Source organism: Equus quagga, chromosome 13 (genome assembly GCF_021613505.1).
Source record: "Equus quagga isolate Etosha38 chromosome 13, UCLA_HA_Equagga_1.0, whole genome shotgun sequence".
NCBI lineage: Eukaryota > Metazoa > Chordata > Mammalia > Perissodactyla > Equidae > Equus > Equus quagga.
In genome coordinates this window covers 31,262,816-31,316,002 of record NC_060279.1, presented here as the reverse complement: position 1 = coordinate 31,316,002, position 53,187 = coordinate 31,262,816, and the positions used below count along the sequence as shown (strand labels likewise).

At 43.3% G+C, this 53,187-nt stretch overlaps 1 protein-coding gene, 1 long non-coding RNA gene and 1 pseudogene across 3 annotated transcripts; 2 read left to right on the top strand and 1 right to left on the bottom strand.

The window, feature by feature from the left end:
- Window positions 1-4,066: 4,066 nt before the first annotated feature.
- MGST3 (microsomal glutathione S-transferase 3) lies at window positions 4,067-24,509 on the bottom strand. Of its 2 annotated transcripts, none has more exons than XM_046683075.1 (6): window positions 24,364-24,509; window positions 9,326-9,449; window positions 8,010-8,083; window positions 7,369-7,426; window positions 5,033-5,105; window positions 4,067-4,318 (listed from the first exon to the last, which is right to left on the bottom strand). In XM_046683075.1, the coding sequence occupies exons 2-6, from the start codon at window positions 9,440-9,442 to the stop codon at window positions 4,173-4,175; spliced, it is 468 nt and encodes a 155-aa protein (XP_046539031.1). In that variant the 5' UTR covers window positions 9,443-9,449; window positions 24,364-24,509; the 3' UTR covers window positions 4,067-4,172. The 2 variants fall into 2 exon arrangements, with proteins under 2 accessions (XP_046539031.1, XP_046539032.1); XM_046683076.1 differs by lacking the exon at window positions 24,364-24,509 and adding an exon at window positions 23,598-23,768.
- Window positions 24,510-28,659: 4,150 nt separating this feature from the next.
- On the top strand, window positions 28,660-29,652 carry LOC124249749 (uncharacterized). The gene is made up of 3 exons (XR_006891461.1): window positions 28,660-28,734; window positions 28,980-29,110; window positions 29,483-29,652. It is a non-coding gene; the product is annotated as an uncharacterized LOC124249749 (long non-coding RNA).
- A 10,525-nt stretch (window positions 29,653-40,177) lies between these two features.
- On the top strand, window positions 40,178-40,964 carry LOC124249378 (E3 ubiquitin-protein ligase RNF13-like; annotated as a pseudogene).
- Window positions 40,965-53,187: the final 12,223 nt, after the last annotated feature.

Sequence of the window (53,187 nt, the reverse complement as noted above, 5' to 3'; positions counted from 1 at the left end):
CGAAGTCTCATGTTGGCTCATTCCCTCGTGATAGCCCAGAATCCTGATCTCTGACTTGGTTTTTCAGTGACCCCGTCAAAGCAGTCTCTCACTTGGGCAGGGCTTTTACTTAGAAAAGGCAGCCACTGGGCTCCTTCTTTCCTCCCCCTGCCCTTTATTTCTTGATTGATAGATCATAGATCCTATTGCTGCCTAGGGTCTTGCCGAATGAAAGTTGGTTAAAGTTTGCTGACATGCTCCATCGAAGGTATCCAATAGGAACTTCCAGAAAAGTGGGAGCGTCCCTGAGTCTTTGGCTGCCTTTCACCAGGGCAGACTCTCCACCCCAGCTTCTCTGAAATGCCTCCTTCTGAGTTTGAGCTTCCTCTGAATAAAAATGATTCCTTGGTTTTTCTTGTACCTAAAGACCTTTTTCTTTTTGGGGTCTGAGGGGGGACGTCAGCAAAGGGAATAAAGGAGACCAAGCCTTAGCAGTTAAAGGATGTGAAAAACTATCAAAAATGAGATCAGCAGTGAGTGATCTTTGCAGAGTACATCAGAATTCATCACACTCCTGCTGCAGCCCCTGCTGTGGCTTTTAATTGCAGGTAGAATAAAAACTCGTCCTGTGACCGTCGGTGTTCTCTGATTTCATCCTCCATCACCCTCCCTGTTCACCCGTTCCTTACTCTGCCAGGCTTGCTCTTGCCTCACGAACCTCACCCTGCTGTTCTCTCTTCCTCTGGGACCATGTTTTTCCTACATCTTCACCGTGTGGGCTTCTTAAAGCCAAAAGCTAAACGTTTACCTCCTGAAAGCTAGAGTGGCCACACACGCCCCTTATCCCACTGCTCTGTTTTGTTTATTTCAAAGCATTAATCACTATTTGAAATCGTTTACATGCTTATTAAATCTTCTCCAACTAGAACGTAAACTCTAAAGGCCAGAACTGTCGTGCCGCGGGGCTCAAGGGTGAGGACCCCGTGTGTGTGGAAGGGAAGGGATTGGAGGGCGGGGTGAGAGCCCTGCTTCCCGGTGTGGCCTGGGACCGGCCACATGTGCTTGTCAGCCGGGCAGAATCTCGGCTCCCGCCTCAGACCTGGGAATCAGAATCTGCATTTGAACAAGATCCCCAGGTGATTCTTATGCAAAATTGTTCGCCAAACTGCTTTCAGAGCCATGGTTCTCTCCTTTGGCCGCTCGTTAGAATTCCCCAGAGAGAGCTTAAAAAATACTGAGATTCTAATTAAGGTGATGCGGGGTGTGGCCTGGCCATCTGGATTCCTGAAAGGTCCCGCCTGGGTGAACTTAACAGGTGGCCGAGGTTGAGAGGCACCGCTTTGGAGTTGTGCCCTCCAAGTACGGTAGCCGCTAGCCACAGGTAGCCACTTAAATTAATTAAAATTAAGGTTTAGCTCGTTAGTTGCTCTAGCCACTTCAATTACTCAATGCCACACATGGGTAGGGGTTACTATATTGGACAATACAGATGTAGAATATTTCCATCATGTCAGAAAGTTCTACTGGACAGTGCTGCTTAGGAGGGAAGGAACTGAGAGACTGTGTAGCTTTGTTTTTTGGGGTTTTTTTTTTTTTTTTTTTTTTTGGTGAGGAAGATTGGCCCTGAGCTAACATCCATGACGACCTTCCTCTATTTTGTCTGTGGGATGCTGCCATAGTGTGGCTTGACTGATGAATGGTGTGTAGATCTGCACCTGGGATCTGAACCTGCAAACCCTGGACCCCTGGAGCGGAGTGCACGGACTTAACCACTACACCACCAGGCAGGCCCCTGAGGCTGCACAGTTTCTATTGAGTTAGAGCATCTTTGGAGGCAAGTGCTATAAAGGATGAACAGGGATGCAGGGCACATGCAGGGGCTCCTCAGAACATGAGGATAACCTGGTTGCTGACCTGTGATGAGTTTCACCAGCAGGCGGCTCCCACGCTTCCTGTCACCCTGTGTGCTGGAACCTGAGCTCCCTTTGGCCCTGGAAGCACGGTGCCAGGCACGGGCCTGCGCTGCCGTTTGATCCAAGAACTTTGTACAGTTAAATATTATCACTATCTCCAACTTAGAGCCGGGCAAGCTGAGGCTTAGGGAGGCTCGTAAAGTTGCCCAAGGGCACACAATGACCTGCAGGCAGGGATCCTTGAGGTACAGTGTGGAGCAATTGTAGACTGGCATGATGCTCTCATTTCCATCTATAGCAAAATGCAGGATGTGTCTGTCTTGAGAAATAAACTGACTCTTTGGCATGTACACTGTGTCAGCAGTGAGTGGTAGAGGTACTTATGCCAACTTTTTTCTCCATAAGACAAGGGAATTTAACAGGACCTAGCTTGCCAGACAGGCCTATCCTCTACAGCAGAGGACCCACACGGGATCCCGCTGAGCCCTCGGTGCCCGGCAGTGCTGTTAGTGGGGAGCTGGGGAAGTGCAAAGGCAGAGCTCTGGGTTCCCCACTTCCGGGACAGCCACAGCACCCTTTTATGTGTTGGGGTTCCTTATGAAGCTTCATTTGAGCCCATTCTAATAGCAAAATGACGACGACGGGTCACGGGACTTTGAAAAGCACGCCCCGTTAAGACTTCAAACAAAGGTGAAAACACCGCTTTGTCTCCAGGTCTCCCTGCCTTGCTTCACTGAGTCCTGCGCTCTGCCATGAGAAAGGGGACCCCCCTGAGGGCTCCAGCTGCCCAAGGTGCATTTCTCACCAAACAGAAAACTCCCCCCAAACCACGAACCAACTTATCACAAATTCTTAATTATGTTATTTTTTCAAGTCAGGACCAAAAAACCCCTCACATTCATCATCACCATCATTTCATAAGGGGACATTTTAATATAAAAAAGAATAGAAGCTAAAGCTTTATGAAAAGAGTCCTTATGTTCCTCTACACTCGTGAAAATGTCTCACAAACACACACTGGAGTGTTTACCGGTCTAGTCCAACCTCATCAAATGGCCCGAGGGTTCCAGGTGGTCATCTGGCCAAGGCTGGCCATCTTCAGTGGCCATCCAGAGCATTCTATCCCTAAATGATACATCTCCTCTGAGTGGCACAGGGATACAATGGAAAAATCGTGGATTTGAGAGTCAGGCCTAAATCCTGGGTTCAGATCCCCTCCCTCATCCTCATAGGCTACTGAGCTCTTGAAATGCGGCCAGAGCAACTACAGCACTGATTTTTTTGTTGTTTTATTTAAATTTTATTAATTTAAATAATAATAGCCACCTGTGGCTACAGGCTCCTGTACTGGACAGCACAGGTCCTGACATATTTCTGTTCATGTAGTTTATGCCACATTCACTTTTGGAGCAGCCATCTCATTCTACCATTCGCCTTGTTCTCCAAGTCAATTAAAACCTCGTCAGGCTGCCAGTTTGTGGCTAAGGTGTCCTTCCCCATTTGTACCTATGCAATCAGATTTTGTATCCAAATGTGGGAAGTTACATTCATCTCTATTAAGTTTGGTTTTTTTTTGGGTTTTTTTTTTTTTTGAGGAAGATTAGCCCTGAGCTAACTGCTGCCAATCCTCCTCTTTTTGCTGAAGAAGACTGACCCTGAGCTAACATCCGTGCCCATCTTCCTCTACTTTTTTTTATATGTGGGACACCTACCACAGCATGGCGTACCAAGCGGTGTCATGTCCGCACCTGGGATCTGAAGCCGCGAACCCCGGGCCGCCAAAGCGCTTAACCACTGTGCCACTGGGCCGACCCCTATTAAGTTTCATAATCTTAAATTGAGTCTATAATTTCAGTCTGTAAGCGATAAAAGCAATCTTTAAGAGATTTTTAAAAATCCTTACTGTCATCATATGTATTAGGAGCAAGTGATAAGATAATCTTATATCCTAACCAGAGCTAAAAGGCTTTCCTTCGAGTCCCAACTTTTCACCGCTGTGGCATGACTATGAACACAGTACCACAGTTAGACGTTTTCCCAGCTTCACGTCCTTGGTAAGCATCTGCTGGCAGGGAGAGGAGGGGCGCCCACTACCTGTGGCCCCTCTCTTATTTGTAGGAACAGGCTACTTATTTTAGATAAAGACTCAAAAAGAAATAGTGATAGAGTCAGGGTTAGGTATGAGGCTGATGCCAGATAAGTTTTTATTATATTTAGAAAAAAAAATATAACTGGAAATTAAAGTAAGTCACTCAAAATGAATGAGAGTTTTTAAACATCCTATAATTCTTTATGGCAGCATTTGGACCCTCTGCCCAAGCCAGGTTTAACCCAACCAAGATGCTGGAAGGCAGAGCACACGGTGGTGCCCATCAGGCCAATGAGGGCGATGGAGCCCAGGGCTCCCCGATTCCGCTTGCTGGGTTCTGAAAAAGAAGAGAGAGCGGAAGTTAGCTGGGATGCTCCAGGATGACAGTGCTTTCAACATCCGCAAGCATTCTATCAAGGCATGTGGGGTTAGACATTAGACCTTCTGGTCTTAAGAGGTCAACCGACTCTTTAGCCTAAAGCTGTCAGTATGTCAGATGCTGCATGCAAAGTAGTGTGTCATAGCATTGCTTGGACCTTAAAAACATTATGGGATAATAATTAAAGCAGTTTTGCTCCAGGGCCTTTGGGAGTGTTTCCTTCTCTTCAAAGAAGAAAGCACAGCCAGAAATGTCTTTTTTCCCCCTTCTCTCTTGGGCACACTATTTATAGTAGCATTAGGAGCAGGGGCTCCTGACTCAGGCTGCCCAGGTTTGAATCACAGCTTGTAGTTTACACTTAGTAGCTCTGTGACCTGGAGCCCTAATTTTTCTAAGCCTGTTTCCTCATCTATCAAACAGGGTAATATTACCTATATCATAGAATTGTGGTAGGTTAAAGAGCATATGCAAAGTTCTTAGAACAGTAAGTGACACACAGAAAATGCTCAATAAAAATGTTTTGTTACTATTCAAAGGTTAATAAAAAGAAGATAACAGACTTTTCCTAAATATCACATTACTTCCCCTTTTCTTAAAGCCCTGCTAAGAAGAAAAATGTAGTCGTATAAGATTTTAAATTTATTTCTTTGGCAGATGTCCACATGCACTTACCTCCTGTGTAATAGCCATAAGCATAAAGAACTCGTCCAACAATCCAGGCCCAGCCCAAGCCAGAAGCTATACGCTAAAATAAAAGGGCTACGTTAGTATGTGCATTCAAGAAACAGGCAAATCTTTATTAACATCTAGGGTTGATTACACAACATTTTAACAAAAAGTTAATTATTTCATGGATATGGTAAAATGCTCCCCATCAGTGTGAGGGTAGAATTAAGTTATTTGTTTCAGTCAGGAAAATCAAAGATCTGTGAGTCTTCTAACAGCTCCTGGACTTGGGAGGTGAGTGCTGGCTTTCTCCCAGGTGGGATGGAAGGAACCTCCCAGCTTGCCCCGGGAAACTCAACATGCTAGAACACAGGAGAAGGAGAGGCAGGCCTGGGGGTCAAAGGGTAAGCCAGGAGAGGAAACCAATGGAAAGTCAAGACTAGAGCAGAAGCCCTGTTGTCTCAAATGGGCCTGTGAACAGGAAGCGGACTGCAAACCCCTGCTGTGTGTGCTGCTTCGTCTCAGTGAGGTCCCCGCTGGAGGGGGCTCTGTGCAGCCTGCGCTGTGGCCCGCACACAGCTGTGGGCTCCACTAGAAAAAGCGGCGAGAGTGTGTCATGTTGTGAACCCCAGAATACGCGGTCTTGGAGGGGAAGTGTCCCCGTGCCCAACACCCTTGGGAAGAGAGAGTAAAATCTTATGCAAGATGAAAAATCCTTCTGTTTGGGCACCATCCCGGGGTGACCCATTTGGTCAAAAGGAGTCAGAAGAGAAGAAAAAAAGAAAGAGGGTGTGTGAGAACATGAAACATGGTGTGTCACTGTCCGCAAGTGCCTTTCCAACTTAGTGGAATCAGTGGGGGTAAGTTTACTGCTTTAGGATATTTGTTTGTTTGTTTAGTTGATTTTGGATACAGTTAAATATCTGTAGGTGCCTGAAACAACTGAAAAACCCCAGGCCCATAAGTCACTCTCTGCAAGTTCTGTAGTCTCTGCCAGGCTATTCTTGACTGTAATGCTGCATGATAACTATCAACCTAGGAACAGTAGGTGCTTGTCCTCAGAGTATTTTTAGGAATTAAGCATAAGGAATGGGATCTAGGGAAGTGGGACAGGGAAGGGGATGGGGGTGGAGAGCAGGTGAAGCCTAATCTAGAGACACCGGCTAGTCTATTTAGACCAGCTAGTCTGGTCACTTGCTAGGATTAGGGCTCTTTAGAGGCACACGAAAGAAATACCTTCTCTGTGAGATGAGCAGCTGTTTCTTTGAAAAGATACAAGACTTCAAGGTCATGAACTATAGACGTGCCATTCTGGCAGCTGATAACAAAAGCACAGGCCATTCAGGTACAGACCAGAGGCTTAGGAAAGGCCTAGAACCAGAAATGTGAAGCGCCAGCACTGTGGTCAGAACTCAATTAGGGGAAAGTCTGGCCCCTGAAAGGGAAATACTTTCTGTTCAAGGCAAGACCCAATGGTAACTACTCAGACTTAGATACACTTGCTTTATTTAGATAAGGCATAGTGTAGACCGAATCTAGGCCTACAAGGGCCATAATGGCCTACCAGGCCCCGTGGTCTGGTCCCTCCCCGCTCTGCCCTCACCTGCTGCTCCCACGGACGCCGACCTGCCCTTCTCACTGTTCACCAAACAGAGCAGGCAGCTCCTGCCTCAGGGCCTCACCCTCGCTCTCCTTCTGCCCAGAAGATGTCTGCAGACTTCTGCTCCCTCAGCTTCTAACCTTTGTTTAACCGTCAGCTTTTCAGCAAGGCCCTCCTCCCTGACCACCTGACTCACAGCCATGTCCCTGCCCCCACACTCCCTCCCCCGTCCCCTGCCTTGTTCCCCTTGGTGGTGCACGTCACCTGTGAACATACCTCCCCAGTGCACTCAGTTTGCTTTTGTCTGTGACCCTAATTAAAAGTCAGCTGTGTGAAACCAGGCGTCTTTGCCTGTTTCACTCACTCCTGTAACCTCAGGAGACCACTGAATGTTTTTTGCGTGAATGAGTGAATACGGCAAAGGAAAACTCTTATGGACACGAACCTTCTAGAATCAGACAGCCCTGGGTTCAAATTCTGATTCTTCTACTCTGTAGCTATTTGACCTTGTGAAACTTACATGGTATCCAAGAGGTTTCCTTCTATCTGTAAGAAAGGAGGAAAATCTACCTACTTTAAAGAACTCTGTAAGATGTAATTGAATGAAGTTATTTTAAACACATGGTAGGAGACACTGAAGATGTTATTAAATGTTCATTTCCTTCTTCCCTCTCCGATAGCTCAGTGAACTAAAGCCAAATTGATGAACCGCCCCCCACCCCCTGCCCCGGGAAAGACTTACCGGGTGGTAAACACCTCCAACCGCTAGAAAAAATAAGAAGGGAGGATACACTTCCAGCCTGGAATAGACAGACAGAAACTTTTTATAAAAAAGCGCCCCCTGTAAGTATGTTTACGTAAAACGAAGAAGGCTTTACATTCTTACACACCAAGTTAGAAACTTGAGAGTAAAAGTAAACATTGACTGGAGGGGGAGACCCGGCCACTAGGATCCAACCTCTCTTGCTCTGCTTGGGATTAGAGGTAACTCAGAACACAATGAGGAAGAGACCTCAACCCTAAGCAACCGAGGGGGAAGGTCTCGGCGAATTAGAGTAAATTCCTTACAGAGCTCAAAGCCTCTCCATTCTAGGGCGGGGAGACTCAGTATCGGTTTCGACGGACATGCTGCACATACTGTGGATGGGTCATGCAACAAAAAAGACATCTGTGAAAAGATTATTCAGAATCCCACCACTCTATCAACTCCTAATTTTGCTTCATATCCAATCTTTTCACATCCATATTTTTTAATGATGCTTTTAACATACCCATGATTGTCATCATCACTATTACTCGCAAACAGAGTACCGAAGGTTAGAGACGTTGGACAGAAACCGCCCCCTGCTGATGCCCCTGGGGCCCAGCAGGGCCGACACTCACGTGTTCTGGTGGGCTCGCTGAATGCAGTTGAAGAGATGCCCATTTTCAGGGTCCGTGCTGTACATGGTAGGATACTGTTAAAACCAAACGCACACTGATCAAATGCTGAAGAGTAGCACTCACTGTTGAGAGTTAGTCACCCTTAAAGGTAATCTATCTCAAAGCCTCTTCTGTTGTACCCTTCAGAGATGATCAATTTCTGCTTAAATATTTGCAGTGACAAGGGTCTCAATCCTCAGAGGCAGATTCAATCTATTTCTGTCAACATTCAGCAATAAGAATGAAAGTCTGAGCTGTAGCTGCACAAGGAATAGAGGTGGCTTGTGCCAAACTCAGGGCTTTTCACTGACATAAAGCCGTCACTGGTGGCTTTCCGATGCATTACAAAGATATAGGGAAAGAGCTCCTTCTCAAGAGTCATCAAATGCCACATCCTTTTAAGATTTCCCTTAATGGGGGAACAGAAATTGAGTGTATGAGAATTTTACTGGGTGTGTTCATTAAAAAAACAGAAATTAGGGGCCAGCCCTGGGGGCCTACTGCTTAAGTTCAGTGGGCTTCGCTTTGGTGGCCTGGGTTTGGTTCCCAGGTGCAGACCAATACCACTCATTGGTGGCCATGCTGTGGCAGCAACCCACATACAAAATAGAGGAAGACTGGCAACAGATGTTAGCTCAGGGCCAATCTGCCTCAGCAAAACAAAGAAACGAAACAAAACAAACAAAACAAAAAACAGAAACTAGGTATGAAAACTTTAAAAGAAGCCCTAGTTAGGGAGCCTAATTATAAGTTCCTAAACAGAAACAGACATTTAAAATTGCTCACCAGGCACGACTTCAGTAATTATCCCTTCTAGATCAGCTAGAACTAAAGGAAGCATTAAGAGACCTCCCGCCTACGTGTCATGTCTAAGCCCAGGCTAACCTCAGCACCACGCATTTCTCCTCTACTCGGGAAACAGGAAAATTACTGTAAGACATCATTTTCAAAGTGGCACACCAGGAAACATGGTTGCCATTTAACCCTCTTTAGAAAATAACACTCTTCCTAGCCAAGAGCTCCAGCCAAAAACATACTGTTCGAAGGCCAGCACCCCTGGTCTTTCCACCAAAGAGACAAAAACAAGATGGAAACTGCTCCCCAGCAGGACCCCACTCTCTTGCCTTCTTCCTGCCAGCAAGGGGCAGAATTCCTCATAGGTGCAGTTCTGAAACTGTCATCTCTGACCACTAGCTTCTCACCTCTCCTTGCACGACTGAAAACAAGTTCTTGCCACTGCACAAGCCTACGAAAGCACTAGCTATGTTCCCACTCACCTCCACTTTGTACTTCTTACGGGCCTTGGCCACGTTGACAGCTAGATGAGCTACCATGATGAAGCTGGCAGCACCAGTCAGAATCACAAAACCATACTCCTTGGAGAGGACAGCCATCTTGGCTCTGTGGAAGAGAGGACACATGAGGATGGTGCCCAGCACTGGGGCCACCGCACTGCAGGAGGCCTGAAGGAGCGCGCTGCTTTGTTACCAGCAAAGCTCTCCCTGCAGATGATAAAGAGGTGTGAGTAAATCTGATGTTTCCAAGAGGTAGTTAGAGATGTTACTGTGTATCACAGAACGGAATTTGAAAATTATTCAAGTATGAGATATACATGCAAAAAAGTACACGATCATACCGTATGTTCTCTCTTGTGCCTGGGTTCTTTGGATCAACATTAACTTTACGAGATTTATCTATCCCACTGCCTTAGTCCTTGCTATAGAATGACAGACTGCTAAAAACCACATTTTTGAAAAGACATTTGACATGGAAAAATGCTAAAGGACATATTAAATTACAAAAAAAGAGAACAGGATATAAAATAGTAAGTACAGAATGATTCTAAGTTTTTTGTCTGCATGTCTGTTGCCATGGGGGACACTGAGGGCAGGAACCTTGGGGCCTTCCTTGGACCCTGGGCTTGTGCTGGGACAGCAGCAGAATACCAGCTGGGGAAAGGCCCAGTTCCAGTGCTCTGAAAGCAGAGCATGGCACTTGAGCCTGTCACTCTGCCAAGACAGACAGTTTGGGGCAGCTCCTGGGGCCCCAGGTTGCTCATCAACTCACCTCTTCAAAACGAGCCCTTTGTCCTGTTCTAATGTCTGCAACTTATTTTGAAATGTATCAAAAAATGATATGAACCAATATAGCAAATAATTATAGAATCTAGGCAGTAGCTCTACGGATGGTCAATGTACAGTTCTTTCAACTTTTCCATATGTCTGAAAATTTTTATAATAAAATGTTTGGAGAAAAAGCTAATCTCAGCATTTTTCAGTGTTCAACAATTTCTGCGATTTTGGTTCTTGTCCTGCCCCAGAAGGAAATAAGGAGAGAAGGAAAGAGACTGGGCATCAAGGAGAAGAAAACTTGGCAGGTGGGAGGAAGCCCTAATAACTTCAAGGTATATTAGAGCTGCCCCTCCAACCTCTCTGAGCCTTGAGCACCAGACAGAAGGAGGGTAAGAGGATGGCAGGCAATGCTTCGAGAGCCCAAGCCACCGGCCCGTTGTGTGCAAGGCTGCCACAGGCCAGCAGCTCCTGTGTATGTTCTGCATTCAGTTTCAAATTTCTATCCCTGATAACTCTCTGGCTGCAGCCTCTCCTGTAAGCATGGGAGGGCTACCCTGCTCCGAAATGTTTCTACTCATCCTCAGAAACAACCCAACAAGATGGTCATACCCCTACTTTCCAGAGACTGCCTAGAGATTAAGTAACGTTCCCAAGGTCTAAAATAGAAAGTATCAGAGCTAGGATTCAAATTTAGATTCCAACTTGGTTCCCATATCCCCTTTCAATCCTACTTGAAAATTGAAAGCAGAACTGACACTGGGATCACAGGATCTTTCTCAGTGTGGAATTTGTGGTGGGCAAGCAGCTCAGTTCTTTAAAAGGTTTTCCTTAGGTCTGAAAAATAACATTTGGGGCCAAAATCCTAAAAATCTGTCCCCTCCCCCACAGTGGTTCACAACGATGTTCATCAGTCTTGTACAGTCTTCACCCTGAGCTGCTCGCCCACCCGCCCCTCCTCCGGGATGGGGGACACAGACGGCAAAAGGCCGTCTCCGTGACTCAGCACAGGAACTGCCTCCTGTCAGCACCTCCCGGGCCACCTTGTGAGGCAGCAAGAGAGCAAGGCGTCTTTGGCTGCCCTCCAACCTTCCCCGTCCTCATTCTCTTCTAAAATTAGTCATTTCCCAAGTCCAGAGAATCAGCTCGGGGAGGAAGCTTCAGTAGTAATTATTAAAACAAAAATAATGAGTGAATTCTGCACACCTCTTTGAAAATAAATGACTAAGCTTTCCAACCTACCTGATATCCTTGCAATTTAACATATTTGGGCCAAACAGGCCATTTAAAATGAAGCTGTCTCTACCTTTGTCAGCCCTGCCTGCCTAAGGACAATAGAATTAAGCATGTTTGGTTTAGGTCTGCTTCCAGACCCTCACCTGTGGACGCGGTGCTGGCTCCCTGGCAGCGTGGGGCCCCCTTGTGTTTGCGCAGCACTATTAGCACACTTCTAATCTTCACAAAATCCCATTAGCTCCATTTTATAGCTAAAGAAATGAAAGCTCAGCTAGATGAGGGCAGAGCTAAGACCAGAGCAGGTTTTAGAATTCTTCCCCAAACACTCCAACCAGCCCAGGTAAGACATTAGAATTTGGTGACATAGTCACTGACCTCTGTTTTTCTGATTTGGAAGGTCTTGGGGTAGGAGAAGCTAGGTGGCAAGACAGAGAAATGCCTCTTAAGCAGATGTTTCTGTTGCAGGCAATCAACACTCAAAAGCAACTGCTCAAAAATCCATAGTTAGAAATGAATATTTACTGCCTCTTCCAAAGAATAAATGCAATCTGGGAGGTTAAACCCATTAGGCATTCACACCTAGTGAAAGTTACTCTCCACACACTGCGATAAGATGATAGGTACTGAGGGGAAAGGAATGGGGGAGGGGGGAGCAAGCAGAGCCAGAACAATAAGTACCTTTGAAGGGCAGAGAAGTTACAAAGAAGGGGGCCCCAGAGGCTGATGGTAGAGTGGGTGGTTTGCAAAGGACTGCATAATCAACAAGAGTTCTCCAGGGCGGAGTGGGGGAGCGTGCCTGGCCTCCCCGAGGCTCTCCCTGCAGAAGCCATGGACACATCTGCATGGGTGCAGGAACACAGCCTGGACAGCCCTCCCTGACACCTCCTTGCACCCCCACCAAGTGAGGAGTCCTTCTTCACCGGCCGCTGTAGCCAGCACTTCCTAGCTATAACCAGGGCTAAAACAGAGAGCAGCTGATTACATCTGCCGCTAAGCTCCCATGAGGGAGGGACTGTGTTTGTCTGGCATCCTCCCTGTCAAGCACGGAGCATGTGCTTATGGCTCCTTGTGGAATAAATGAAGCAAGCTGCAACTCCAGGTGGTTTTCAAGAATGTCCCCTCCAACTGAGATAATGTTCCTCACCTGGAACAGTACTTGGCATAAAGTATGCACCTAAGCAATTTAAGTTTTCCTTTTTTTCCTTCAAAAGTATCTATTATAACAACAGAAGCAAATGGGTATATGGATGACTTGAGAAAGAGATCAGACCACAGAGAAAAGCTCTCTGTCACCATGGCTGCTGAAAACATAAATCCAGTAGGGACTGAAAATGGTTAAGGCTCATCCTTTAAGGAAAGAATCAGCTTGATTCATTCATGGTTTGAAAAAAAAAAAAACCACTATCATTTGCTGAATCCTTATTTACTGAGGAATCCTGGGCAAAGAGATGGATGCTCCCACCCCTTAGAGACTGGCCTTTGTGGGTTCGGGTGCAGGTGTGTGCACTGGGAAAGGGGAGGCAGGTCACTTGCCACACCCCAGGCAGCTACAGCCAAAGCAGAGGCTATGCCAGCCCTGGAGCTGGTAGATAGCATCCAGGGCACTGGATGGAGAAGCTGATTACTGGCACATAACCTCTCTTGGGCGTGACCACTCATTCAGGTTGCACACCACATTTTGTTTATTACATACCTATTCTGTGTCACCAGCAACCCTTTTACTGACCCGACAAGATAAGGTTCTTGTGAGTGGGAGCTCTGCCCTAGGTTTTGTCTTCCACATGGTACTAGACACAATACACACTCCAACCGTCCTTTCGGAGCTAAACTTTCAATACAGGTGTAGATTACTTTGCAATTCACTGGGTTGTATAATACATTTGTTAATCATTATGCAGTTTTCAAGGTTAGTCATATACCAGCTATTTACATTAAAATTTATGATTTGTATAAAGAAAAATTTACTTAGGTACATATTTAAAAGTACCTAGTTGGCACTATTATGCACTGCTGGGAGAAGCGTAAAACAGAATCATCTGGAGAACAGCCTGGCAACAGGTAATATTCTTTACATTGTTCCTACCTTCTGGCTTATTAATTCTACTAGGAGTCTATCCTGAGGTAATAATCAGAAATGCAAACAGATTTGGTTCAAAGACATTCACTTCAGCACTATTTATAATAGCAACACCAGAAATGGTACACATGTCCAAGCAAAGAGGACTAATTACATAAATAATACACCCATAAAATAGAATATTATACAACCATCAAAAATGGTGTGTACAAAAATTGAAGATGTTCAAACAGGCTTAACATATATAGCATGTTAGGTGAAGAAAAAAGAAAACAAAGTGTATATGCAGGTCTCATCTTAGTTAATAAGAGAAAAAAATTAAAGAAGAAAATATGAAAATCATAAGCATAGTTATTCCTAGATGGCTGAATCACAGATTTTCCTTTGTACTTTTCTCTAATTTCCAAAATGAGCAAATGTATATCAAAAAAAGTTACGTAAAAAGTGGCCTGACAATAATGAGCAATTGAGAAGATAGGAACAGGCCGTATGTAATGATGGGACCAAAGGCTCGCCTGACCACTAGCGTGAAGGCTGACATTTACCCGCCACGTGCAGTACAGACAGCTCTGCAGTGAAGAGTCCAGTTTGGAATCAAACTGTGTGAGCTCAGAACCTGGTTCTCACACTTCCTAGCTGAGCGTCCTTGGGAAAATTACTCACTGTCTTTCAGCTGCCTCAGTTTCCTTGTTTGTTAAATGGAAATAAAAGTGGTACCTACCCCACCCCGATGGTGCTTGTGAGGATTAAACAGAAGCATCGTCTATTAACACCCATCATGACGCCTGACACACAGTAAGTATCTGACAACGATATATATCAAGCGATACTATGTATGTTAATGTTCTGTTAACTGTCTTTGCCCTATCCAATCATAAAAGGGGATGTTTGAATAAATGGTAATGAAATACATTTAAGAATTTATAATTTAGAATTACCATTTGAAAATGGCAAAGAAAGCTTTGAACTACGTATATTCCCCTCCTTTTCTGAACTCTTCATAACCAGCCATGTTAAAATATATTAGCTGCAAAGCAGGACTACTGAGGAGGAAGTGGGTTTCTAGCACTGACTGTGGAAATCAGCAACCTGCTGTCATTCAAACCCTCATGCAGCCGGGGATGAAGAGGCGAACAGGCCAGAATTGGGCCCTTCCCTCACGAAGCTCATGTTCTAGTGGCATTGCAGGCAAACAAGTAAACAAATATCCAATTCCAGATGTTTCCCTTCATGGCAATGGTCAGAAACTGGGTGTAAAAAAAATCCCACAAAAATGAAACTAAATGGGTTAAGGAAAGGCAGAAACAGGACACAAGTGTTTCTGTTCGCTACTTATTAGGAATTGCACAGGTGTATGCTTCTACTTCACTGTTTCCTGGCAGTCTTGAGTCAAAGTAGTTCAGTTGAGAGAACATTAAATTGAAGGGTCAAAACGTTCTGATTTTCCTTTTAATTAGAAAATTCTGTCACGTAGTTAAGAGTAGAGATCCTTTTGGAAATCTTTTCACTCCTAGCAGAACTGAAGAGTGTTTTATGGTTCCTCTTTTCCTATGGGAAAATCCATGGGAGCACAGACAGCGGGAATCCTAGAGTCAGACCTGTGCTCACACGCTGCCTCTGCGAGCCCAGGAATGTTGTGCAATGTCTCCATGAAATGGGGAAAATCCGAACTGCTCACTTCACAGGATGATGTGAAGAATTCGGTGAGATAAACTAGACAAGCATTGGGTATGAACACTTCATAAATGTTGATGCAAATAAAAAGACACTGTAAATACTGGTAAGTGTACATGTGTGTCCACATATCTAATACTTCCCAAATAAGGAGATACTGATTCTTCTACAAATCAATACTGTGATAGAAATTCGTTAGGCTACTGTTTAAAATACATTCAAATTTGGCAAAAGGCTGGTCTACTTAGATTCCGAAAGGGAGTTAGTTTCTTAGCATGGCCAGCATAATGAGTCTGAGAACACTTAATTCATTTATTTGACCACAATATATGAAGCACTTACTATCTGCCAGGCACTGTGGAGGTGTGGGGGATACAGCAGTGAACAAGATGGGGTCCCAGCCCTCACGGTGCCGACATTCTCATGATGACAGAAGCCTGACATCAAAGATGCAAACAAGAATCCACCTGAGAGACTGAGAACTGTTCTGGAGGACAGACAGGGCAACGGTGTGGAGGGCAGGGGCGGGGCGACTCTAGCAGGATCAGCGGGGAAGTCCTCTTGGCTGTGGCAACATTGCAATGACATGAATGTGGAAGAAACAGCCACACGACCTTCTGGGGAAAAGAACATTCAAATCAGAGGGAACAGCAAGTGCAAAGGCTCTAGGTAAGAAAAAGCCTGGTACATTCAAGAGACAGAAAGGCGGTCTGTGTGTTTGGACCACAGCAAATGGTGGGAACAGCAGGAGATAAGGATAGAGAGGGCAGATCCAGATCACGAGAGGGATCTTACAGGCCATGTAGTCCATACTTCCTGCTCCTCCCTCCAGGAACTAAGGAGAGAGCCAAAGAGGAGGAAAAGTGTGGGATTGTTAAGTGTTAGCAGAGGAGCATCACTCCCCAAAAGGGAAAGGTGTGTGACCAAGCAAACGTGCACCATCACTCACCGAGAGAGCCCTCTGCGTGCAATCAGCTCTCACACATGGAAAGAGCTTTCAAGGTGTAAAAGGATGAGGAGCAGTACAGACCCTAAATGTAGGGAAGAGTCTGAAACGGAAGAAGTGGACACCTCTGGCACGATGCATGAGCAGACGAAGAATATGCTCTCGGCTTTGGTGAGGGGGCCCCTTGGACAGCCAAGTTTGGGGAATGGTAGAAGATAGAAGCCCATGTGTTGAGGGTTAAGAAACAAGTGGGCCATGAGGGAATGCATGTCATGCAGTCCTACTTGCTAAGTTTGCTCCCATTCTCCCATCCTGCCAGGATGGCCCAGAGTAAGACCTACCCCTTGCTCCTTGGAGCCTTTAGTCCTGACCAATCCACACGGGCCACAGACTCTGCCTTTGAATGCTTGCATACTTGTTTCACACCGATGAGTCAGCTATTATAACATGCACTTGAACACTGATCACTGCAATGGTAGTCTGCATCTCCAAATGGGCTGTACGCTCTTTGGAGACAGAGAACATGTCTCCTACTTATATTTCGTATTGTAACTTGCATGAAGACAGGAGCCCAATAGAGTACTGATGTTCTATGCTCTCAATTAGTGGTTCTCAAACTTCAGCGGCACCAAAATTACCTAGAGTATTGGTTAAAACACACCCTGCCTCCCTGAGAATTTCTGATTGAGTGGGTCTTCAGTGGGGTCTGAGAATTTGCATTTCTAACAAGTTCCTAGGTGATGCCGATGATGCTGGTCAGCGATCATCACATTTTAAGAACCACGGTTCTAGGCAAAAAGAAAATTTTCAGGAGGTGTTGACTCTATCCAATCTAAAAGCCACAGTCGTAGTCTTGTCTTGGCGATCTACATTCTACCAACACCCTTAGCGGCTCCCGAGGAGTCCCTTCTCCTGTAGCATCCCGGGAACACAACGGGCTGATGAGAGGGGAGGTGGTTGAGCAGAGCTCGCTCCAGCTAAGCCCTTCACAATTACGCACGAAGGGTGTGCCCACCAGGAGACCATTTGCTTCTTTCAGCTTTAATAGAGGACTCAAACAAAACAAAACAGGTAGGTAAGACAGCTCAGTAGCTTCCGAGACTTTATCTTGTGAGCCTAGCCTGTGACAGCCGCTGGATTCCCAGATCTCTCCTCATGGTCATGGTTACTCACCAAACCAGATTTTCCCACCAGTCAAATGAGTCAGAATATAAGGCTTTTCATCCTTCAAAAGTGATGCTCACTATGCTACATGGTGACCTCTTGAGATGACCACGTCCAATATCAGGTGTTCCTCAAATTCTGAACAGTCAGCAACATGACTTCAAATGAAAGACCTGTTTAAGAATCCAATGGGACCTTCAACTGACTGCTCATGGAGTTTTTTATCCCATTCTGGCAGAAATACCAACATGGGAAATAAAATCACCACTACATAGGGAACACCTAATCTAAGACCTAGTATACACAGAGTCTACATAAATTAACACTCAATGCACACAATCACCCTATGTGGTAGGTACTATTATCATCCCCATTTTACAGATGAGGAAACTGAGGCAAAGAGGAGCTCAGTAACATGTCTAAGGTCCCGCAGCTGGTGAGCGAGTGCAGAGCTGGGGTCTGAGTGCAGGAAGACTGACACTCGTGTCACGCTCTTTGCTACTACACCATTCTGCTGGGTTTGCCCCTCACCCAGCAGTTAGATTACTCCGTCCCCAGCATGGGAAGCAATGAGAGAAACACCTCTGCAAGCTCCCACTCAGGGGTAGTACAGCCTGGCTTCTACTCCAGTTGCAGGGGGAGAGGAACAGAGCCAGGCACAAGAGCCCAGGTGAGGGTAGAGCTGGGTCCAGGACCTTTGGAATACTTTACATACAGGATCATGTTATCTGCAAAGAAAGACAGTTTATTTCTTCCTTTCCAATGTGATGCCTTTTATTGCTTTTTCTTGCTTGATTGCTCTGGTTAGAATCAACACAACGTTGGGTAGAAGTGGCAAGAGCAGACATCCTTGCCTTATTCCTCATCTTAGCGGGGAAGCATTCAGTCTTCCAACATTAAATATGATGTTAGCTGTGGGTTTTTCCCAGATGCCCCCTTTGAGAACACTTTGAAACCTAATTATTTCTATAACATATATTTTTACACAGCAACACCTCTATTTGTAACTTTTCTTTTAATCAAAGTATTTATTACTAGCCAAACATGATTTTTTGAGGACATATCAGGTTTGGGGAAGAAAACTAGGATAAGTATTTTAAAGTAGGTGGCATATGAGACACGGGTGCAGGAAAAAGCCCCAGGCCATGGTGGGTTTCTGGGAAGAGCTCAGAGAACAATGGTGCCCTGGTAACCAGCAGGAGTCTCGAGGTCTGTGGGACAGTATGGGTGGACAGAGCAGCACTTGGGGCAACGAGTCTTCAGGGAAGTCAGTGAGCAGACACTAGGCAGATTTTAAGAAAGCTACAAGGCACCTGTGCAAAGTCTCACTTTAGGAGTGATGGAGCTTGGACTTAAAATGGGGCAGTGCTGGTCTCACCCGGAAGATAGGCTCCATTCCAGAGCCTGAGTCAGCAACACAGAGCATCATTATGATAGTTGGCTCAGGTAGTCTAGGAATTTTACTGACAGTTTCTCCTGGAAATGTAACTACTACAGTACTTAACACTTTGCTCAACTTTTCCTCCAGTTCCTGCTTCTGCCACCACTTGTCTTATCTCACTGGGGCAGGAGTTCCTCCAGTCCACAAGGATCACCCAGAAAACTTCCTGAATTACACTCAGTGGAATACTCCTGGGGCCTCTCCTACACTATTTACTCAAGTCCCTCCTGGCTGCCAAGAGAAATTCCCCAGGGCACAATCAACATTGCACAAACGGAGCAAAAGGCAGGCTTTATGGATTCAGGCACTTGCCTCAAATAATTTATTACTTCTGAATCATGAAGTTACAACGGCTTATCTTTTACTAAATTAAAATCGATCAGATTTTTTAAGGGAGAGAGGATTTCACCTTTCAGCTCAAACAAATAAAAGCCAGCTTGGACAATGGTAACCCCTACTTCCATTTGCAAGACTGTTCTCCTCAAATTCTCCTGCAATTTCTCAGCAGTGTCTTTTTTTATGCATCCAGGAATGGGACAATGATAAAGCACTCACAAATCGACTTGGAACCATGCCCCAATGTTTCATTAAAATCCTTATTTGGCTACCTGTGCTATTCATCCAATCTTCCTTATATATGGTCCCTTAGTTTGCATGGCAAAAATCCACATTTTCATGAGAGCAACACAAGGATGTTAACTTAAAGGGCCGGTGTGATCCTACCTAATGGACTTCCGTGAGTCCTCAACACTGGGAGGTGGTTCAGAAAGCTCTGAGGTCATGCTGGGGGCCCACTTAGCCTGCTTAAAGCACCCCTGAGGAGCTGCCCAGCCTCATTTCTGCTTCCAGATGTTTCTACAAAGAAACAGTCCTCAAAATTATCTCCAGGCAGGGCAGCTGACCCTCCTGAGCCCATAGAAAGCTCAAAGGAGAAATTTAAGAGCCTGGAGGGTAGCAGCACAAAAGTCATTCCGTTTCCAGAATGGGAAAGACAAAAGCAGAATCAGAGGATTTCTTCGGGTCTTATCCTACCTTTTCAAAATGCCAGTTGGGTCACTTCTACATTAAACAGATGATAAAAATCTGAGTGTCAAAGTTTCCAATGACAGCTAGATTTAAAAAAGAGAACATGGACATTTAAGAAAAGGAATAATAACCACACAGGTGAGGAAGAATATTCCCACAATGCTTGGCATATTCAGTAGATATTTCTGCAAGGGCTAAAAAGGAAAATTAGTCGAACAGGCATACCATTGTTTATCCAGCACTTGGTTATTAACTCAAGGGGGGCAAATAGCAGAGGCAGGTCACAAAGTGGGTCTTTCCCAGTACCTCTCATTCTTCATTCCTTATCAGTGTTGCTGGCAGAACATTGGGAAAGTGAAAGCTAACTGTAGGTTAGGAGGATGGAAGATCTGTCCCCTTAAGAGAGAAACGTGCTATAATCCAAATATATTTAGCTTTATAGTTAAACAGCCACAACTTGGTTGTATAAAATATTCAAGTTTCACACATCGTTTTAATTCCAACACTTTGGTGAACTATCGGTGCTGAAAACAATAAATAACTATGCTGACTGGGGGCAGGGGAGGGAAGGGTCAGCAAGATGCTCAAGGCCAAGGGAACATTTCCTGGTTCTGTGGGACGAGCCTGCCCTGACACAAATAAACTCTGTGAAGGCCAAAGAAGCAAATTACCTGTTCTCTTCTTCTCTGGAGTCCGATTTCTGGGTGAAAAGGCACTAAACACACACGCGTGAATGAAACGGAATCTCCCCTGGGAAAAACTGGTAATTCAGCTCCTCAGTAATCTAAGAACAATAGATTTGTAACAAGACAGAACAAATCCTAGGTTCCCCTGCTGGTGGGATGGCAAACTTTCCAAAACAGATTCTTGACACAAAAGGCTTGATGGCTGAGTGTTTCCTGATGTGCTGACACCTCACCCAGAAGCCCTCGGCCATGCTGGACCATCTGGAGTGGAGCCTCCCAGGAGACGTGATCCCAGGGACAGGCCGCAGGGTATTTCCCATGGTCTGAAGGCACCAGCCGCAGAGGGCAGAGGAGAGAATGGGGAGAAGCCACGGGACGCAGAGGAAAAGGAAAATCTCATAACAGTTCGTTAAATGGAGCTGATCAGATCCAGTCAACGCAGGACAAGCTGTGTTACCTCAATGGAATGCACACCTCCCACCTCCTTGAGAACTGCCTCAGACTGATTCCTTGCCTGATTTGTCCCCTATGAAATGCTGTGCAGCACGTGAGGTGCAGGGCTACAATAGTGATCAAGACTGAGAAGAAAGGTCCTGACCCTCCAGAATACATAGTAAATGGAGGGAGACAACATGGGAAGACCACGAAACAGGAGGGCAACAGACTGAGATAAGGGCCCTGAAGGACATAACAGTGATGTGAGACAGAACACAGGTAGAGAAAGCAGCAAGTACACAGGCATGGAGACAGGAAAAAGCTGCACTTACATAAGGAAGAGAAAGGAGACCAGTGTGTCTGAAGGGTAGTGATATAGACTAGAGGAAGAGTGGTAAGGAGAAATCAATTATTAGTGATAATACCTACTATTAGCACATATATTATTTACTATCACCAATATTAACTCATTTACATCCTCACAGGAGCTCTATGATATATTATTACTTTCATTTTGCAGATGAGGAAACTGAGCATCAGAGAGGTTAAGCAATCTGTCCAAGGTCACACAGCTATCACATAGAAAGCCTGGATTCACACACAGCCAGCCAGCCTGGCTCCAGAGTCTATGCTCTCAACCTTTGGCCATATTATCTCTCAACAAGGTTGGAGAACAAGTTTGAGCACACCTGACGTCTTTTAAAACTTTTCCACCTCCCCAGACTTTCTCTTGAGCATAAAAGATACTAAGAAGACTGGAAAGCTAATAATTAACTCTAAGCCTGTAGCTGATTAAAGCCTGAGCTCTTTCTAATTGGCAGGGAAAAAAAACTTGGAAAAGGTCCAAAAAAGGAGCTTTTTTTTTTTTTTTTTTCTTCTTCTTCTGAGTATTGGCCCTGCAGTATGGCAAAAGAGGAGAGATTACAGGAAGGAAAAAATGTCTTCCAACCTTTCAGGTATACAGGTTTGCAAGGAATTTCATATCACAGTTTCCACATAACCCATCCCTTATCTGGCATGAGATAGGAATCAAGGGTGTTAGGGAAACTAAGCCCTGACTTCCAGAAGAGGGAAAAAAAAATCCCGAATGAGTCACACCGACACGACTCGGATTTTCCATCACAAGAAATGTGGGCAGTCTGTATTAATTCTTAGCAGCTGCTGAGCCCCAACTAGGGTACCAGCCATTCCGAATGAAGGAACCGCCCAGGCTGCTGGCTCCTGCCTGAAACAGGGGTCTAGCTCTTCATGTCTGTCTGTACTTAGAGTGAAGCTGTGGCACAATCATTCACATTTCTTAGGCTGGAGAAATAAAATATCACTTAATAAAAAAAGAATAAACTAAGACACCAAAATATTAGAACTGAAGTTCCAGTTAATGAACAGCTAGAAATAACTCAGAAGATAAAAGAGGGACCTATGATTCCAAATGCTGAAATCCCTAAAGATATTTGCAAATGTATTTGGAAGGCAGTACAATTTTCCCAGGTCCTCATGGCGGCTCTTCTCCCCACAAAGACACTAAGATATAGTGAAGGAAACTCAGGAATTCTATTTTACATAGCAGTAACCTACCTGATATCTGCTAAATCATTCTTTTTCAGGAGGACAGTATACTAAGTAGTATTAATCCATTCAGCTGCATAAATTGTACAGTATATTCTTTTAAACAAATATTGCTTTAAAAATGCTAAATGTTTCATGGACAATTGTGGTTGGCAATGGTTTTCTGAATACAGAGCAGAATACTTAAATATAAATACAGAGAATGACATATTTAAGTACAGATAACAGCAGTAGGCACTAAATGACTTTTTGATAGTTTGATTTGTCATCCACTTCATTCCAGATTGCTCCAGGGGCTTTTCAGCACTTCTCTGGATAACGGGGTAAAGTCCTTCCTTCATGTGTGTTCAGTCTCTTTGCTATCCTCCACGTCAGGAGGTTCCCTTTCAGAACTGTCTCCTCAGAACTCTAGGCCAGCAAGAAGTCTAAATAAGGGCAAAGACTGCCCTTCTCCAGTTTTGTTCCTTAGTCTAAGGAAGGCCCTTGGAGCCCAGTTTCAACAACTGGCTACAGCATCTCCGCCAGTATATGTTTGATATATAGTAACATTGGTTAAAAAAAAATCGCTTGACAAAGTTTTCTATTTCTGTAACACTGTGTCAGGAGGGAAGCTTAACAGAACGTCCTCCCACGGGTGAAAGTATTTGTTTGAATTTTAGATGTTAGTTTTATTTAACGCAATTAAATTACTCCAGTGAGAATAGACATTCTTGATCCCCTGACTCAGATACTGTGCTCTCATCACTGAAGTTTAAAAGTTTGAAAAAGCCATACTATTAGGTTCGGAGGCATGAATCAGCAGTTCTTGCACACTTTCTCATTGAACTAAAACATGGCCTCTAACTCTGACCAATAACCTTGGGTGCTTCCCAGAAACTACAGGCTCCCAGTAATCTACAGATTTCCCAAGAGAAGCCCTTGCTCCAGCTCCCACACACAGGGGCGTCTTTAATCTGTGGCAATTTCGCAAGACCATGCCTAGGTCCACAGCACCTGCAAAGAACCACACATCGGCAGAGCAGTAAGTGTTCTCTCAAGGACTCCCTTTCTCCGGTTAAGGGATTAACGTCCCAACACCGGTGCTCCCTTCCTACCCACCCTCCTATCTCTGCTTTTCCTTTACCTCCTTTCCCACACTGACTGGTCTCCCAAGCCACAATGTAGCTCGTTAACTCGTGACGCCCAGGGCCAAGTATTAGCAGAAGCCACAATTTCGGGGAATGACTCACCAGAGAGTCTCCAGCCCCTTCTACCGCCCTGCAGCTGCCCCACCACTCGGGCTCTGGGGTTCCCTGCAGCGACACCAGAGAATGAGGGAAATTCTCTGAAATCCAAGGCAGAACCGTCAATGAAGATTCTGCCTGCTTTCCTGCAGCGACTCCTGCACTAAGGCAGCGGTAGGAAATGACTCCCTTAAAGGTTCCAATACAAACGGAAACGTTTCTATGAGGCAGGAGGAAAACAAACACAATTCCTTGGGAGGCTGTCCCCGGAGGTCCCTAGCAACACACCCACATCCGCAGCAGGCGCAGCGCTCACAGGCCACTTTAAAAACCAGTGTTACGATCTGGCCTGCGCGGCCCACTGCCCCGCAGTGCCCCGCCCGCTCATCCTCTGCACCAGAGCTGCAGCTGGCAAGGTCGGGTGGGATCCGGGAGGCAGAAAGAAGGAGCCCCGGGTCTGCACAGCCTGGGGAGAGGAGGAGAGGAAAGGAAGGAACTGCGGAAGGGTTGACCTTGAAAATCTCCCTGAGTTACAGATAGCGAGGCCGGCCCAGCTTAGACGCCCCAAACCCACTCCATCACGGGGAGGATGCAGGGCAGATGGAGGGCAAAGAGGATGGAAAAGTAGAAAGAAATCTACAGACAAGAGAGGGGAGAGAGCGCGAGTTCTTATTCAGCTCGGGATGGCAGAGATATGGGCGGTACCCAGCGCAATAGCTGAAGTGCCGTCGAGGGCCGGCGCTCCTAGCTGCCCGCAGATGCCGGTACTCACCTGGATCACCTTCCTTTGGCCGGTGCACACCACAGCTGCGCAGCGAAATGCGGATGCTGCGCCCTTGGCCTCGGGGAGGGCGTGGCGTAGCCCGGAGCAGGCCCGCCCCTGCCCGAGGCAGCGCGAGGCCACGCCCCCAAGGCGGGGCTCCCGGAACCGGGGCTCGCCTTCTGAGTGCTAGTTTTCGCCCTTTAGTGGTGAGGCGGAGGCTGAATTCTCTTCCTTTTCCCGGTTGACCATAGATTTACCCCTCGCATCCCCAAATCCATATATTTATTCCCTTCCGCAACTAGCTTCGTGGCTGCTTTCCTAACCTGTCCCAGGCAGTTCATACTTCTCGGATTGGGTTTGCAGAAGAGGAGCACGTTAATAATTTATTCCCAGTAGAGCCACCGTAGATCGCTCCCAGGACGAGGCGCAGACTTGCGCGGCGCGTGCGCGGAAGTAGGAGCGCCGACGCCTAGTTTCGCGAGAGAGTTCGTGGTACGTTTTGGATGCTTCTGTCGGGTCAGCGAGGCGCTCGGTGTCTCAGATTCGCTCACCAAGTGAAAGGTTTTAGGGATGTTAGGGTCTGTACGTTTCTCTATCTAATAAACATTACTGTTAGTTTTGCTGAGAAGCGGAACCGAGCCCTGCCCGCGTAGTGGCCGCACCCATCCTCGCCGTTGCTCCCCGCTGGCCGGCTCTCCTGGCCCCACCCCCGCAGTTATTTCTCCGGAAACAGGCGGCCCTCTGACCTTTGCTGGGGGCTAGGGGATAGCGAACACCACCCCAGTTACGCCCTCGTGCCCAGCCCCGGGTCGGGCTCGAGGGTGAGGTCTTGAGTGAGGCCTGCAGGCAGAGTCGGGCCCAAAGGAGAGCGTGCTTCTAAGTGCTATAAATGCAGCTAAAGAGCCCCTTTCCTCCGGACACCGCATCCTCCCGAGGGTCGCCACATCTGGGCCTCCCCTCGGGTCTCTTCTGTGGAGTATTTCCTTTATGAGAGAGTGTGTTTGGGAGCCGAATGATTCCAAGTCGAGGTGTGGAAAGGCTGGAGTCTATATCTTAGAAGGCTCTAGGCTGGGTGGTGTTCCTTTTTACTGGGTTGTTGTATCCACACAACTAGCTGTCCTTTGAAGGCTCATAAAAATCTTTACTGTTGCTGTTTCAGCAACTTCCAACCATTCTCACGCTTTCTAATTCTTCTTAAGTATAAGAAGGCATTATATTTAGGGTTTCTGGCATGTTCGTAAAGGGCTTGTTTGGATTGAACACTGAAAAGAAGAAAGTAGGAAAGCATTTCCACATTATTGAGGGAGATTGTTTTTTCCTTTTCAGCTATAGGCTGAATGTTTGTGTCCCTCCTCAATTTGTATGTTGAAACCTAATTCCAAATGTGGTGGTATGGCGGGGGTGAGGCTTTTGGGAGGTGGTTAGTTCGTGGGGTTGGAGCCCTTATGAACGGGATTAGTGCCCTTATGAAAGAGACCCGCACAGAGCTCCTTTGGTCCTGCAGTGGGAGGACACAGAAGACTGCTGAGACTGCTGTCTGTGAACCAGGAAGCAGGCTCATATCACACACTGAGTCTGCTAACACCTTGAACTTGACCTTTCCAGTCTCCAGAACTTGGAGAAATAAATGTTTGCTGTTTAAGCCACCCAGCCTATGGTGTTTTTGTTATAGCGTCCTAAAGAGAGTAAGATATTTGCCTGAGGTAGTAGGAGGAATGGTTGAAGAATCAGGAGCATAATTCTGGCCCTCTTTTCCCAGTAACTCCTGTTTAACCACAGACAAGTACTTAACCACTCAGGACCTCCTTTAAAGAAGAAAAAATCTCATTACAAAAGCAATGTTTGTTTATTGTAGGGAACTTGGAAAATACAGAAAAAATCCACAAGAAACTACATTTATATGCAAAAATAGAATCATACCATATGTTTTTTGTTGTCTGCTCTTTCCACTTCATAAATTGTAAGCCATTTCCGTTTTTATTTCTTGAACAGTTCATTCTGCAACATTATTTGGTAATGATTGCGCATCATTTCATAGCATGGACATACCAATCCTTTCTTGTTGGACTTGGCTTGTTTTCAATTCTTTACTGTTAAGAAGCTACATACCACTTTGTAGATAAATCTGTGCACACGCTCATGTTACTTCTTTTGGCTAAGTTTCTATAAAGAGTTTCTGGGTCAGAGAATACATACATTTTAAAGTCTTTGGTATCTGTTAACAAGATGCATTCAAGGAAAAAATTTATAATCCTCTCCAGCACTGGATATTGGATATCATTTTCCTCCATCTTCAAATGGGGGTAAGAGCTTTCTCGCAAGGTCATTGTGAAGATCAACTGAAGTAAGTACAGAAGTCCTACATTCCTTTTGTCACAGGATAATAGATTTTGCAAGTTGCTTTACAACAACATGAGTGATGATGTGGAACACTCAGAGGTTACGCTGTCCCTATTTCGTTCACCATTAATTAATTCCTTTTCTATTTACAATCTGTCTTCTGCTTCCAACCTTCTTCTCAAACTGCTCTCTCAAAGATTACCATTTGCCTCATAAACTCTCTCTTCCCTTGAATTCTGAAACATTGCTTCCTCCTGATTCTTTTCTTTCTGCTCACCTTTACTAGTTCCTCTTTGGCAACCTGTCTCTTAAAATGTATTCAGAATTCTCCAAAGCACTATCCTTTATTTTTTCCTCTCCCTCTTCTGTGAGTCTCTTCTTCGACTCTCTGTTAGTGATTGCATCCACTCCTGTGGCTTTTTTGGCTGTCTAGAGTCCAAATTCTCTTCTAAGAAAATCCCTCATTTTTTGTGTGTTCTTTGAAAGTAGTGCCTGTTGCCATACAGAAGTTCAAGGGCCCTTTCTCCCCGTCCCCGACTTCAGAGCAGTTAAGAGGGTGGGCACATGCCTTCATTTTTGCCAATCAGATGTTTGCTCCCAAGACTCTGACCCTCGAGGGAATGAACAGCAACAAGGTGACATGTGGAGGCCTTGTTCATGCATGTGGCTGCAACAGTGGATGGACCAGAACTCTCGAAGAGGCTTTTCTAACCATTCCATTAAAAATTGCAACCACTGATTCTGTGAGCCCCCATAGCCTTCCAAGAAATACCCTATTCAGCAAGTTAGCAAGACTCAGTTTCTGTTTCATGCAGAATCACTTACTGTGTTACAGGCTTCTCACCCACAGGATGTCCAAAACCACATTCACGACCTTGCCCATCAAGCCTTTGTGTATTTCAGCAAAGGATGTCACCTAAGTAATTACCTTAGGTAGAAACTTGACATCACTCCTTGTCCTTTGCTTCTTGGGCTTGGGAATCAGATAGTCCTGTAATGGAATCCTAGAATAGCCATTTGTTTAGCTGTGTGATTCTGGGGGAAATTACATAAGTTCCTTGAAACTTGTTTTGTCTTTTTATCTGCGAAATCAGTATCCTAACACCTATTCTTGGCTATTGTGAAGATAGCGCAGAGCCTGGGCCTACCATAGGCACTTAATAAATGCTGTTATCACCAGTTCTTGTGGATGGCACCTCAAAACAGCCTCCTTTCTAGTCCATCTGCCCTAGTTAGGCCTTAAGTCTCCTCTGACCTGGAAAATTACAGTAACCTTTTAACTGGCTTCTCTTCAAAATTCATCACGCAACGACCATCACAGTTACCTTTCGGGAGCAGAGCTCTTCTTTGAGGACTGTCCATGCCTTTAGGATGAAGTCCAGACTCTCAAACATGGCATTTCAAGATCCTTAACTGTCTAGCCTCAAACTGCTTTTCCAGAATCCTTTCACTTACCATTATTGTAATAAACACTTGTTAAATGCCTACTGGATGCCCTGCGGTAGCAGAACTTAGATTTTAATAGGGGAACCTGTCAATAAAAAAGAACATAATCACAGATTGTGACTGAGATTTCAACCAGAAGCTTTAGGAGGCATGGAAAATTTCTGTCATCTCTTTTGTGCTTCTGCCACCGCCCCCCCCCCCCCCCCCCCCCCCCCCCCCGCCCCAGGAAAAGAGCCTGTTTCAGGAAGCCATTGCTTCTTCACTCTGAGTCCCAGAATGAGGCACATGGCTTGCAGACCCAAACCTGATTTGCAATCTGGAGCCAAACTTGGCCAAACAAAACAAAGGTCAGCCAAGTCCAGCTAGCACAGTCATAGCCAGCTTGCAGACGTGTGTGTGAGGCATAAATATTTATTGTAACTCACTGCAAGTTTGGATTTGTTTGTTGTTTTAGCAAAACTGGAATAATACAGAGATAGAACCAAGAGACTGTGCTTGTGGGCTGGGTGTGAGGGTAAGGAAAAGAAAGAAATCAAGGCTTCTGTCTTGAGCAATAGAATGGAGAAAGACGTCAATTACCAAGGAATTACCAAGGTAGGGAAGAGTGGCAGGGAAAGGAGTTTGGGTAGGAGAGTCAAGTTCAGTTTTGGACATCTGGTAGTCTGGGTAGTCTAACTGAAATTGAACAAATAACTTCAAAACGGCAATGGCTGGACACAATAGATTTCTCTTTTCTCTTTCATAAAACAGTTCAATGCGGGTATTCAGTGGATGATGTTTTATGCATTTATTCATGAATCCAAGCTTTTTCAGTCTTTTGACTCTGCCCTGCTCTACAGCTACCTCTGCCTGCACGGGAAGCCAGGAAATGCTTAGCTGGGAGCTCAAGGTGAAAAGGATTTGGTGAACAACCAGCTAGTCTCTGCCACTGCATCTTATTTTGAGACACCTCTTAGATATCCAGGAAAAGGTAAAGTATTACTACTATACTACTGATAAGAGAACTACTTCTCTATACTAACAGGAGGGGAAACACAAAATAAGAAGGAGTAGATGCAAGTAGTATTAGGGAAGGACACTTCATCCCCATGCCTCACATTTCCTTCCAAGTGAAGGAAGCTCAATTACTGTGGCTCCTAGTTTCTTTCTATGCCCTTGCCTGTGCTGTCCCTGGGGAGGTGGGATGACTTACCTGATCAGTGACTCTGGGAAGAGTAAACTGAGCATGATTGGCTCGGCTTCACCCTTCTTCCTCTTGGGGAAAAAGCCGCCCATGAAGAATATGCATTCATCAGTCATACAAATAAATGTGAATAGCCTCCCCTTCCATTTTTGCATCTAGGGAGAACCTGCCATGTGGGGTTGGATTGGAGCTGAAGGCATCAGGATTGGAGGGATTCATCAATGTATGTGTGTGCGTATGAACTCATACTCTGTATATATTTGTATGAATTGTATATGCTGTATAAGGATGTTTCAGTCAATGACAGACTGCATATACAGTGGTGGTCCCTTAATGTTAGTACCATATAGCCTAGTAGTAGGCTATACCATCTAGATTTGTGTAAGTACACTCTGATGCTCACACAGTGACAAAATCACCTGACGACATTTCTCAGAATGTCTCTCTGTTGTTGAGTAGTGCGTGACTGTACACACACATTTTCGATACATATGTATATGTAGAGAGAGAGTCTTTTCAGCTGCTGTAACAAAATACCACGGACTGGGTAGCTTATAAACAGTAGACATGTAGTTTTTACAGTTCTGGAGGCTGGAAGTCCAAGATCAGGGTGCCAGCATGGTCTGGTGAGGGCTCTCTTCTGGGTCTCAGACTTCTCACTGTATCCTCACATAGTGGAAGAGGGTGAGGGATCTGTCTGGAGCCTCCTTTGTAAGGGCTCTGCCTGCATGACCTAATCATCTCCCAAAGACCCCACCACCTAATACCATCATCTTGGAGGTTAGGATTTCAACCTATGAATTTTGGGGGAACATAAGTATTCAGACCATACTGTGTGTGTGTGTGTTTATAGCTTTTTCTGCTGAAAGAGTAATGACACCCAAGTAGCAAAGAACACCTCTAGAGACCCAGATCTCAATTATCTTGATTTCTAAATACCATTTCCCACTAGAAGGAGCCAGGACCTCTTGGGAAAATGGCTGATTCCCAGGGCAGCCTGGAAAATCTTGTTGTGCAAAAAAGTAAATATGTGCTGGGAAAAATTTGGTATTCAATATAAATAAGGATAGTAATGGATTATAGTTGATTAAATAAAATAAGAATCTGTGAGCCATAATTGTGACAGATAGATAATACGTAAATGTATACATACATACATGTGTATCTACGTGGGGGGGTATATGAGAGTTCTCTGTAATGTTCTTATAACTTTTCTGTAAGTTTGAAATTATTACAAATGTCAAGTTAAAAAAATTCCAACTCCCATCACCCTTATCCTGTTAAAAAAGTAAGAAATATATTATGTAAAAAATATACACATAAAATTTATATACATGTACATTTGAATATAGGCAATCCCATCTCACCCTGCTTCTCGTCCCCCCCCAGCACTTAGCAATTTCTATCATACTATGTAATTTATATATTTATTATGTCATTTTTTATGGTTTGTCTTCCCTCCCTCACTGACTCTTTCAAGGATGCAGGCTCCACAGTAGTTCACTGACATATGCTGAGGCCTAGAAAATTCTCTGGCGCATCGTATGTGGTCAATAAGTATTTGTTGTTGAGTGAATTAACAGATTAGAACTTTCTGGGCCTTGTAGGTCATTGTGCCTGACTCTCTGTGGGCCTTTCTACTGGCTTCTTCAGAGGATCCTCTGCTGGCACTTCTTACATTATTTCCTCAGCCTCTGGACTTCCTGTGGTGTCCTCCTGTCAGACTTTCGGTAGGGGTCCCATCACCCTTCTAGGAGATTCTCTTTGGTCAGAGTTTTGAAGGGCTCCAGGCCATCTCTCTCTCCTTGTTGTGACCTACATGGTCCATGGCAACACTCATACTTCATTTTCCCCTACTGCGGAGGGGAGCTGGTTACCAGTACAGTCCATCTTTACCCATTTGATTTCTCATTTTCCACACCAAGAAACACATACCCCCAATCCAGAAACACATGTTAAGCTCTGAAAGTGGTCTCCTTGAAGGGCCTCTCACCATGTTTCAGGTGAGAGGGAAGCACCACTTCTTATACACCCTCAGATATGTAGGAACTTCAGTACAGAATCCTTTTCCTAAATCTTTTCTAATCTTCAACCTCCCAACCCCTTTGTACCTTTGATGTGCATTACTCATTTCGCTGGCTCTTGGAAACCTGCTCACCCTTTTCTGCATGGTGTTCTGTCTCTCTATTTACTTCGGTATCTGATACATGTTAGATTTTGGTGCCTCAGTCAAAACTTTCAGTTTAACATGTTGTTGCTCATTGTAAATTCATGACCCATCATGGCTCAAAGATATATTGCTATCAAATAAATAACTTATCCACAAAATAGCAATTTCACAATAATTCAAGTGCTTTCTTTGCATTTCTCCCAAACAACATGGAGACTTGCAGTTTGTAGTAATATATCTAAAAGTTTCCTTTTCCACTTCTGTTTATATTCCTCATACACCATAGCTGCTCTCACTCCTCTCTTTTCCAGAATTTCCGTACATTTAATGTAAATTTAAGTTAAATGTAGACTATTCTAAAAGCACAGAAATTGGAACTAGGAGTGGAGTGCTGCTGTAATAAAAATTCAAACTATGTAGCATTGACTTAGCAGCTGGCCAGCCGGCAGTGGGGGAGTGGAGAGCTGTAGATTCTTGTTATGCTGGGGAAATAGGATTCGTACAACTGTGCCTGAGATAACCAGGAAGGCAGATTCAAGTTCCTCCTGAGCCTGTAGTTGTGGGAGAAGCAGTTGGAAATAGCCAGAATTTTAGGGTGAGTTGGCTGCTGCTAGCTTCTTTTAGCAAGATACAGGTCCAAAAACTTTGGAGCCAGATGTGTTTGAGAATTTAGAATTTTTGAAGTTTATAAAGTGTAACAGTGCATGTACTGTATGGTACAAACACTCCAGCAGAGTCTGGGGCAATGCCCCATAAACAAACACCTTCATATTTCTACAGTGAGATATACGATTATTCACACTCAGCAGGACAAATAAAGATTATAAGTAGGCCATATCAATTTAGGTCAAATTTCACCACTGTAGAATTACAGAAATGGGCTACAGAAAAACTATTTTTTCAGAGCTTTTTGGGTTTCAGAATTATGGGTAAGGGATTGTGAACCTGATTTATAAGAGAGAGGAGTCTAGGCCAAAACTGATCTGTTTTCCATCAGAAAAGGACCAGATAGAGCCCAGAATTGAGGGGTATCTCTAGATTGTATCTCAAACTGCAAGACATGAGATTGTTCATGCTCAAAGACTTCCCATTAAGGTTTCTGAGTCAAAAAGGACCCATCTCTGAGGCCAAGATCAGAACAAGGGTATTGCCTCCTTGCTATGCCTGTTTCAGATACCTTGAAGTAGCCTCCATAAATTAGAAAAAAAAATCTATTCATAGCTGCATATTTGTATCATCTCTTTATATAAAAATTTTTGTTTATACAAAAAGGTTTCTACTATATTGGAATTCTTTGTTTTCTTTTTTTACATAATATGAAATCTTTAGAAACCTTTTCATATCAGCTGTTAGAGCACTAACTCATCCTTTTTGATGGTGGCGGATGGATGTACCTATACTTTGTTTAACCAGCCCTTAATGGTGGACGATTTAGTTGGTTCCATTTTTTTCCCCTCTCATTATTATGAAAAAAGCTGCAGAGAACATCCTTGAAGAGTGGAAGAGATACCCTGGAAGAGATATGTTTGATCAGTATATCCTTAGGGTAAATTCCTAGCAGTGGGATTGTTGAGTCAATGGGTCTGTACCTTTTAAATATTGAAATCAATTGCCAAATTCATCTCCAGAAGGAGTCCATGAATTTACACTTCTACAATGTTCCGGACGGTGTAGGAGAATGATTGTGTCTCAGGCTCGACCACACAGATTGGGGGCTGCTGTACCACACAGCTCCAGAGGTAGTTATGGGTGTTCACAGTTTCTGTGGCTCCGTGTAGCCAGCCACTCTGCCTGCAAGTCTTGTGCATCCATCACCTTGAATCTCATCGCTTTACCTTTGTTTAAGGCTGAAAATCATTGTCCATCTACCTTTTAATTTTCCTTAACTGCTTGTATGTCCTTTGCTTATTTTTCTATTTTGAGTTTGTTATTTGAATTTATTTTGTCTACCTGTGTAAAGCTCTGTGCAAATTAAGGATATCAGCTAATTGCTTTCCTGAACTGCAACCATATTTCCCCAGTTTGTCAATGATTTTTAGGCTTGCTTTATGTCTTTATCTATAAATTTGGTGTTGTTAAATTTACCAGACTTTTGCCTTACAGCTCGTTGGCTTGGTATCTTTCTTGGAAAGGACTTTTCCACTCTAGAATCTAATAAAAATTCATTCATGCTCTATTCAGAAATTGTGTGAATTTATTTAATGCAAAATCTTTGATTCATTTGTAATTAATTTTGGTATAAAGAGTGAGCTATGAATCCAGCCTTATTTTTCCTAACAATTCTTCAATTTCCCCCACACTATTTTATTTAGCTCACTGACTAGATTACATATAAATTCACTGATCAGAAATGACACTTTTATTATGAACAAAAATGCCATGCATACTTAGGTCTATTTCTGGATTCTTTATTCTGTTCCACTGGTATCTTTTGCTTCTCTAGTAGGAAGCAATTTTAATCATGGCAGCAATATCTGGGTTTTTTAAAAAGTTATCATTTTGATTGATGCAGTCAACATAGTTGGCAGGGTTGGGGATGAGGAATCAGCTGGCATGATTAGTGGCACCAGTGCCAAAGAATTAGCCACTGTGGCCAGGAAGGCAAGGACTGAGGATTTGACATTTGTGGTTGGTGTGTTTGCGGGGACTGAGGGCAACGGCTCAGCCAGCATAGTTGGGGCGGCCAGGGCCAGGGCCAGGGCCAAGAAGACAGCCTGGCTCGTCAGGAGATTGTGTACACACTCAGGGAATTGACCGAAGAAGTAAGTATATTGAGACTAATGGAATCCAGATTTCTCACAATCTGAGAAGAGAATTACAAGTATAGAAAAGCCAAGGCTGGAAAAAACCCTGTGGTATTGGTTTGGAATTGGAAATATTGGTGTGAACTCATGGTTTTGAATATGTATAGATAGACTAATGTAAAAATAGATTTATAGGTTGTAGGTGTCTATTCATGTATTTTTAGCTTATCTCCTGTGAGGACCTAAAATCAATAATATCCCACTAGCAATGAAAATAACTAGTGCCCAGATCTTGGTTTCTAAATGCTATTTTCCACTAAAAGGAACCAGGGATGCTTGGATAAATGGCTGATTCCAGATATGGGAAAAAAAGTACAAGATGAGCCTGGAAGATATTTTTGTGCCAGACAGAAGAATTGCTCAAAGATTAATAAGGGGTAGGTTGTAAGGACACAAGAATCAGCTTAAAGGAGCTTCCACAAGCTAAATCTGGGACAACTGGAGCATCAAAATAATAATAATAATAATAATAATAATAAATACAATCTACTCAATAAAATAGAAATCCATACTGATATAAATAAATGCATGAATAAAGAAATAAATAATTGGAGGAGAAGGGAAAACTCTCACAGTAAGCTGCCAGCTAATAAGTGTAGAAGGAACGAGAGAATTAGAAGCATTTTGCAATCATTATAATAATAATTGATTCAGGTAAGATTCATCAGTGGAAGCTAAAACTGGTAGGTGACCACTTGATGAGGAACAGAATATTTACATAATTTCAAAATTATCTCCACACACACTATATATTACTTGTTTATTAATTAATACCAAATACTTCTCAGTTAACTTTACCACAGAGAAATCTGACAGATACTATTTTATAAAAGTGAAAACATCACCAGTATTGGGACAAATTGACATTTGTCAATTGTACTTCCTGATAGGATGCCATTAGAAGAAGGTAGCATCACCTTTGGGGGATTTCTGCCAAAAATACATAACTTTTATGTAATTATGAGGAAAAGTCAGACAAACCCAAATTGAGGGACCCTCTTACATTGGCTTGAACCGCCGTAACAAAATACCGTAGGGTGGCTGGCTCAAGCAACAGAAAGTTATTTCTAACAGTTCTAGAGGCTGAGCAAAGGGTGCGGGCATGGTACGGTCTGTGGAAGGCTCTCTTCTGGCTTGCAGACAGTCACCTCACTGTATCCTCACATGAGAGAGAGAGGGAAAGAGAGAGAGGGCACGCTCTGGTCTCGTTCTCTTCTTATAAGAACACTAATCCCATCATAAGGGCTTCACCTTCATGACCTCATCTAAACCTAATTACCTCCCCATCTCCAAATACCATCACACTGGGGGTTGGGGCTTCAACATATTGTCGACTGAAATAAAGAGACTAGGTGGTATTAGTGAAGAAGTTTATTCAACAATCAGCGTGAGGAGTTCGAACCCCAGGAAAATAACTCAGCTGAGTGCTCTGATGGAACCGCTCCAAGAGGTGTGAGTTTAAGGGCAGCTTCTGTCTCTTTCACGAAACAGTGTACATGCAGGGAAGAGGAGAAGGAAAAAAACATGCAAGTAGGTTTCAAGAAAAAGGGATAGAGTACATCTGGGCTTTTCTCTAGGTTATACGTTGAAGGTAACATAAGCAAGAGTTCCTTGGTTATACGTCAAACAAGTTCAGAGATGCTGATGTTATATACGTGTGGAGGGAGGCAAGGACCAAGGTCATTAATTGTTCCCTCCATCTCTAAGAAATGCAGCTGGGAAATGTGAGAGCGAGGTCCTCCTTTATCTTTTCCTGTTGTGCATCTGTCCAGTGGCATCTCCAGACATGAGCTGTGGGGTTGCAAGGTCGTTTTGTCACAGGCTGAACATGGTCTTCACGGCTGCTTCACAGCACAACATGGATTTTGTTGTACTGACTTAAAGCCTATGAAATTTGCTTGCTAGAGTCACCTCTTAGACCAGTGAGAGGGGAACCAAAAATCTGTCCACAGTATGATTTTGCGGGGGACACAAACATTCAATCCATTACAGGAATTTTCTACAAAATAACTGGCCTATTCTCTTTAAAAGATATCAAGGTCATAAAAGATAAGGAAACACTGAGGAATTGGAGACTAAAGAGACTCGACAACTAAATGATACGTAGTTCCTGGACCTATAATAGATATTGTTGGGATAATTGACAAAATTTGAATGTGATCTGTGGATTCAGTCAAATCAGGTGAGCCGTTTAAAAGGTGAAACATCAGAGAGACATTTCTCTGTTGGCCTGGAAGAAAGCGAACAGCCTTGTGGTGAACTGATGGAAGAGGCCGTGTGGCTAAAACCTGAGGGTGGCCTGTGGCAGCTGAGAGTGACCCCCAGCTGACAGCCAGCAAGAAAACAGGGGCCTCAGTCCTACAACTGAAATGAACTGAGTTCTGCTTGGAAGAGGGCCCCAAGATCCTAACCTGAAGGAACTGTAAGAGAGTAAATGTGTGTTGTTTTTGTTATTTTTATTTTTTAAATTTTTATTTATTTATTTTTGGTGAGGAAGATTGTCCCTGAGCTAACATCTGTGCCCATCTTCCTCTACTTTGTTTGTGGGATGCTGCCACAGCATGGCTTGATGAGGGGTGTGTAGGTCCATGCCTGGGATTTGAACCTGCGAACCCCAGGCCGCTGAAGCGGAGTGTGCAAACTTTACTACACCACTAGGCCAGCCCCTGTGTGTTGTTTTAAGCTGCTAAATTTGTGATAATTTGTTACAGAACAATGGAAAACTAATACAGACACTCAGAACAATGAGTTCTGCAGCAATAAATGAGCAGCTGGAAAAGCTTCTTGACCAACAGGAGCAGTAACAACCCTCTGAAACCTGGTAGAGATGGTATTATACTGCCCAGGTGAGTTATGAAGGTTTTGCAGAATCCAGTCTGGACAGGAACACTCTGCTTACAGAATAATGCACAGCATCAAAAGTTTGGCAACCAATATTTTAGAGCTGTTATCCTGGGGCGAAATTTGATTTCATTAAAAATGGTGGTTGTTGTGGATTGAACTGTGCCCTCCACCCCCACCCCAGATCATATGTTGAAGTTCTAACCCCTAATGGGACTCTGTTTGGAGATAAGTCATCTAGGGAGGTAATTAAGGTTAAATGAGGACATAAGGGTGGGGGCCTGACCCAATAGGGCTGGGGTCCTTATAAGAAGAGGAAGTGACACTGGAGTTCTCCCTCTCTCCATGCACGTGCAGAGAAGAGGCCATGTGAGGACACAGCGAGAAGGTGGCCGTCAACAAGCCGGGGAGAGAGGTCTCATCAGAAACCGACCCTGACGGCACCTCGACCTTGGACTTCTAGCCTCCAGGCTGTGAGAAAATAAGTTTCTGTTGTTTAAGCTACCAGTCTGTGATACTTTGTTAAAGCAGCCCAAGCAGATGGATGCACTGCTGTACCCAGTGACTGCTTGATTAGTCAGTCTTATCTAAATAGTCAAAGTGCAATCAAGGTATGAAAATCCAGTTTTCAGTAGCCGTATAGATGGTGTCCCAGCTTCAGAATGAAGGAGGAGTACAGGGTGAAGTAAAATTTTGGTTTTCTTACGTATTCAAAGAATGAGTCACTCCAACTAGCTCAGTTTTCTGACAAGCGTAATGCTGTTAAGCACTCAGATATCCTTTTTAAAATGATTTTGAATGGGTACCATTTTTTTTTTGAGGAAGATTGTCCCTGAGCTAACTTCTGTGTCAATCTTCCTCTACATGACTTGTGGGACACCTGCCACAGCATGGCTTGATAAGTGGTTCATAGGTCCACACCAGGGATCTGAACCGTCAAACCCTGGGCTGCCGAAGCAGAAGGTGCAAACTTAACCATGAAGCCACCAGGTCGGCCCCAAGAATGGGCAGCCAATGTTACACCCTTCCATCTCTTTTGATTTTTCAACCTTCAGAAATATAATCAATGCAAATTATTAAAATCACAAAACAGAGAGAAAGAAAGGGAAGAAGGGTTGTCATGAAAATCCTGATTCATGTGTTTCCTATATGAGGCTGTTCCTTGCCTCAGCTCCAACCTCTTCCCAGACACTGCTTTAATCATTTCCATTTGTTTTTCCTGTGGTGGATATCTCCGTATTTCTCAACAATAACTTTACACCATTGTTTAAAATTTATCAACCTTACACCTTGCCATTCTGCAGTGGTAAAGGATTTAGTCCTCGTCCATAAACTGCAATTTCCCCACCCTCCAAAATGGTACTGTCACTATTCTCAGTTCCTCCTCTTGTAGTCAGAGCATCTTTAAGCAATACATTTAAACCCCTACATCTTATTTCTCGTGGATCTTGATACTTCCACTACCTTTTGCCTCCCTTTACCACATTTCCAGGCTCCCACTTTCAATAGATATAGCTGTACTTTGACAATATCCAGATTAACAGCGTTTATACTTTGTTCTGAAACTATGGTTAATTTTCCTATCATTTGTTTATGGTTCCATTATACAAGTTGAAAGTCAATAACCAGTGTTAATATTATTATGATGGTATAAATACCGTTTGTCATAAAACTGAATATTGTGTTTGGGCTTCTCTCCTTATTTCATGTCATGACCCCCATACCTATTAATGGATAATAGTGCTCAACAGAAATATAATGAATATAAGTTAATGTTCCTCAGTCACTCAGAATCATAATTGTGAACTTTAAATATTTTGCTTGCCAAAAGCCGAGTGCTGTCTTTAGGGTTTACTGAAGTAGACAAGATGGTTTTCTCCTAATATTAGTAGCAGCTGTTATTTATTGAGCATCTACTAAATGTCAGGGATCCTGATGTGCAATATTCTTTAGCAGCAACCCTGTATTACTCCTATTTTTACAGATGAGAAAACAGAAGGTAATCAGATGGAAGGACTGGATTTGAATGAAAGACTGACATCAAGTTAGGTTGACCAACTCTCTCAGTTTGCCTGGGACTTGCATGGTTTTAGCCCTGAAGAATCCTGCATCCTGGGAATCACCTCAGTCTCAGGGAAATTGGGATCGTTGGTCATCCTACAAGTACAGATTCTCTATCTTTTTCTTCTGTTTAAATTGCTAACAACAACAACAACAACAACAATAATAATCAGCCATTTCCATGACTTGAGCTTCATTGCTCTTCTGTTAGCCAGTTACATCGTTTGCTACTGGATTGCCTGAATTGGGAGCTCTTATGAAAGCCTGAATTGATGTCAAACCTGTATACATGTGCAGTGCTGTACGCCATTTATTCTTAAATATATGAAAGATATTCTTCTCAGTCTCCACTAGGATGGTAATTTTTATATATGAAGCATACTTTAGGAACCTTCCTTTGCTGGTTCCCCCTCATGTTTATACCTCTACCATGGAGCACCTCAGAACTCAGGTCTTGAACTTCTTTCTGTATACACACTTGCATGGTGACGTATCTACTCCCATGACTTTAAATATCATCCATTTGAGTTAATGACTCCTAAACATGTATTGTCAATGAGGATTCTCCCCTGCACTCCTGACAGGTACTCCATTACCTGCTGGATATCTCCTTTTAGAGGTGAAATAGTTATCTTAAACTTAAAATGTCCAAAAGAGAATTTCTCATCTTCTCAAGAAAACTTGCTTCTTTCTCAGCCTTCTGTACTTCAAAAATGGCAACTCCACCGCTCCGGTTGCTCAGGCCAAATTTACTCATCTTTGACTCTTCTACTAAGCTCTTTCCCTGTATAAAATCTAGCAAATCCCCCAAAATACACCCAGAATCTTCTCACCTTTCACTACCTTTACCCTGACAACGCCTGGGTACAACTCACGTCTCACTTGGATTATTGCAATAGCCTATGTCCATCTATGGTCTACTCTCAATAAAAATCCAGAGTGATCCTTTTAAAACACATGTTGGAGCCATAGTTCACAATGTTGATTCCAATGACCTCATTAGCATTGGATCCAACATCAGTAAGTACAGTTGATGTGCTAAAGAAAATTGACATTCCATCTGTCTTTATTGGCAAATCATCAGCTAATTCCCTGAAAGATGAATTCACCTATGAAAAAGGGAGCCATGTTTTCTTAGTTCCAGATTTTAGTCTTCCTCTGGAATATTAACTAATGCCCTTCCTTATCATAGTGGGCAGCTGTCTCATCTTGATAGCCATTTTCAGGATCACGAAATTTGTCCAGGATAGACATACAGCTAGAAGGAATAGACTTCATAAAGATCAACTTAAGAAACTCCCTATACATAAATTCAAAAAAAGAGATGACTATGACGTATGTGCCATTTGTTTGGATGAGTATGAAGATGGAGACAAGCTCAGAATCCTTCCCTGTTCCCATGCTTATCATTGCAAACGTGTAGACCATCCTCTAACTAAAAGCAAAAAAACCTGTCCAGTCTGCAAGCAGAAAGTTGTTCCTTCTCAAGGCAATTCAGACTCTGACACAGACAGCAGTCAGGAAGAAAATTGAAGTGTCAGAACATACCCCTCCACTTAGATCTTTGGCTCTGTCAGCACTCAGTCATTTGGGACTTTGTCGGAATCCTGCTCACAATACCATGACGGAATCTTCAGACTATGAGGAAGATGACACTGAAGATACCGACAGTAGTGATGCAGGAAATGAAATTAGTGAACACGGTGTTGTGGTCCAGCTACACTCTAATGGTGAATGGGGTTACAACATAGCAAATACTGTTTGACCTTCAGAAGGAGATTGGCTTATTTTCCTTTATTTCGGTATAGAATTTGACTGTTTTTGCTCCCTTCGGAGATTTCTGTAGGAATAACTTACTTTTTAGTATTCCGCAGTTTAGTCCGATTACTGAAACAGGTTTTTCTGATCTGCTATTTATCTGCAGGAGTGTACTTCATTTTGCTGATAACTAGTAATAGACTGGTGCCGTAACTCAAGCATCATGTCAACTCTTCTTTTTGGAATGAAATATAGCCAAAATACTAAAAGATGAATTCCTCAGTATAGCTTGCAATTAAGACCTAGATCACAGTATGCACATGTTTCGTGTTTTACACACAAGATCAGTGCTGTGGCCACCTGGCATGAGCTAAGCCAGCCCCCATCTCCATAAAGTTACTTAGAGTCATTGAGTTGGAATTTGGTCGCTCTGGAATTTCCCCCAGTTGCCATCATTAGTGAGAGGCCACAAGCTAATTTAGCATTTTTCCTCCTATGGGCACCACAAAGAAACTCAAAGCTGTCTTTTTCCTTTCTATTCCCAGGTAGTCTTATCCTGATAGGAAAGGTCTGTACTAGTGCACATTTCAAAAGTTTTTTTTTAAAGATTTTTAACGCTATAGTGCTATGTATGAATTTGATTCATCAGCTAAAGCAATATATCTCTGGACTTTACTTCCTGAATTTCAGTATCCTTAAGGGCTTTGTGTTGTGCTCAAAGCGAAAAGAAAATGCTGTGTAAAAATACCAAACTTCAGCAACTGTTAATACTCAGATCATATAGCTCTTAATAAAGAGCATCTTATGCCAATTAGCCCTGCTAAACTATGTACAGAGGAAATTGTTCAAGTATTGGATTTGAAAATAATTGCTTATGTTCAACAGACAGAACTAATGATGTATTTAAACAATGTATTATGAAAAGGTAAATTATCTTATACATCACTGTAACTATGTAGAAAATATAGACTTCTGTATAATCAACATGCTAAGAACTTTTAGACGGCCTTGCGTGAAGGGAGTTTGAATGTTAATAAACATGTTTTCCACTTTAAGAACTGGCAAACAAACAAACGAACACGTGTTGGGTCTCTCCTCTGCTGGAAGTTCACAATTGCTCTCCATCTCACCCGGAGGAAGAGCGCAGCCCTTAGGCTGGTCTTACGTTGTGTGGTACCTCACCCCATTACTGTCTTGACTCAGTCTCCAGTCGCCCTGGCTTCCTTGCTCCTTAATATCCAGATGTACTCTTTGCCTGCAAAGCTCGTCCCACAGTTATCGGAAAGCAGGACTGGCCATATAGTATGTGAAGTCCAGTACAAAATGAAAATGTGGGGCTTCTTGTTAAAAATTTATTAAGAGTTTCAAGACTGTGACAGCAGAGCATCAGACCAAGGAGGGGGCCCTTCTGAGCACGTGGTCCTGTGTGAACGTCTGAGTCTCCGTCCCTCAGCAGCTTCACGCGTTCGTTCAGAAGTCATCTTCTCATGGAATCCTCCTTCCCTGAACCCCCCTATTTAAAACTTCAGTACCTAGCCCCACCCCCCCAACCTGGAGCTCCTCATATAACCTTGACTATTTCCTTTTTCTCTTTAACATTTCTTACCCTCTAACGCACTGTATAATTTACATATTTTGCATTTTCTGACCTCTCCCTGCATTAGAATAAATGAAGCCTGGGGTTTTGTTTTGTCAATGCTGTATCCTCAGCACTTAGAACAGTGCTTGGCACATAGCAGGCACTCCAGTATTAATTAAGAGAAAGAAAGTGAATGAATACATTGATTATATAGTCTCCGGGTGGAAATAGTCCAGCCTTTAAATCTGTCCTTCAGAGGAAAAATCCTGTGGACTTGCAATATTTCCACAAAAATTACACAAATTGCTTTCGTCTACTTCACTTTTACCCCAGGACACACTTGGACCACAGAACAGCTGGGTCATCTTGCCTTCCCAGAATTCAGCCTCTCCACGTGCCCTTTTTTTACACAATCCTGCCTCTCCTTATAAGATTCTAAAATTGTTGTTTTTTTCAACTCTTGGCTTTTCTTCCCTTTTAAAAGTAAGTTTATAGATAATAACATGGTTTAGAATTCAAAAGTTACAAAAGTGAAAAGCCTCTGTGCTTGCTTGGCCCATCACCCTGTTCCCTTCCTCAGTAAAAACAAACGTTATTTTCTGAGTCTCTTGTGAATCATCTAAGAGATGCTCTGTGCAGGGTCTGTGCTAGTAAATGTGAGTGTGATTCGTTCGTTTGCTCACTTTTTCTAAAAAATGATTCGATAATAGGAAGTGAGAATAGGACTATTTCTGTCTCAATTTTGACTGAGGTTCCAGGATTCCAGGTTCTGAATACTCTCATATTTCTCAGGGACATGGCAGGGGACCTTTGCAGTACTTGGAAAAGAGCACTAGCAACTGGTGTTGCATGCCTTGAGCTTTCACCACTTAGGGTATGAGAGAAGCTGGCAAGGCCAAGGTGGAGTTGGAGACTGAGTAAGAGAGCTGCTGCCTTGGGCTTTGCAAACCAAATTCTATTCCCACAGAGAAGTATGCTTTTCCCTCACCTTCAGCCTAGGGCTGAAGTTGGTTCTCAACTGGGAGGATTTTTCCTCACAGGGGACATTGGCAATGTCTGGAGACATTTTGGATTGTCATGTCTGGAGGGATGCTATTGGCATCTACTGGGGGGAGGCCAAAGATGCTGCTAAATATCCTGCAATGCGCGGGATAGTCCCCCACAATTAAAACATATATAGCCCCAAATGCCCATAGTATCGAGGTGGAGGAACACTGGCCTAAGGAGAGAGGTGTCTTCAGTACCACTTGAGAACTGGTTAAATGTCTCCTGCAGTTGGTGGACACATGCCTAGAGGCCGAGGTGGGCTCCCTGTGCTAATGGTGGAGAGGTCAGGTTGCTGAACAGGGATGCAGCCTGTGTTCCCAGAAAGTTTGGTGAAAGGATGCTCGAGTGATTCTTGTGGACCAGGTAACTATTGTGAGGGAGGAGCGGGAGTCGGGGAAGGAGCCCGAGCGGGAGCGTCACATGGAGAGAAGAGGCGAGCTCAGCAGAAATAGGCTGGAGGGTCCTGCCAGAAGCTCTGGAATAAGGAAGAAGTCCTAAGAACCAACCTACATCAAGGGAGCTACAGGGGAGATTCTCCCGTCAGAGGAAGCTGTGGTGTGTGGGTTGTCCTTGAAAGACCTCCCAAAATGCTTCGAGAGAATGCATCTATGTCAAACACTTGGAAAGCCCAAGGAGCTTGTGATGGCTCTCAACACTGTTAGTCAAATAAGAGCTTGGATGACACTGCAATGGCATGTAGAGAAGAAAATCCAGAGCTCACAAGATCCTACTTGATTTGGCCCCTGCAGCCCTCTCTAACTTCGTCTTCTCTTTATTAGTTTGCTCAAACCACAAGTCAGTGGACCTTAAGCCTTTTACTCAAACACACTGAGTTTGGTCTGACCTCAGGCCCTTTGTACTTGCTTTTCCCACCACCTGGCATGCTCTTCCCCCAGACCCTTGCATCACTGTTTCCTCTCTTCATTTGAGTCTCAGCCCAAAGGTCACCATCTCAGAGAGACCTTCTCTGACCAGCCCATCTAAAACAGGCAAATCCCTGTTCACTATTGCCTTTGCTTTATTTCTCTTCAGAGCACTTAATGTTTTGTTATAACGTATTCACTTTCTCTCTCTCTCCTTTATTATAATGTAATATCCCTGCAGGAAGACACTTCATCTTTATATTCCCAGGGCCTAGGCCCATTGCAGCATTTGGTAGGTGTCCAATAAATATTTGTTTAATAAGTGAGTGAATGAATATCTGAGCCATGCTCTTGGGGTTTGCTGAGCTGTTTAATTTGGCTTCAGGTTTGCGAGGGAGTGGAGTCTTGGCTCTGCCTGAAGGTGGGGTCTGCCTTCCCCAGCTCGGAGCCTGCCCTTTATCTCCTGTCAAATTCCCTGGCCCTGGAGCAAGAGACTCCCACGCAGGGTAACAGTCACAGGCCGCCCGCTTCACACAGCTTTTCAGAGAGAAAGCTCGCTAGGACCTTTGCTGAAGTCATCCCTCCCTGTTTAAGGACTCAAGTGAAAAGTCGTGAATGAAGAGAGTAATGCTTGCCTGGGTCCTTGTATTTTTTTAAAGTCAAGTTTGTCTGTGTTTTATTTATATTCTAATTTAAGAGATAGTTATATTTTTAAATCAAAAATAGATATTTATTGTTAAAGTTTTGGGAAATCTAAATAAGGGGCAAAATGGAATAAGATCACTCGCAATTCTATTACTAGATGTTATTACTTTCAATGTTTTGTGTACGTTCTTACTGCCTTTCTTTTCTATGCATATACAGGAAAATATATTTTAAATTGGCATCATATTAAACTATATCAAAATGGCACATACTCACAAGTAATGCCACATCATGTTTTATGGACATATGTTATAACACTGTATGAGAGAATAACTATTAATTTTCTTCTAATTCCCTCCAAAAACAAAACAAAATCTACACAATGCATCCTATCAGCTGTATATCTACCCACTTATCTATCTCTGCATCTATATGTCTATAAATTAATTTATCTATCGATTATCTACATACCTTTGTATCTTTTATGTTTCTGTGTAGCTATATTTCTATGTACTCTATCTTGTACTCATTCATTTATCTATTTTTCTATCTATTTATCTATGATCTATCTATGTAAATCTCTTTCTCTGCATTTATCTACCTAGTTTCCTTCCTTCCTTTCTTCCCTCCTTCATCTATCATTTATCTATTAATCATCTATCTATTGATCTATCATCATCTATCTACATATCTACCTATCTATCCATCATCCACCTATTTATCTATGAATGTATTTATGTATGTATATATCCATATATCTATCATCTATCTACATATCTACCATTTTTATTTACACAAACATCTTTCTGCTATATACACTTTGGCACTCTGTTTCTTTCACTTAATGCATCTTAGAGACCTTCTACATGAGTACCTCAAGAGCTGTCTCGTTCTCTTTTTTGATAGTGACATTGAAATCATTATAAGGCTATCCCAATAAAACATTTAAATTTTCTTTTGTCTTTACTTTTCTTGTGCTATATAACATACATAAAGCACACACACATACACACGGACACACAAACACACACACACATAACATTTAGATACTGCTCAAGTCAAGAAATAGAACATTGCTACCACCCAAAGGCCCCCAGTGGACTCCTGCTCAGTTATAGCCTTATTTCTTCCTACTAGAAGTCACTCTATCCTGACTTTTGTGATAATAATTTCCTTGCATTTTAAAAATTTTGCCAGCTATGGGTACATTTCTAAATAGGATAGTTTGATTTCTGTTTATGAACTGTTTGAATGGAATCATACTTTATGAATTTTGTTGTTTCTTGCTTCTTTTTCTCCATGTTATATTTATGAGACTCATCCATGTCATGGCATGTGGTTGAGTTCGTTCGTTTTCATTACTCTATAGTAGTATTCCATTGTATACTAAGTCTTACCTAAAAAATCAATTCTAATGTCAGTGGACATTGGATTGTTTCCAGTTTGGGCCTATTGCAGAAAATGCTTTTATGAACGTACTTATAGATGTGTTTTGGTGTTCATGTGCACCGATTTTTAAAGGTACGTTTCTAGGACTGGAATTTCTAGGTCATGGATATGTCAAGTTCACTAGGTAGTGGTGCCAAACTGTTTCTTTCTTTCTTTCTTTTTTTTTTTTTTGAGAAAGATTAGCCCTGAGCTAACATCTGCTGCCAATCTTCCTCTTTTTGCTGAGAAAGACTGGCCCTGAGCTAATATCTGCCAATCTTCCTCTGCTTTCTATGTGGGATGCCTGCCACAGCATGACTTGCCAAGCAGTGCCATGTCCGCACCCGGGATCCAAACCGTTGAACCACGGGCCGCCGAAGCGGAATGTATGCACTTAACCGCTGTGCCACAGGGCTGGCCTGGAAACTGTTTCTCACTGTTAGCACCCAACCTTCTCCACCCCCAAGGCAGTAGAAGGGACTTCCCATTGCCCAGCAACTTTGTCAATATTTGGTGTGGTCAGACTATTAAATTCTTATTTACAAGTTTCCTGCTGAAGGTCCATTTAGCTGTCTCTCTTTCTCTTTCTCCCCCTCCTTTAAAAGTTTTTTCCATTACAGAAACCACAAGGAACCCAACCTTATAGATTATCTTGCCAAGATTTTGTAAGTGTATCCATAGTATATCTCCTTAATTGTGGGAATGCTAAGGCGAAGGTACTATAAATACTGATAGCCAAATTTTCCTCCCCGAGTCCATCAGTTTACATTCCCACAGCAGGACATGAGAGCCTGTATCCTACCTCTTCAATGACGGTGGCTATCATCGAACCTAAATGTGTGTCAATCTCGTATTTCACTTTTGTTTTGGTTTATACTTAATAATTACTAAGTTTCACTATTTATTCATCTGTACTTAATGCTGAAAATCTGTTTTCTTTGAAAACTGCTACTTCTTATCTTTTCCCTATTTTTGTATTTGATTGTCATTTTTTTATTGACTTACATAAATTTTTTATAAATTAAGGAAATTAGCGCTTTGCTGCCATATATGTTTTAAGTATCTTTTTTCATTTGACACTGGTTTTTGGATTTTGTTTAGACTAACTTTTATTCCATAGAGAAAAAAATTATGTATTCAAAGTTATCAGTTTTTTACTTTAGTCTCTAGGTTTTATATCCTTCTTAGAAAGGCCTTTCCTACCTTCACTCATATATCCTTTTTGAAATTTTCCAGGTTATTTTATGTTCAACTCCTTGATACGTGTTAAGTCTTTGAGGCACCAAAATGAGGGAACATGGTAGGAATCTAGCTTTCCCCCAAACCGTTTGTCAGCGGATCCATGTTTTTCCTCCTTGTTTAAAAAAACCACCTTTACCATGAACTAAAATCCATATGTAATTGGGTCTGCTTTTGGATTCTCCATTTTGTTTCACTGATGTCTTCTTTTTGCTTGCTGCCTGGGTTTTACTAAGCGAAAACATTATCTTTTTCCTTAATCAAAAAGTCAAAGACATAAATAGGTATTAAGTACACAGGCACTAGGAGAATATGTGAGCAAAGTTCTCTGGGAGAGGGAGTAACATGTGGCCATCTGGCAGAGGATAATGGGCTACAGGTGCCGGGCGTACAAAAGTATAAGGTTCTTGTGGATTCTTGCTTGGGAAGAAATGCTCTGTATACACATAAAACTGCCAGTTAGGCAAGCAAAATATATTAGGACCAATATCTTCAGGCAAAGCCTGATTTCATTCAAAATAGTAGTGTACCTAATGACTAATTAATTGGTTATTCTTTATTTAAGTAGTTACACTGCAACCAAGCTGCAGGCTTCTAGTTTTCAGTGGCTGTAAGAAGGAGCTGGATAGTGACCTACTTCAGATAGAAAGGAGAACTGGTGTAGTAAAATTCTGGCTATCTTACACCGTTAAGAAATGGCTGGGTGTTCTGGAAAGATAAAGGCCTTTAAACAACACAATACATTTCAATTTTACTATTTTGAATGCATAGGTCTCTCAAATGCATCACAACCATCCCTCTCTTATTTCTAGCATTTTCATTAACGTAGTTCGGGCACAACTGTTAAGTAAACCAGGTAGTACAGAAAGGCGACAGTTCCCAGTTCCACTTAATCCTGCTATCCTGGAGCAACTACTTTTGAACTCTTTCTATACTTGATTTTTCTGGTGGTTGCCTCCTTACCTCTGTATATTATGTGTATGCTACTTCTTGATATATCCATTTTAGACATTGCTTCTTGACTGCATGCTATGACAGTTGACTTTCATCCTCCTGTATCTACTCCCACTCCAGCTATACAGTTATATAACCTCCCCCCTTCTTCCGTATGTTGACACAAAACAACCAATAACCATTCTATAGAAAAGAGAGATGAGGTGACCTTTATTAGAACCAAGCTTCAGGACTATAATCTTGGAAGGCAGTCTCCACAAAGGAAGAAAGCTTTCTGGAGAAGCACGGTTTTCAGTACAGTTTTATACCTTTATTCGAACAAAGAACATACATTCAGCATGCCCAGGATGCATATTCATCAAAGTTTCAAAGAGGTATTCAGTTGCAGATTAGTAGGTCAACATGACCCTGATGTCTGTGAGAGGGAACTTATCTTCAGCAGCACTAACATAGGTGTTACTGATACTGGTGGGCAGAGGAGGGGAAGTATGCATTCTTATCTTAAAAGAGTGCATTCTTCTACTTTGAGATAATGTCTAACGCATTCTTTACTTTAATGGTTAAAGCAGACGCACAGTGTATGTTTGATAGACCATAAGTCAGGCTTCTTTAGTTCAAGCTGAAACAGTTTTGAACCAGAATAGCTAACCCATATACCTCAGTGTGTGAAAATCTCTTGTCACACACTGACCTGCGTACTGTCAGGGGACTTACTCATGTCTCTTTATCTTTTCCCATTCTCTAGAGGCAGTATATCTCTTGACTCCCCCACTTTTGACCTTTGCATTTACACTTTGCCCTCCCCACTCCTTCCCTCTTCCAATTCTCTACATCTTTCAACTATGTTTTTACTTTTACAAAATCAAAGTTGGGTGACATCTATCCTCTGTTCCATAAGCATGGTTAACGCTCCAGTATTTTGTTAATAGTTTGAGCCTAAAATTGAAAACCAAATAATCAATGTTAACATTAGGATGTCTTTGTAGATATTGTCAACGAAAATAATCCATAACCAATCTATAAATGAAAATTTGGGTGAGTTTATTCTGAGCTGAAATCTGAGGACCATGGCCCAGGGCCTTTCTTCCCAAAGGAAGAAAGGGCCCCAAGGAAGTGAGGTATACAGAGTGGTTATATACCCCCATACAGGACGTTTCACATATGATTGAAATGTCCCCCCCACAATAGTCACAAGATTGCCCTGTTGGCACAGCACTTGATGGACACAGCAGGTAGGGGTCTGCTCTCTTGGAGGGCGGAGGGCATAGCAGGAGGCAAGTCTATTGTCTTGAGCTGGGTGGTCACAGGTGAGCGCAGCAATCAGTTTGTAGCCTAAGTAAAGATGCTCAATTCTTAAAGAAATGCCAACGTTGGGAGGGGGAGGGAAGTTGCACCTTTATCTCAAGGGCCTTTGTTCTTGCCATAGGGAATATCTAAAGCAGATACACAATGCATGCTCAACGGCCTCGGTCAGGCCCTTTTGGAAAGACAAGGTCAGGCCGAATTAGGTTTACACAAAATGGCTTCCTCATATACTCCAATATATCCTATTACTTGCCATTTTTATTTGTCAATATAGTGCATTGTGTAACCAAGCATTAGTTGTTTTTCCTTTCCTTTCCTTATTTATTTCCTTTGTTTTGTGTCTAATGTTATGATCTCTGTGACCCTAAATAGAGAACTTGCTGAGGGTCAAGTATAAACGGAATTGCCCCTGTCTTCTTAAATAGGGGCATAATGAACATGATGTCACGTTTTTTAGTGTGAAGGAGACTGGTAACTGTGTACCACAATTCATTCTTGGCTTATTTTGCTACTCCGTGTCTTAGTCTGCTTGGGCTGCTAAATAAAATACCAGAGACTGGGTGGCTTAAACAATAGGCATTCCTTTCTCACAGTTATGGAGGCTGAAGTCTGAGATCAAGGTGCTGGCAGCTTAGGTTCTTGATGAGTCTCCTCCTTCTGGCCACCTTCTTGTTGTGTCCTCACATGGCAGAGAGACAAGGGGAGAGAGCCAGAGAGCTCTGGTCTCTTCCTCTATTTATAAGGACCTTATAAATCCTTAAACTACTAATCTCCATCATGGCTGCTCCACCCTCATGACGTCATCTACACCTAAGCACCTCCCAAAGCCCCACCCCCAAATACCATTGCCTTGGAAATCAGAGCTTCAACGTAGGAATTCTGAGAGAAGGACTCAAACATTCAGTCTGTATCACTGTTACCAAGGTGGGTTCGCTTCCTGGGGAGTTACAATCAGACTCTCCACCAGAAGTAGTTGTCACACAAAGTAGAGTTTATTTCCAGTAAATAGGAGACCACGTGGAATCATTTCTGAAGTCGTCGCTCCCCAAACAAAGAGAAGCAGGTGTCTTTTCTTTTGCGTGGGGAATGAATATTTAAAAGGGAAGATTTGTCATCACATGTAGAGGCGAGTATTAGCTTGCACAGGCGCAGTCTGAAAACACGCTTTCACATACATCACATGTTATGCCGGTAAGGCCTAGGCTCCTCCTGGGCTGAAGATTTTGGTATTAAGATGAAGTGAAGGGCATCTTTGGGTCATCTCTGGGCCGTCTGCACAAATGCTGCCCTTGCAGTGGGGCTCAATCTTGTTCAGGCCGGTTGACAGTGGTTATCTATTCCCAACATAGCGCTGAGAACCTCGAGGAAGTGTTATGCACCTTTAAACTTCCTTTGAGCTGCTTAGGGAATGCACGGATGACAAAATCCCTCCTCTAGACTTTTATCCTGCTCCTCATTCTTGAGGGGCACAGGCTGAAAGTCCACCTTCCGTAACTGTTTCCTGCTGGGTATGGGCATTGTCATCGCAGGAACCAATGGAGGAGCAGATTTTTTTCCCTAGCTAATTTAAGATATGTTTGTGAGTCACTAGACATTGCCCTTTGCTGCTGGTATCCATGTGTAATCACCATTTGTAATTTTATTGCTTCAATGTGTTTTATCACAAACTGCACCAGACAATTAAGTATACAAGGTCCAAAGAGCAGGAGAAGAAGGACAGCTATTAGGGGACCCCAAAGCAGGAAGAACCCAGTTAAGCCGGAGGGGCTTGTTTGACCCCATTCCACATGTGTTCTGTGACATCTGCTTGACCCTTTTCTGTTAGTCAAGTGGCTTTTTTCAGCAACCCGGTTGCAGCCTTCTTTTGCAGTGCCGCTAGCATTCATAGAAACAGCAAGACATATTCGCTAGGGCACAGACTCTTTCCTGGTCTGCCAAAAGGTAATCTAAAGCAATTCTATGATTTAGAGCCGTTTTGGCTAAAGGGTGGATGGACTTTTATAACACCTTAAAGTCTAGGGCTGATTTGCTGGCCACCATGGCCACTGTGGCAGTGACTTTTTTAATAGTGACTGCATTATAAATGGTACCTCCCGACAATGCCACCAGTGACTCAGTTAGGGACATTACCCTGGCTACCACTAGGCCAGCAACTCATTTTGTATGTCTAAGGTGAGTTTTTTTGCATGTGTTCTATTTGTGAAAACTTTAACCTTCAGGTGGAGTTACATACCCTATTGTCCATGTACCTCTCATTTGGGTGGTATCTAGACATCTGACCACCAACCCCTGGCTTGTTTGGCCCTCAAGAAACATGAATCCCAAGAGTAAACAAATAAGGCCAGGTTGGGGAGGGATAGTCTTTTTTGGTAGGAGAGTTATAGCGGACTGTAACCATGCTGTTAGATTGAGCATCCTCAGTAGATCACGCCCAGAGTAATGACTTTGGAGTTTGGGGCTAATCTGATCATCATTTTTTCTCCAGTTTGCCCACTTATTCCAATTAGTCCCCACACTTTGGCGTTCTGATGGACAGCTTACAGTCACCTGTTTTTCCCCTACACCGGCATCTATGATGGAGTCCTTGCAAGTGCCAGAGATTCTAGTCTCATTCGAAAAGGGTATTTGAAATCACTGTAGGGGCATATAGTCAAAGGTGTTGATTTGGTGTGCTCTCCGCCCAGGTGTATATGCTATGTTTGAGTTCCCCGCACATTCGCTTTTTTTTGTAAGGTTGAAATTAGAGTCTACATTAGTCTACCATGTTGGAATCCTTGATGGAAAACACCAAGGTATAGGGGAATGCAAAGGTGGCTTGCAATTTATCCAGATTATTGGGTTGGGGTGTGATAGATTCTCCCAAGTATGTGTTTGCCTACATATGTCCCTGGGAGATGCTGGCATCCCTTGCAAGAGAGCATGGGCCCCATCTGCTGTGGGCTGGTGGTGACAGACCAACAGTCAGAGAGGTCCTTTCCTTGGAGGATATCCTGTGTTAGCCTGACTAGAGTATTGTTTTCCCATCTCCATCTGGAAACCAAGGGGGTTCTCAAAGTCAGGGTTACTATTATTATCCAGTGAGACAAATGTATTTTGGGGGTTAGGGATGCGTTCTATCAGCAAAGCCAAAGCCCTCGGTTATAGGCGTACCAGTGGAAGCACAGGTAAGT

Bases quoted from the DNA above. Each gene is read 5' to 3' on its own strand.
- MGST3 (XM_046683075.1), bottom strand. From the start codon at position 9,442: ATGGCTGTCCTCTCCAAGGAGTATGGTTTTGTGATTCTGACTGGTGCT. The intron at 7,427-8,009 runs GTGAGTGTCGGC...TGTCTATTCCAG, and splicing joins CAGCGAGCCCACCAGAACAC to GCTGGAAGTGTATCCTCCCT. The intron at 4,319-5,032 runs GTAAGTGCATGT...CTTCTTTTTCAG, and splicing joins TTATGGCTATTACACAGGAG to AACCCAGCAAGCGGAATCGG.